The 72,089-nt window shown below is 34.4% G+C and overlaps 3 protein-coding genes across 9 annotated transcripts in view; all 3 read left to right on the top strand.

Annotated features, from left to right (window-relative positions):
* The first annotated feature begins 8,179 nt into the window (after positions 1-8,179).
* Positions 8,180-51,873, top strand: ttyh2l (tweety homolog 2, like). The gene is made up of 14 exons (XM_051106497.1): positions 8,180-8,619; positions 15,098-15,270; positions 28,506-28,617; positions 33,477-33,697; positions 36,083-36,178; positions 38,209-38,281; positions 41,889-41,958; positions 43,043-43,098; positions 43,685-43,777; positions 43,866-43,958; positions 45,030-45,172; positions 45,258-45,434; positions 45,522-45,600; positions 50,614-51,873. Exons 1-14 carry the CDS (start codon positions 8,491-8,493, stop codon positions 50,692-50,694), a joined length of 1,596 nt encoding a protein of 531 aa, XP_050962454.1. The 5' UTR covers positions 8,180-8,490; the 3' UTR covers positions 50,695-51,873.
* A 2,051-nt stretch (positions 51,874-53,924) lies between these two features.
* Positions 53,925-63,231, top strand: chmp6a (charged multivesicular body protein 6a). Of its 2 annotated transcripts, XM_051106154.1 has the most exons (8): positions 53,925-54,126; positions 56,314-56,423; positions 56,625-56,712; positions 58,433-58,519; positions 61,618-61,683; positions 62,142-62,222; positions 62,334-62,400; positions 62,509-63,231. In XM_051106154.1, exons 1-8 carry the CDS (start codon positions 54,013-54,015, stop codon positions 62,556-62,558), a joined length of 663 nt encoding a protein of 220 aa, XP_050962111.1. In that variant the 5' UTR covers positions 53,925-54,012; the 3' UTR covers positions 62,559-63,231. The 2 variants fall into 2 exon arrangements, with proteins under 2 accessions (XP_050962111.1, XP_050962112.1); XM_051106155.1 differs by lacking the exon at positions 58,433-58,519.
* Positions 63,232-65,966: 2,735 nt separating this feature from the next.
* The window catches only part of baiap2a (BAR/IMD domain containing adaptor protein 2a), a 108,136-nt gene continuing 102,013 nt past the window's right edge, over positions 65,967-72,089 (top strand). For 5 of the 6 annotated variants that reach the window (XM_051106323.1, XM_051106329.1, XM_051106326.1 and 2 more), the window contains exon 1: positions 65,967-66,157. In XM_051106323.1, coding sequence (XP_050962280.1) covers positions 66,086-66,157 — 72 coding nt within the window. In that variant the 5' untranslated portion in view covers positions 65,967-66,085. The remainder of the gene's footprint in view (positions 66,158-72,089) is intronic. The other variant, XM_051106328.1, reaches the window with a different exon arrangement.

The raw sequence follows: 72,089 nt of genomic DNA on the forward strand, positions 1-72,089 counted from the left end.
ATTAGGTCACTTACATTTTAGGCGCAGTATTGCAGACTGCTTTTGTTCTATTTCAGCAGCAAAAATGATTTCAAAGAAAGACAGCAAAACCACAGCGCATGTCGATTCATTGCTGAATAATTCATTGTTTTGAACAAACCGACTGAGTCAAAGTTTCATTACCCCTTGCACAAACGACTAATGAATCAGTCATTTGAACGAATCGTTGAACAACTCACTCATTAGAAACTTGCCATACGGGCGTTTTAATTTTGTTTAAAAGTACCGTTTCCCCCCCATAATTTATTGTGTGTATTCAAAATAAATATTTCAAACAATCTTTAATCTCATAATATTATTTTTCAGTGTAGATTTGTAGATTTGTAGATTTGAAATAAAAGATGAAATATTAATGAAGTTAGGGGGAAAATGCCCTCTATACAGGTAAAAAATTCCCTTGAATTAAATATAAAAAACATGCAGATTTATATGTTGCTTCAGAATAAATCATATTTGCAAAAAAAAACAAAAAAACATATAGGAAGCCTGACACCAAATAGAGCCCACCCCACATAACAAATCCCAATTTAACCCCTGATCATAGCTACATGCATCTGCACTTTGCTGTTTATGACGAGAGAATTCACAAGACACAAAACACGTTTCAGCAATGACTAATCTGAATGACTTTCCACTCATATGCTCAACAGAATCGTGTGATTGGTTACTCAACGCTGTGGAAAGAAGTCAGTGACATTCTATGTTGTAATGTTCTTTGCTTGCTTTCTGTATATAATGTATTAAAAGTATTTTATGACATAATACCCATATCTGGTATTTGCCTAAAAAGACAGGGTTATGATACAGGTAGTTAATAGATTACACTAACATTAGGCTACTTTTAGCCTTACCTTGGAGTTCATTCACTCTCTGTCTGCTCTAGAGATTGCAGATTGATACAAGACAGTGAAAAATGACTTGAAGTAATCCTGAAAGTAAGATAGATGTTAAAGTGCGCCCACTAAAAGCACAATAAGTGGCCCCAAGTGGCAACTTAGTTTCTAGCATCCAGACAAGACATTTAAACTGATATGGCTAAAACCATACATTTAAGATAAATCCTCCTGCTTTTTCTTGTTCTTATTTTTTTTTTTTTTTATTGGAAATGTTATTAAGGATGCCTCTTGTTTGCTGATTGACAGCTATTTGTGATCTACCCAATTAAAGTTTGAATGTCAAATTTCTACCTGCATTTGTTTAACACTCATAAACACTTATTTCTTTTAACATGTCTTTTTGCCCCCTGGGGAAAATATAATAATATTTCAACTGTCCATTCAAAACAAATGTTATTTGACATTCAATGCCAAATTCGCATGCTTTTTTAATTATAAAGAGGAAAATAAGAACATAGATGATGATGACAATGATTATTATTATGAACACAGAATATAAATTAACATTAATATTCAGGAAAGACATTTAGACTGTCTAATAGACAGTTTATACAGAATTATAAATATATGTCTAGTAAAAATAAGGGACCTGGATAATGAATAGGGGGCAGAAAAGGTTGAGAACCACTGTGTTTGGGGTGTAGGATCATTTTCTGCATACCATTACAAATTTGATATTTACATGACATGTAGCGGGGAAAGAACAACAATTCATTGGCTTTGAATGTCTTATGTGTGTAGTGTGCATGTGTAGCGTGTTGCTATGTGGTTACTAGTAAGTTCTATAGGGTTACCATGGTATTGCTAGCTGATGGGTAGTTTAGAGAGTGATGCTATACATTTGTTAAGGTATTTTGGGTAGTTGCCCATGTATGGCTTCTGGTGAAGTGAAGAACGTGGAAGTCCAGTGGAGCGCAAAACAGCAGCCATGAATTAGAAGTACAAAGCAAGGATTTGTAAAGAAAGAAGTTGGAGGATTTCGATTTAAGCCAAGAGGAAACTGTATTTTTCTGAAAGAAGGAAGTCATATATATCTGGCTTGAAAGTGAGTAATTCAGGGGATGCCTTCTATGTTTGGGTGAACTATCCCTTCAAGTATTGCTAAGGTGATTGCTAGGGTATTGCTATGTGGTTACTCAAGCATGCTAGGTAGTTCAGAAGGTGTTGCTATGCGTTTGTTAAAGTATTCTGAGTGGCTACACAGTAGTTTTTAGAGTAAGTTACTCTAAAAATGTAATTAATTACTAGCTACTAATTACATTGTAGATAACAATACTAATTACTTTTTCTAAAAAGTGTTTACCAAAGCATTACTTATTACTATTTACTTTCTAAATTCCATATCAACCGTGACCAGTGGAACAATGAGGATATGGAACCACTCATTAAATTTTTTGAAAAAATAAATAAATAAATAATATAGCTGCAAGCAACAATTACCAGGGTTCAAGCGCTTTAGGTATTTAAGCACATAAAGAAAATAACATTACATATTATTTAGCAAGCCTGTAACCACCTAAATCAATTATTAAAAAAGCACTTTTGTCAAATCCTGGTGATTTACCATAGAAATATGATGTTTTAATTACATTTATGACTGTTATAGCACCAGCTGTGGTCTGATCTCCCTGAAACTTTGCATGCTTGGTTTAGAATCACCTGTCTCATGTGCTCAGCGGGTTTCATGAAGTTTTGAGCTTTTATTTAGACTTTATAGGCTTTTGGATATACTTGGACAGGCCCCTTTTCTAAAGGACCCCGTTATAGTTTCCCAAAGGGTAAATTACAACATGTTTTTGATAATTATTGACCTAGACAGACGAGAGAATTGCACTGCAGTGTTTTTTTCCAGACTGAGCAAAAAATCTAGGATTAGTTTGCAAAAGTAGTTTTTTTTACATCTTCTCAATCATTTAAAAAACGGTTTGATTGACAGCAGTGGTTCTAGAGGCAAAGTGGGAATGCGGAGTTCTATCATACAATACAAATAACGCGTGTATGTGCGGAAAATTGAGCAATGTACGCTTACGCCCTCCAAAAATGTGATACCACCCCACAGTGGCCAATTTCTTTCAAATTTCTCACAGACCTTTAAGGCTGTGAGTCAAACAGGCCCACCAAGTTTAGTTCCAATCGGCCTCTGTTAACCTTGTCTAATAGGTACTCAAACTTCATTGGCCAATGGTGGCCATGTTTTTTTTTTTTTTTTTTTTTTTTTTTTTTTTTTTGAGATATGCAAATGTCCCCATAGACACTTGTGGCACTTTTTATGTTAATAGGACAAATGGTTGCCTACTTATAGCCATTTTTAAGGGTTTTCCCTCTTATAGTGCCACCAAGTGGGCAATCTCCACGATTTTTCCCCTGTGACCTCAGCCTGAGCTCCTACAAGTGTGCCAAGTTTGATGAAGATACCTCATTCCGTTCAGGAGTTATAGGCATTTTACTAAAAGTGGCCCTGCTGCCTTCGATGTTTTGACATCCCTTTGCCACGGTGAGTCGAAAGTTTTCACGATCAAATCTTTGCTGTGAGTTTTGTGAGCCAAGGATTCCAACGGCATAAGACACTTGAGCTTGCAACTGATGGTTTAAGAGTTATGAGCGATTTTGTACTTTTGATCGTTGTAGCGCCCCCCTCAAGCCGATTGGGACGAGCCTCGGTCACGTTGTAGGCAGTGTACCATCTCTCCAAGTTTCAAGTCTCTATAACTTACAGTTTGGTCTGTACGTGGGAATCGCTCATCGGTGACCATTCTAGCAATTACAGTTGGGTTTCAGTGCTACGCACTTGAACCACTAATAAAACTGTGTGAATTATTCTTGAACTGACCAAAGTATTTAAAGGGAGAAGTTTACATTAAAAACATATATTTGATGTTAAATTGACTGTTGTTTTAAATAGAATATTCTATAGTCTATAGTTAAATTCTGTAAATTACAGAAAGAGTAATTAAATTACAGTAATTAGTTACTTAGTTATGCATTAGACCCAACACTGCTGTCCAGGTACACTTGGTACAAAAGCTGTCACTGATATGGAACTTTTCAAAATGTACACTTTAGCTGTACTTTTAAAGTACAGATTTTTTTTTAAAGTGCTTTCGTACCTTTACAGTACTAATATGTACCTTTAAGGCACTAATATGGGGTAAAAGATTTACCTTTAGATTTTGCACTTTAAGGTACCACCCCATTAACAGCTTTGTACCTTTTTTTCCTAAGAACAAAATGGCTAGGTGGTTGCTCAGCTGTTCTGACAGGTGGTTTCCATGTTGCTATGTGGATGTTAAAGTGTTTGTGTGATTGCCAGGGCATTGCCATGCTTTTGCAAAGGCAGATTGTGTTGCTATGTTGTTTGCTAAGGAGTTCTTAGAAGACAGAGTTCAGTAATAGTGCACTTCCCTCATTCCTAATTAAACATTTTAGCAGAAGTCCTCAAAAATAGCCATGATTAAAGACATACGCTAGCTTTCCCATGACTCATGATGGAACAGATGAGTTAGTCAAGGATTTTCAGACAGACAAATGTCTCCATGGATGAAAGCAGATCAGAATAAAACAAAGTCTGAGGGAAAGAAAAAAAATTTCCCCGCTCTGAATGTGGGATATTACTCCTCAGCTCAGTCCTCGGAGCTAGTGAGCAGTGGCGTCTGATTGAACGCAAACTCTTTGAGCTTGATGTGTAAATCTTCATTCATATGTATAGGCCTTAGTCACTCGCTGCACCACAGAGGGATTTAGGATTCCAAATCCCAAAAAGCAATAACCAAAGAGGAAAGACTCCTTAATATCACTATACGTTGTTTTGAACATCAAAAGCAAACCATCACAGCTGGCTCAGGAATTGGAGGATTAATGTGTAATAACGGCAGGTGATGGGGAGAGAATTCCTCTCAGACTCATTGTGGTGATGTCAGCTACAACCTTTATAAAAATGTTTATTATGCAAATTCATCCTGTGGTGTCTTGGGACATTGTCATAATTTTATAATGTCAACTCAGGGAGCAATTGAGAAAGAAAAATGACACAAATGAGATTTGAAAACTCGTTTGAATCCCAAAACTGCTACGGCGTACGTGTTGACAAACTCAGTTTTCTGTAGCAAAAGGTTATAGGTCATAATAATTAGTTATATTTAGTTACAGCATATTTCAGCGTCTGAAGCTTGTCAGTACAGCCGGTGCCTAATACTTTGTCGTTTAAATGTTATGAGAAGGTCATCGCAGTTATACAAGTAATTGATATTAAAATCAATCAGACTTGTAATCAAAAATAACTGCATGGCAGATTTGCACGGCTGACCTTGAAACCTGACGTGCCACATATGAAAAAAATGCAATATGCAGCTGATAGCACAGCATATTTTTTACATTCTTCACACTGCCCATGTCGCTGAACTCATAGAGAAACAGCACACTTGAGATTCCATATTACTGCAATGATTCATAGCATTCACATATAATAACAGATTGTCGTTTTATGGACATGGCCTTTAATTGAAAAGAAGTAAAATGTTAATTTCTCAGTGCACTGGGCTGTTGGAGATCTTTCCATAGTCATTCACTCTTTACTTTTCTTATCTTTATTCTCTTTGACTTGTAATGTGCTACTGCCACCTCTCGGTACATGATCACAGGCTCTGCAAATAATTTACCACTCACATCTACTATATCCCAGCATTTTATAACATATAGAGTGTGTAGAAAATAATATCATTAGGTTTGTTTTTAAAAATGTGCTTAACATGCATAATTAAAATAGTGTATATTTTCTTAAAGCAAAAAAAAAGGAAACCAAAGTTGTTTACATATAAGTGTCCAAGCAGTGTGTAGGACACAATCACCCTACAATGATAAAATTCCATTCACTCTCTCTTTTTTTTAATCCTTTAAAAACCCTAAACAGACTCAATTATCAAGCCGTTTTGATTTTCTGAGCAGTGTGACATCACACTGATCAGGCCCCGCCCACAAGTTGTATGCTATCCACCATTTTCTCCATGCTCGAGCAGCTGTAGCGACAACAATGTCTCATAAGGAATGCATGTATTTCATAGTTGGACATAACAAATGTTTCCAGTGTAAATACTCTGGCGAGTCTGCAGCTGAAGTGACAATGAAGTTACGCTGATGTGAAGATGATGCAAAGGCATGAGATTTTCATTTTCTCCTAACATCAGAGACACCGAGGATGCATTAATTTTGTTTTTGATGGTGACGTTACCAAATACACAAAAAACAGAAGATGGGGTGGGGTGAGCAGAGCTCAATAGCATTTAAAGAGACATGCACCAAAAGGGGTTGCTGTGAACAAAGCTGTTACTGACAAGGTAAAAACGGTGTTGTTTTACATGACCATTGAGGAATTTTAACCAAAGTATGTTCCAGACATTTCATGAAGACCCTTAAAGACTCATACCAACTTGTGGTAAATGGGCATCTGATTTCCTCTTAAACAACCTCAGTTGTTACCGTCAGCCTATTTCATATATGTTTTCTATTCATTCTGTAACTTTCCAAGACAAAGGTACAAGACTGTGTACTTGACTTCTTTTATAGTGCAATGTGCTATTCATCCCATCAGGTGCTGTGAATCAGTGCTGTAATTGATTAAGCAGTGATATTTTGGCCTTGTATTTTGTGTTGCATTATGTTCTCTTCTGTCAATAAACTAGACTTGATTTCATTTCAGGTGAAAGTTTTGTTCCAACTGCTGGGGCTGGAGATAAGAAGTTTCATGTGTATAGACTTTACTCATATTTAATTAAAAAAAAAAGGCTTTGAGGCACAGACTTACAGTCTTGACATTGGCACACACAAACATAATATAAACATCCTTGATCAGTTCATTTTCACAACTCACAATTTTTAAAAATATTTTATGGAGTGTTTGTCTACTGAAAGACTTTAGCTGTCATTACATTTGAGCTGTAAGCTCAAAATACATTAGAAATGAATATATATTAGAAATTAATTAAATCTTCAAACAAATGAATTAACTCTTCAAACACATAATCTGGTTTTCAAACAATTCTTTATTCCACAGTAATAGAAACTTCTCTGATTGGTGGATTTTGTTTCAGAATTGTGGGTAATGTAGTATTAACCTCACCAAGGTTTATTCTCTCCACTTTTTTTTTTTTTTTTTTTTACCTCTGACTAGAACTAGACTTTAAGGGTGTGTTCACACTTTTCATGTTTGGTTCAGCTAAAACAAACTCTGCTGCGATTTCTCTGTTAGTGCAGTTAATTTGAGTAAATGTGAACGCTGCCATCCGAACCCCGGTGCGCACCAACCAAGCGCACATTGGCTTCCAAACGAACATTGGTGTGGTTCGAATGAAATATGAATGCAACATGGACCAAATGCTTTTACACTAACCACCAACAGGATGTAACAAGATGCTATGCGACATGATTTCACGACGCGGAACGAGCTGTGTATCCAAAATGAGCATAGAGCAGACCAGGGCAATCAGGTTGTGAACGTATCATTATGCTTTTAGGTTTGGTATCTTTAGGTTCGCTGTCAAGAATGGCAGTTTGAACGCTAAGCAGACCAGAACCAAATGTATTGTTTATTTTTTTAACCAAGAGAACCGAACTACAGGTGTGAACGCATCCTAACAGTCATTATTTGTAAGCCTAAATAGATAATATATTAGAGATATATTAAATGTTCAAACACAAACTCTGGTTTCAAACAATTCCTGTTTCCACAGTGACAGAAACTTTTCTAATTGGTGGATTTTGTTTCAGAATTGTGGGTAGTGTAGTACTTTGCATCCAAGAGTGAATAAAAAATGAATCTGCCAGCACAGTTTGGGGACATTAAAGGCTTGAAAAACCCTGAAATAATAAAAGTTTTGAATGAAGTGCCATTTCTGTCCACCAGATGTCAATATTGAACAGGAGTGAAAGAGCTGATGGCTGTGGCTGATGACTACATGAATCAGATGTTCAGGATTAAAAAAAATCACATGCTTTTCTTTACATCAGGCATTAATGTTTTAAGTCAGTACGTCTTAAGAGAAGAAAATGGCTATATAGTCTTCTTCTGTGTATACAGAAACACTAGTTGCTTTATTTTGTTGTGTATGAGATTTATTTGACAGCAGTGTGCACCTTTACGCTTTTAGTAGCACATTTTATAGCACATTTTTTTCTCCACTGTGAATCTACAAACATTTTGCTTGTAAATCTTGTCAGTGCTGTTTACATATCAAGCTTAAGTGAGTTTACAACTTGCCTGGAGTGATGATCGGAGCTGTGGTGCGCAGCCGCAGGAGAGGCGCATGGAGTCAGTCAGTGTCAGGGTGTTGTGAGGGGTCACAGCTGATCACTCTGCATGTTCTTACACACTCAACTCTTGTGTTATGCATCCTTTTAAGCAAAAAGAGCCAGGGGAAATACTTTCGCGCGGTGTTTCCCTGTCGGGTAATCGTGTCTCGTCCACGGGTGGCGGATATTCGTGGTGTTTGGTGTTTTAGAGTGAACAGTGAGGATTACCGGAGCGCTCCAGAGATCAGCGGTGTGTTTGAATTTCTTGTCCGGGATGGCCTCATCGCGCCAGGACTACATTGCACCATGGTGGACCTACTGGCTGCACAATTTCCCTCATCTTAATTTTAATTTCCAGACGGTTGATAACACTTTTAAACCGGAGGACGCCAGCTATCAGCAGGTGAGAGTTGTTTGGATTTATTTGGAGTTTATGGAGCGGAGATTTAAGGGAAACCTAAAAGTAAATATTATCATTTTTCACGAAAGCTGCTGGGTAAACAACAACTGACACAAATGTATAGATTAGTTAACTATATAATGACGGCAGGTTTTAACTAAGTTTGAGCCGTGTTCTCAGGACAAGAGTATTTAAAGTATTCGCTTTTTAATAAAGGAAAGAATGAGACATTCTTTCAATAAAAGTAGTAAAGTGTTATAAAGTAACACTATAAAGTAACACTTTACTACAAAGTGGGATTATTTTTAAGTCAGTTTCTATATAGACACAAATTTTCCCACAGAGAGGGAATAAAAACATGTTGGCTTGACATGTCATTATACTACATGGGGCAAGTTGTCACAGTGTAACATGCCATTGAACAGCCTAAGACTTTTCAGTATGAAGTAAACAATTATAAGTAATTCATTAGTCTACCCAATATAAATAAATACAATTAATGAAATAACGTATAGCGATATTAAACCATTGTTTTAGCCAACAAAAATTAAAAATTAATAAATTGCATAAATGTCACCATGAAGTAAACCATTATGAGTTAAGCAATTCATTAGACTGCAAATAAATAAAAAATAAATACAATTTATAAAACCATTAAGAGTTACATGAGTTTCATTACACTGCAATAATAATAATAAAATAAAATAAAATAAAATAGATTAAATCATATAATGTACCAAAGTATCAAAGCCTTGTTTTGGCCATAAAATATTATAATTAACTAATTGCATATATTTATAACATTTATAGGATTTCCATCCTGATATGAATGAAACACACCTAAACATAGCATAACTTTAAGTGAATTTGCATTATTTTTTATAGTTGATTCTTGTCTGTATGCCAGTGTGTAAAACAAATTTACTAGTTTTGATGCTTTTTAAATAACTTTTAATTAATTTCTGTTTCATCGGTTGTTTTTTTTCAGTTTTAATAATTGATTGTTAAACTTATTTAATACCATATTATAGGCTACATTTTAAATAAACTCCAAAATACACATTGTACAGTAGATGGCTTTTTACAAGTAGACTAATCTTATCAAATCAGTGAACAGCTGGTTTTTACTATGTGCAACATTTTCCACATGCATTGTTTTTCTTCTTCTGGTCAAGAAGTGTTCAAAAGCATTTTTAAGACATGTGCCTATACAAAAACACTAGCCCCGGCCTCCCCTGCGCATAAGCAGCTGTAGCAGTGGCCTGTTCTGATAGGTGTAGTAGTAGAGCATGCAGAACGAAGTAAGTGTGAAATGTAGTTTTGTAATGGATCACAGGTTTCTTTCGACTTGGCAGCTATGTAGAACTCAAACAGGAGCTGACTTCTGTGATTTGTACTCTATATACATACTCTTTTGGTTCCAATAATTCAAATGTGTTACCTTTAAGACAAGAATTCCACACTCTAATTATAAAACATATGGGACTTTGATCTAAAAATGTGTGATAAATGTCTGTCACTGAACTCTATAAATGTGCAGTATCTGTGTCTGGTGGCGTGTCAGATCTCCATTAAAGAGACTCTGCTTCAACACTGTTATTTGTACCTTAGCTCACGATACTGTCTCCAGAGGAACATTTTCCTCATTGATTCAGTCGATATTTCTGCTGGGGGTTTTATCAAAAAGGATATTACATGCCTTGTTCAAGGTCACATTTCTCTTGGTTACTTGAAGAAATCAATGGAGCGGCAACGCAAGTTTATTTCATCTCTCATTCTAAAATAAACTGCTTGTTAAATCTTTCTCTCGGTGAAATTCCCTCGCTAGCGCTCCGATTGATTTGAAATCAATCGCAGAAATTGTTCTTCTGAACATATTTCCAATACCATCTTAGTGGTTTGTGATATCAAGAGATGTGTTAACATCGCACAGAGTTGAAATTCACATCACATGAAAATGGCCGTGTGCAAATACGGCTTTAGTTTTGAGGCATATTTTAACGTTTCCAAAATCAGTGATGCATTCTCACAATTATTTAGGTTTCTTTGGAGCCCTGGAGTGTTCTTTTAAATACGTACCATTAGAAGTACCAAAATGATACATAAATTTAGTAGTTTTGTTAGTACTAGTATCATAGTTTTCTTTAAAATACCTATTTGAATATAGTAATCAGATGCCATCGCTATACCATACTATCACAGTACTCTTTTGTAAGCTAGTATATGTATATGAAATATGTATTTCCTTCTTGCCCTTTTGAGTAGGCCTGCATCTCTCCTCTGCATGTTTTCTTTAGCATTGGCAGGAAGTTTGCTTTAATGTAGTTAAACTTCCTGTGTTAACAATGCATGGGACAAATATAGAGATCAAACCTTTTTGTTTATTGGTCAAGAATGTCATGCAGTGTTTATTTTACAATTATATTCTGGTAGGTGCAGAGTCAATAGCAGTAGTGATGTGCAACAATTAACTACATCCAAAATAAAAGTTTGTGTTTACATAATATGTAATGTCTAATGTATATTATATATGATATATTGATATATTTATATGTTGATATATTGATATAATTGATATTATATATAAATATATTTAATATATAAACATAATATATTTTTCTTAAATATATCCATGAATGTGTGTGTATTTCTGTATAATAAATATGCATAGTACACACACATATTATGCAAACAAAAACTTTTATTTTGGATATGATTAATCCTCGCACAAAGTTTGTTAGTAGTTTGTTAGTTTTTGTGGACTGTTGCATTACTAAGTTATTCTGTATATATTACTGAAGACATAATGGAGGTCTCGGTTATGCAGTTTAAGAATCAACTTTATGTCAGATGTTTCTACTTAGATTTTGTAGAAAAAATAAAATCTAGGCATAAAAGTACAGAGAAGTAGAACCAGTGTGAATAGTGTAGCTCTGAATATTTAGTTTTAGAAAATATGATGAGAAATATTTAATATTTTGCTGAGATGTAGTATAGATACCCTGGTAAAATGTTACTCCTGTAAAAGGATAAAAAAAAAGTGCTGTGTTTAATGTTTACTTAAGGAAATTTTTTAAAAAATCACTTGGTTGTTGTTTTTTAAATCTACTTGAGTATTAAAAGTAAAAACTACTGATCAATAAACCATGTTTATTAATGTAGCAATTCTATATACTTCATCCAATAAGGAAGATTTGTGGTGAAGACAATGATGTATGTATTGATCTGTAAATAAACTCATACAATTTGCTTTGTATATAGCATTTTATAGCACTTTTATTTTATTATCAAAGCAAACTGCATTAAGCATTAACTTCAGTATACTACAATATTAATTTAAGTTACTGGTCAGTAACAAGTGAAATCAAACAAGTGAACGCATTATTTAAAAATTAAGAAGAACAAAATGTGTGGTGACAAATAACAACACACAGTATAAAAAGTTTTCAAGAGGAAGGCTATGCAGACATACTAGCTTTAAATCATGTAAAACTGTTACAACTGCGGGGAACATGCATGGGCTTTAATTTTTAACATTATTTATAATATTTATCTAAAGTAGCCTGTCCTAATTCTGCACTTTGGTTTTAATAAATCTTCAAGTTCTTCTGGTTTGAGCATTAAAAAATAATTACACGCCACCCTTTAGTGATTTTAGTAATTTTGCTCTGAACTTCCCACGAGCATGCTGTGATTATTTATTGTGAAATTTTTGCAGTCTGGCGTAACCACTATTTTGGCCCATGACTTTAAATTTTCAAAGCGTGAAGAGGTATTTGCATTAAAATGAGCAGTAGACTTTTTCGGTGTTTTTTCAACCTAATATCTAATATGTTGTATATTTACATCTAATATCCGGCTGTCCTTCTGTTAGCCCCGGATCACAAGACTCCAGAGCTGTTGTGCTTTACTTTCATCACATGATGTTCAACTCTAAGACCGAACGATTTTGTTTAGCCTCAGTCCATGGGGGTTACCATGGCGATGCGCATGGGGGCCCAAGCTCGCCCTCATAACAACCATCATGAGATTTGTCCACCCACAGCCACCACACAAACATCAAGATACATCATCTCTGAGAGATGTGGACACCTCGGTTTTTAGTTTTCTACATACACACATAATGTCTTTCCTCATAGGTAACATCACAAATAATGTACAGATAGGGATGTAACAATATCAAATTCTCACGATACGATAATATCACAATATGAAGTCCACAATATATCTTACAATATTTAAAAAAAAAAAAAAAAACATGAAGAATTAGAAAAAAAATTTAAAGTTAAATTATTCTATCTAAGGCACTTAGAGGGTTCAAAGAGCTCCAACTCATGTTCTTAATTAAGAAAACTTACGTCAGAAAAAGGTCAGTGAATTTACTTGTTCCTGAACTTTAAAGGGCACTCAGACCTCTTTTTATTTGTGATACACTGTCTCAGTCTAATTTACATTCACACTGGTGTTTTAGGAAGCCAAACAAGTTAGAATATAATAATAATAACAGCAACAACAATGGCAGTAATAGCCATATATTGTAAAACAATTGCACTGCAAAATAAATGAAATTGTTCTATAGGTATATTATTTTTGCTTTACACTACAGCAGGGAAACTACAGTACTTCTTACCTAACTTTTTACACTTGAAAGAGATATATTGGATTTGGACTGCAGTAACGTTACCCATTTAAACCGCTAGCTGTCAGCAATTCATACTGCACTTTTAAGCTTTTGTTTTGACGGAAATGGCAGGAGAGCTTATATTTTAAAGGAAAACCCCAGCTTCAGTGGAAACCCATCTCACTACAAATCTAGTGAAATGCTGTAATCATCTGCCATGAAAATAAAGTATAACTGGTGGCCGTTGCATTCCCAAACGCACGCTAAACAGCACATGCAATAAACGGGTTCACTGCATTCATTCGCTGTGAACGGAGACGTTCTGAGACGTACTGGATCACAAGCTAAACGCCTGAGCAAAGTGCAGCTTTGCTTTGAAACGCACCGAAAACAGACTTGATGAAGGGTTAGTTCGTTTGACAGATTTTAAAGACCTTTTCTGTTAGAATAAGAAGTTTATATACATTTTAAAAACTACACTTTTTGCCCGGAAGATCGTTTCATATCGTCATGTGGCCACGATAATATCGAGATAATTTTGCTATCCAGGGCTCTATGCTTACTTTCTTTTTAGGAGCATTTGGGCTCCTAACTTAAAAATTTAGGAGCACTGTCAAAGTTTTTGGAGCACCTTCTAATCAAAAATCAAAAAAATCTGATTAAAAAATGATCCTTCCCATTACGAGGTGATGTTTGACTCCTTAAAGTGATTTACTGGGGAATTTTGTTTTAACCTTTGTAATGGCATTTTTCTAACTTTATTAGTATGTAATCTTATGCAAAATTAAAAAAAAAAAAAAGTTTTATAAGCTTTTTAAAATTTCTAATTAAAACAACGGAATAAGAACAAGTCAAATATGAATGTTACCAATCAAATGAAATTAGTATTAACAAAATTAATTTGTACTACAGAGGTGGTGAAGAACTCAAAAGTGGCTTTTAGGTGTATTTTTATGTTTAATGAGGCTCAGAGGTGGCATGAGTGCATTTAAATTCATAAATTCATGTTGCGATTAATATTTTAAATATAACATTTTGAATATAGAAATATTAAATGATTTAAATAACTGAAAAGATACTTAAAAAATGAAACTAAAACTGCCAGTAGGTGGCGGCAAGTCACTGATTGAATTACTGAATCATTCATTCATTTGATTTGTTTAAATGGCAGATTCTTTCAGGAACAAATCAAGTGACTGTATTCGTAAATGGGGAAACTGAATCGACTCACTAGATTCGCTTAAAAAATGCACATTCATTCATAAACAATGTGTTTAAATGGTGATGTGCAGCGACTCAGTTGTGACTTGTTTCAAACTATTTTTGACAACGAAATAGAGCAAAATCAGGAAATTGTGTTATAATCAGACAACGTAAGTCATTTAACATTAACTTCTTGTTTATTTAACTATTGTATTAACTTAATATCTCATTTACAAACTCTTTTAAAAATCATTAAAAGCTGTCACTCATCTTAGTTCATCACAATCTTAAAAAGTTCCATTATAATCAACAAAGCTCTCTACACTGCACAATGAATCTCATATTAACACTCTCTTTCTTATTTACACTTATTTATGAAAAGATTCGTGAGATCTGTCTGTGATACATTACTCAACATTACAAAAACACTTTTGGCAATGGGTTGCGACGAACTCATTTAATTCAAGATATGTTCTCTGAAACTATTTTTTTTAAATTAAGTGTATTTTGTTTGTGATCTTGTGGAGAGAAAGAAAAAATAGGCTGACTGAGAAAATGTAACTTTTTCTTGAATTGCAACACTGTCGATAGATGAATCAGTCTACTTCCTGTTTGATTTGACCATCTGCCCCATGTTTGTCTGACTCTGCTTGGCAGTCTCTGATCTTCCTGGCCTGTGTGTCTGCGGTTGGTCTGGGCTTGAGTCTCCTGGTGCTTTCCGCATATCTGACCTGCCTGTGCTGCTGTCGTAGGGAAGAGGATGAGGAAGTCAAAAGACCCGACACCTGCTGTGTCACATGGGCTGCTGTTATCACCGGTCTGGTCATATGGTGAGTACATTTGCTTTGTTTTGCACCCACCAGGACACATAGTGACTGATTTTAATTATCCACCGTATTCTTCGATGTGAAAGTAAGCCTATGGCCGAGACCTCCGGTTCATTATCCGCTATAGGGAAATAACGAGAAGAATAACAACGTGCAGTAAATAACAAAACTGTTTGCACTACAAACCAGTGTTGTCCTAATTAAGAGAATACATTAAAATAATATGGGAAGATACATTAGTTTACAATATCAAGCAGCAAAACAAGCTGTTTCGTACAGCTAATAATAGCTGAACGCAGATGTGACCGGAAGCTAAAAAAGGAAGATGACTCATTCAAGACGTGTAGCAAAGTAGCAAAAGTTAAGAGAGCATTTAGAGTTAAAATGAAATTTTCTTTAACCTGTGACATTTCATTTAGGATGTCAGCTGCATTTTGCCAGGAATAATGGTGCGTTTGGATTGGATTTGTTATGCGATGGGTTCATGGGTGAGTTGTGAGCCGTGGAAGAGATATTTTTAGTATTTAAGCCAGATACGCCATGACCTCGCACAAGGTTCCTTGATCTCCCAAACGGCGGAGCAAATCAGAACGCCAACCGCTGCTTTCGGCTCTGATAGGGAGGAAATAAGAAGGAAACTCAATTCTAATTTTGTGAAAATTAATCCTCCTTCACCTCTGCTCTCTACGAGCCGGATATGTTGCGTAAATTTATTCCCAGCTAACCAGCAGACACCTGTCACAGGATTCGTTATGTCCAGTGAATGAGGATCTCTTACGCACACAGTCTGTTGGTGGATCTGTTAGGCAGGAGAATAAGTGTAAGCGTGTGTGTGTGAACAGTATCATTACTGTAGGTGTCATGACCTGAAGCTCAGTTCATACCCTCAGGAGAACCTCTAAATTAATTTTATACCCCCAGAACATTAAAAGTTAGCACACTGCTAACACTGTTTGCTTTTCATTATGTCAACAAAAGAGAACAAATGTTTTCGCTAATGTAATAAATTAAATTGGCAGAGGGTTCAGCTAAAACTTGTGACAGTCATGAAAGTTTGAGGCCTGATTGAGTTAACATTCCAGATCTAGTCACAGGGCTAGTTGTCATGCTAAGTGCTGCTGCGTGATGCTGCTCAAATCCTGCTTCTGCCTTAACTTGTGTGTGTGCATCCTACTCCTTTGTAAGCAATTGACTCTTTTAAAGACTGTTAAACCATAAACTATGGTTAAACTATGGTTAGTGTAGCCGTGGTTAATTTGTGATTACCATAGTAACCATGGTTTTTGGGTTTTATTTGTAGTAAAACCATGGTTAATTTTTGTAAGAGGTCACTAGATTTCTGCTAAATGTTAAAAGAGCTTAAGAAAGACCTATTTTCTTTCTTTTCTGTTGACTTATAGCCATAGCATATATATTTATAGACCCTGCTTTAGAGGTTCACAGTTTAAGTTTACAATTGTAACATACAAAGGCGCTGGCATGTTTTAAGATCAATCAGTTTACATTTTAGTCTAGGGACTAGGCTTAAGCCTGGTCTGTGAAACCAGGGGACAATGTCATAACATTTTGATCTAAACTTATATCTGCTTAATATCAATGAGAAATAAATTGCTTGCAGGAATCCTAAAGAAAACAAAGCAATTCTAAAACAATAAAATAAATACTTGTATGGACTATTGAATATTCTTAGAACCTTTTTGTTCTGAGAATTTCACAAGTTTTGGATTTCACAAGATTTCAGTTTGTATGTTCCGCGTGGAATCGGCAACTGCACAAAATGCCCCACCATGAGAGATAGCAGCGAAAGCGAGAAAAAGCGAGAGAAGGCTACCACACCGGGTTGTGACTAGAAAAGATACAGCTCCGACCAGAAACTAACAATGAAATTAATTGTTCTACCTATTGGCTTGTGTTTTTTTTAACGTCTACACCTACCCCAACGCTAAACTTAGCCCTTACTATAATACAAAAACAGTTTTATTGTTGTACAGTGCGACAGAAATAACATTAGATTGATGTGCGCATGCCCAGTAGCTAGAGCTGTATTCCTTCTAGCTTTAACCACCACAACGTCCGCCGCGAAGACCCTTTCACACTGGACGTGGCAAGCAGCGGAACCACCGTGTGGCCACCACCCCTCCGCACAGCACCCCGTGGCCTGTGCAGCCGAGGCAGGGTCCCGGGGCGGACGTTACCACAAAAGCCGACATGATGGCATGCTTCAACTTTGTACATCAAGGCGGGAGCAGGAACTATTCTTTCATCCTCCATTACTAGCAGCGAACTATATTAACGATAACATTAGCGGCGTGCCTTTATGCTAATATTTCCTGTCACTGTTTAAGTTTAGAGATAAGAAGACTGCCATCTAGCAGTCGGGATATAAACTCGAAACTAAGCATCTGCCATGAATCTTGTATCAGCTAAAAAATGGTTTAAAGTCAGTTAAAGTTGGTCTTTTGCTGTAGTGTCAGTAGGAAATATCAGATTACATTTCCAAACATTCATTTTGCCATTAATTGTAATAATCCAGTGAGATTTTTGTTTGCACAAGGAGTCTGACAGCAGCGAGTGCTCTGCACAGAGATCTGATCTCATCATCATCCAGTCTGTCTGGAATGACATGAAGAAACAGAACAAACTCAGACAGACTAAATCCAGAAGAACTGTGACAAAGTCTCCAGGATGCTTCAAGAAACCTACCTGCAAAGCTGCAGCACTGTTAAAAGTTGTAGGCACTTGTGTAAAAATGCTGTAAAATGAGGATGCTGTCATAAATAGATTTTCTTTATCAATTACCTTCTATTAACTAAATGAAATCAACATTTGGTGCGACCATTCTTTGCGTTTACAGCAGCTTTTGTCCTAGGTGCACTTGTGCAAAATTTTTCAGGTAGCTTTGCAGGTAGGTTTCTTGAAGCATCTTGGAGACGTTGCCACAGTTCTTCTGGATTTACTCTGTTTCAGTTTGTTCTGTGTCTTCATGTCATTCCAGGAAGACTGGATGATGATGAGATTAGATCAGTGTGGAGCACTGGCTGTTGTCAGACTCCTTGTGCAAACAAAAATCTCACTAGATTATATTTCTTACTGACACACTACAGCAACTTACTTTAAACCATTTTTTAGCTGGTGAAAATACTAGTGGCCTAAAACTTTTGCACAGTACTGTATATTGATAGATATAGATATAGATATAGATATATAGATACATAGATATGTTTGACCCCTAATTCAGTATTCTTCTTCTTATGGAATATAAATAGAGTCTGAATAAGAGTTTAGTAATGGAATCAATTTGCAGGCTCGGTTTTCTCATTTCCTCCACTTGCTATATGACATCACTTTCTTCTGCCTACAGTTTCCTTTCTTTTGCTGGTAAACATCACTGATGCTTGGGTTATTTCTTTAGTTAACATATGATATCATCATCATCTTTTACACCTGACACCAAACTTGGAACTGTATAACCACATGTGCATAAAGGAATATTTGAAATCATTATTTCATTGTTAGTCCTTATTTCTTCACCCTCATTTTAAGACAGTTGTTTTAAAAATGAAAACTCTACCATAGGAAAAAAAACATTACAACCCCCCATACCTTATATTTAAATTCAGCTGCAAAGTATTTGCTTCTGATCTACATTTATTATTGTCTTTACTTCAGAAAGTCTTCTCCAGTCAAAATGCTGAAGACATCTCATCAAAAAAGAAAAAATGTATTAGACCTATAGGTCTACAGCATGAAACCATATGTAAACCTATAATATTTTACCTAGATCAATTAAACATATATAAACATAAGTTTATATTGCCAAATTCAGCCATTATAACTCGTAATTTCGAATGTATTTCTTGCAATTCTAATTTTTCTTCACAGAATTGTGAAGTTTAAAATCTGAATTGTGAGATATAAGCGGGAAATATTTTTTTTTTTTTACTTTTTATTTCCGTGGCTTTCGAAGACTGTTACTGCAGAACTGTAATTTTCTGTTACCAGGTTGGCCCCGCCCACAAAAAATGACATTGCTTTTTGCAAGCATCCAATGGTCTGTAGAGTTTACGTAAAAAACAATGGAAATGGAAAAAGGTGTGGACATGTAAATGCTCTTAAAAGTAAAAAAAAAAAAAAAAAAAAAAAAAAAAGAGAGAGAGCCCATGTGAATGGTGCCCATGTGACTTTATTCCAAATCTTCTGAAGTCTTTCCCTTCTCTTAAAGGAGAAGTCCACTTCCAGAACAACAATTTACAAATAATTTACTCACCCCCTTGTCATCCAAGACAAGGGGGTAAGTCCATTATATGTGAATCTTTGTTTTGAAAGTGGACTTCTCCTTTAAGCTTTGAAATTTAATTTGAATGCAGTTTCACACAGTGCACCACATTTGATGTCACTGATGCCAAAATTCAGTTGGTTCACTAAAAAAATCTAACATGAAATTGAGAGAAAGATAAACATAGCATATGAATAACCAGATATTTTGTTGTATGACTTCAGAAGGTGAATTGTTGGGGTGAGATATTCCTTAAAGAATAAATTACTGAAAAAATGCATGTAAGTTGACATGATATGGGTATATGCGAATTTACATTGATATATGAATGGGCCGATAAATGAATAACCTGAATTTGCGTCTGTTCTTTACAATAAAGTTCTTGTATTGCTTCAGAATGGGAATTTTTCATTGTTAGGTATTCCTTAAAAAATAAGTCATTAAAAAAAAGACCAGAAGTGATGCACTACAGCACATGCTCTAAAACAAAGGCACTTTTATAATGAGACCTTAACTCAATAATGTGTTTTTTCACCTCATTTATATTTTTGTCGGGTGGCTCGTGGTTCTTATTGGATTATCCCATCATCTCAAGTTGCTTTTTAATTTCATTATATTATTTTGTCCATTTCTAAACTAAAAAAAATTAAAAGACCAGAACAGTTTTCATCCAGTCACAATAGTTCACTTCCTTATTCAATCCTTGGCGTTGGTGTTTTCTACCTACATCTATGAATATTAGAAGCCAGTTCTCTCATTTAAAAAATAACATTAGCCTTTTTCACCTCGTTCTCCACGGTTTTCCAGTTTATCTCAATTTTTGCTAATCATAAATGAGTGTTCTTTACAGTTAGCTGTGCTCTGAGCTCTAATGACAGCGCTGACCCCATTAAAGCCCTGCAGAGATGGCTGACGGGTGAAGATTCAGCCGCGGTGGGTCATTTCAGCAGGAACTGATTATGTAATTCTTATCCAGCTTCAGAACGGCATCTGATGGTACAGCTTACAGAGATAGTGTGTCTGTCGTTTGCACATTTGAGCATATTAGGCATTTAAATAGCACTTTTATCCTGCATCACTCTGTCAGTGCTCAGTGGGAGCACATAAGTGTTTACTGAGGCATTGGATGAGTCCTCCAGCGGCTTAGAGAAGGATCACCAGTCTCTAGCAGTGATATCAATCCTCACTGTTATTTTTTTTCATCTGTGGAAGACAAATGGAGAAGATGTCAAAATAAATTATTTATATATATATATATATATATATATATGCAAATCTTTCCATGCAGTGACGGTTTGTAGTGACAATGTTGTTCAAATTTTACTGTAAATGACAGAAAATTGACTCACTCTCAGGCCATCCAAGATGTAGATGGGTTTGTTTCTTCATAGGAACAGATTTGGAGAAATTTAGCATTGCATCACTTGCTCACCAGTGGATCCTCTGCAGTGGATGGGTGCCATCAGAATGAATCCAAACAGCTGATAAAAACTTCGCAGTAATCCACATAGCTCCAGTCCATCAGTTAATGTCTTGAAGCAAAAAAACTTGTGTTTATAAGAAACAAATCCATTAAGGTGTTTAACTTCAAATGTGTTTTAAGCATTACTTTAAGTAAATAGCAAAAAAGGGAAACACAATTTCCTTACATAAAAAAGCATATAAGCATGCACATTTTAATCATTAATTTCAAGAATGTTGTTGAATATTTTTTCAAGATAAGTTTTATTTTCTTCAAATATTGTGAATTATTAATTTATGGAAGCCTGCCACTGAATTAAAAAAAATGTTATTGCTTATCTTACAATTCTGATATTTTACTCAGAATTCTGAGATATAAACTCGCAATTGCAAGTTATAAAGTCAGAAGTGAATTATATAAACTCACAATTGCAAGAAATAAAGTCAGGTTTTATCTCGCAATTCTTGCAAACTTTTTTTCTCAGAATTGTGAGATATAAACTCGCATTTGTATTAAAGTCAGAATTGCAAGATAACCCGTTTTTCGCATTTCTGACTTTTTCTCTCAGTCAGAGTCGAATTTTGAGGGCAAAAAAGACTGATATGTTCTCAGAATTGTGAGTTTATATCTCACAATTTTGACACAATAACTTGCAATTGCACGCCATTCTGAGAAAAAAAAAGTCACAATTGTGAGTTTATATCACGCAATTCTGACCTTATTTCTCGGAAATGCGACTTTCTTTTTATTCACAATTGCAAGTTTATATCATGCAATTCTGACTTCATTTCTCAGAATTGTGAGTTTATATCTCACAATTCTGACTTAATAACTCGCAGTTGCTCACAATTCGGAGAAAAAAATCCAGATTGCGAGATATAAACTCTTTAGATTTCTTTTAGATTTTACAGTTTTAACTTAATTTACATTTACATACTGTATTTTCATTAACTAATGTAATGTTAACCAACATATTGAAGTACTGAAATCTGTTTTGTACCTTTGTAATACACTGTCATTTGTCATTCACACAAACACTAAACACCATCATGGTAAAACACGTGAGCATTAAATAATGCAATAAACATTCATTTAACAACATTAGATGTAACAAATCTGATAAGAAAAAACAGTTATTTCAACAAAAAAACATCAAATTTGAAATGTAACGGGGAATTCTGGAAATGTCAATTTACGGTTATTCACTGTAAATTTTACATTCTTTTTCCACTTTGAAAAACAGTATACTACTGAAAAATGTAAAATTACGATAGTTTTTCACCATATATAGTAGGGGAATTTACCATTAACCATTTAACAGGATTTTACTGTAGCATTTTTACAGTCTTTTACCGTTAAATTCAGTCATTTTTTTACAGTGTGACTTTATATTTCACAATTGTGACTATAACTCGCAAATGCGAGTTTATATCTCACAATTCTGAGAAAAAAAGTCCAAACTGTGAGGTGCAAACTCGCAGTTGTGAGGAAAAAAAGTCAGAATTGTGAGATAAGTAACAATTATTTATTTATTTATTCATTCATTTATTTATTTTTTATTCAGTGGTGGAAACGGGCTTTCATATTAATTTAAAAACTTTAAAAGTGTTTTGAGGAGTTGCACCACATGACATTTTATACATTTTGACATTTTAAACTAAACATGCCTAGTCATAAATATTTTAAATTCTCTGATATTTTCATAGATTTGGTAGATTTTTATGATTCTCCCAAATTTTAATAAGCTGTCAAGCTGTTTTTTGCGTGCAGTCAAAACATAAGTCATTAGCATTTAAAATCTGGTAGCTACAGTAGCAAAAACAGTGTATTGTTAATGTAAAAAGGTATAAGAGTGTTTTATTTGCTAATGGCATCTACATTTGTGTACTGTATTGATTAATATGAACATGTTAAAAACACCACAGGCTGTGTTCATATGATCCACCCTGAAGGGGTCTTTAAGAACTATTGAAATCTTTGCACTTTTTCAAGTTTAATCATTCTGGGTTTAGAGATCTGGCTAATTTACTCATCTCACAGACACTGTGCCCAATCATTTCCTTCAAATTTACACCTTATTTGCTTTTGGTACTTTAATGAATGGAGAGGTACAGGTTGTAAGTGAGATGTAACCAGATGAGCGCTGATTGCTGGATGCAGAGGGCGAGAGCTGGGCTCGCACACTCGCCGGCTAATGGGAGCAGAAATGCTGCTGGCCTGAGGGAGTTCTAGTAATGATATAAGGAAAGAGGCTGGAATCCATCATGCTTAGGGGAAATCAGAGACAGGATTCTCACTCAGACCACCTGCCCCCGCTCCAACACTCACGCACACACACATCCTGTTGAGTTATTATAGCAGGACGATTTATGCCATCTGCTCACTCCCCACTGTTCTTCAGTAGGCTTCTTATATCTGCATTGAATGCATTTTAGACTGTTTTTGTCCAGAACTGTGATATCTGTCAACAAATAGCACAGTGGGTGTTCGTGTGGGTGTTTTTGGGTGAACAAAGTATATGTTGGTTAGAAGAGGGATGTCAAAGGCGAGTCCAGTCTGGTGTATGAGATCCCTAGTAAGGAATAAATATACTAAAATATATTTAAAATGCAGTTATTTCATATATACACGTGCACATATATACACTTAATAAAAATATCCTGCGTTTGAATTTTACTTTAAATATATTGCATTTAAAGACCGTTATTATTTAAAAGTCATACAACTCTCATCAGTTGTGAGATGAAAGCACACTTTAGATTAAATATTGAGGAATTGTGTACAAGTACTACTCCAAATAAAGTGTAATTGTAATTTTTATATCAGTAAGTCTCAAGCCAGTAAATATGTCTATACTATACTTCGAAATAAATGTATTTAAAATATATTACTTTTTTACTAGGCATGCTTTAAGGGGCAAAAAGTTAAATATGCTAAATATATTTATACCATTTACTGTATACAGGTGGGTATTATGTACTCATATGTTTTAAATGGAGCCGGACAGATAGATTCTTTAGTTTGTTGCATATTGTACTTTTTTTTTTTTTTTTTTTTTTTTTTTTTTTTTTTTTTTTTAAATGTGGTAGAGCCTTTATTTTAATTATACCACATTCAAATCCATGCATTTCAGCTGAAACTAGATCTTTGGCTAGTAGTGTCCTTTGGCAACCCAGTTTGTTTTGTCCAACTTTGAGTTTGAGTCCCTCAGTAATGGCAAGAATGACATGGACAGGTAAAATGGAAAAATACAAGAGAAAATATAGCTGCAAGCAGCGATTACCGTGGTTCAAGCGCTTTAAGTCATTAAAGCACATATGAAAAAAAAAACATTAATTAACAAGCCTGTTTGGCAAATCCAGGTCATTTACCATAGAAATTTAATGTTTGTTTTGTTTCAGGTTGTTCACCTGTCTCATGTGCTCACCAGGTTTTGTGAAGTTTTGAGCTTATCTTTAGGCTTTATAGGATTTTGGGTAAAATTGGACAGGCCCTCCATGGTATAGCTTCCCAGAGGGTAAATTTCAATATTTTTACAGATAACTATTGAGATAGAAAAACTAGGGAATTGTACTGTTTTTGTGGGTTTTTTTCCCCCAGATTGAGTGAAAAACCTTGGACTAGTTTGCAAAAGTTTTTTTTTTTTTTTTTTTACATCTTCTCAATCATTTAACAAATTATTTGATTGACAGCAGTGGTTCTAGAAGCAAAGTTGTCCAGAATGAGGAGGTCTATCATATGATACAAACATTGTGTGTAATGTACAAAAAACGTGCAATGTACAATTATTTACACCCTTGAAAAATGTGTTATCACCCCCACTGGCCGATTTCTTTCAAATTTCTCACAGACCTTTGGGGCCTTTGAGTTTCGTTCTGATCGGCCTCCGTTAACCTTGTCTAATAGGTGCTCAAACTTTGTCGGCCAATGGTTGACATTTGTGGCATTTTGAACCACGACCATGCACAGTGATTTTCATGGTGATAGGACAAGTGGTTGCATAGTTATAGCCATTTTTATGGTTTTTCGTTCTTATAGCACCACCAAGTGGCCAAACTCCGTGATTTTTTTCCCCTGTGACCTCAGATTGAGCTCTTACATAACTGTTCTGAGGAAAAACTCTTTTTTGAAGTTTTTCAAAAAATTCTAAATACCCAAACATTTTGGATTCCAAGATTTCAAGGATTCTGACGACATAAGACATTCGAGCCTGCGACTGATGGTTTAGGAGTTATGAGCGATTTCATACTTTTGATCACTGTAGCGCCCCCGTCAGGCCGATTGGGGCGAGCCTTGGTCACGCTGTAGGAGGTGTGAGTACTACCATCCCTCCAAGTTACAAGTCTCTACGACTTACAGTTTGGTCTGCACGATCAGTTTTACGCAGAGATTGCTGATCAGTGGTCATTCTAACAATTACAATAGGGTTTTTAGTGCTACGTGCTTGAAATAAATGAATCATGACTTGAATACCAAATTAGTGCTGGCATAGACATTCAATTTTTTTCCTTAAAATAAGCACAGAAAGTGAGCAAAGAAGGCCAGCAGAATCATTTGTAGGTCTAGTTATTGATTATAAAATAAGTTAGCTTTCAAAGGAGCACACTGCATGGGTATGCCAAAATAAATAATGAATAATGAAAATGAAGGAAGAAAGTAAATAAATAAATAATCTGCTAGGTGTTTTGTCTAAATTAGCCCTTAACAAATAATGACTTTGACATCCCTGAGTTTTGTGAGTCTTTAAACTAGCCTTGAGTTTTTCTGATCCTCCTCCTCTTCTGTGTGGGCTTATGTATGTATTTATTTATTTATTTTCTATATATATATTTTTTTTTAAATAATTGACTAGGAAAGGAAAGTTAAGAAATTAGAACAGTTTCAAGGTTATATGCCTTATGTGGTTGAAGTCATTTATGTTTCCTATATCGTTGCTAAGGTTGCTAATGCACATTTCTTAGCATTCTGAGTGACAGACAGTAGATGGATAAATGGATAGATAATGAGGTGGTTATATAGATAATAGATGTATGGATTTATAGATGGGTGGATGGCTAATTAAGTGGATAGATGAACGAATGAATAGATATGAATATGAATAGGACCTTTCTGGGCTTTGATCATGGTAGTTGCGTTCCTGTCTGTGCAAGGTCAGAAAGTGCTCGGATTTCATCAAAATATCTTAATTTGTGTTCAGAAGATGAACGAAGGTCTTACGGGTTTGGAACGGCATGAGGGTGAGTAATTAATGACAGAATTTTTATTTTGGGGTGAACTAACCCTTTAAGAAGTGTGTGACGGTACTGTATAGTGGATATGTCAGTATACCAAACACAACCCTAATACAAGAAGAGTTTCTCTAAAAGCAGTGGAAATTTCACACCTGGACTGTGTCTCACACAGCGGCTCTAACATGAGGAGTAGGGGGGTTAGATCCCCCTGCTGACTGAGATGGACGGAGCGGCCCTAATGCTCGACAGTCTGCACACATGGTTCTGATGAGGTTGCTTAATGAAGCTGATCTGATGCTGTCTGGAGAAGAGAGCAAGCAGACTGGTTGCTGGGCTGTTATGACACAACACAGCGGTCTAATTAGATAGACTACAATTCTGGAGGCTGCTTTGAAATATTTACTCAGACTTCACATTAGAAGCTACCATGAGACCAGTTGAGTCAAAATGATGAATTTTTATAGCCAAACTGGTACCGGTGAGCACACTTTTCATGTTCATTGCACCAGCAGCTGGAGTCAGGTGTGTTTAGACGACTTGCTCTTTGTGTTTTGCCAAAATGAGACCTGTGATTTGTGAAATAAGCACATACATAAGGTAACAAGACTACTTTCAGTGAATCTCACAAAATCTTTCAACTCGACACAATTCATATCAAAATCAACACAGTATAGGTATTGTATATACAGTCTGCTGATTAGGGTCAGTTATTTATTTATTTATTTATTTATTTATTTCAGCAAGAATGCATTACATTGATCAAAGGTGAGAGTAAACACATTTGTTACATTTATTTGTTTATTTTTTTTTCGAAAGAAGACTTTTTTTAATTAATCAAAGACAAAGAGAAAAAAAATAGCATTGTTTCCACAAAAATATTAATCAGCACACATTTCTTAAAATATTGATAATAATATAAATGAAAGAAATGTTACAGCAAATTAGAATATTAGAATGATTTCTGAAGGATCATGTGACACTAGAAACTGGAGAAATTATTCTGACAATTCAGCTTTGCCAAAACAAGAATATATGACAATTTAATATATACTAAAATAGAAAATTAAAATAACATTTTAATAATAATATTCCATAATAATTACTGTATTTCTGATTAAGTAAACATAGTCCTGATGAGCATTCTTTTGTCAAATACTTATTTTAAAAACATCGTTAAAAAAAAAAAGTTTTTGTACAGTAGTATATATTTTTCTTGAAGAAAATTAAATTGCCATAACAAAAAATGTTGGTTTGCATTGCTGTAATGGGAAAAAATATAATAATAATAATAATAATAATAATAATAATAATAATAACAACAACAACTATTTATTATTATTATTATTATTATCATCAGCATTGATTTTATTTAATATTTTAAAGTATTATAATACAGTATTTTTAAAGTACCGTAATACAGTATTTTAAAATACTGCATTGCGATACTTAGAAAAAAAATAATAGTAATTATTATTATTGTTATTATTTTTATTATTATTTATTTTATTTTTTAAAGTGTCATAATACAGTATTTTATATTGTGTATTTTAAAAACCTGCATTGCGATACTTAAAAAAATAAGTAAAAAATTAAATCAATAATAATAGTAATAATAATAATTATTATTTGTTATGTTATTTTTAAAGCATCATAATACAGTGTTTTATATTTTGTATTAATAAAAAATATATATATTAACAATGATTAATTATTTATTATTATTATTAATTATTAATATATTATTTATTGTTGTTGTAGTTGTTTTTTAATGTATTTTAATACAGTATTTTATATTTAGTAGTATTATCATAATACAGTAATTTCTAAAGTATTATAATACAGTATTTTAAAATGCTGAATTACAATTACCTAGAGAATAAAAAAATCAATAATTATCATTAGTAGTAGTAGTATTGTCGTCGTTGTTGTTGTTGTTATTGATTTTATTTTTTAAGGTATCGTAATATAGTTTTTTACTATAAAATTGAAAGCAAGTTCAGAGAACAAGTACATTCAGAACAAGCTGTTTTTGTAGTTTAGTTCAAATAAATGGCCTTTTTGATTTGATGAAGCTGCAAAAAAATCCTGTATCTCTTGAGATCAAAAGAGATTTGATTGCTCACCTGATTCCTTTAAAGTGGTCAAAAAAAAAACCCACTTTACCTTTAAATGTTTCAAATCTTCAGCAAGCACTTTGAAGCAACATGAGAGGATTTTATTGATATGTAAGTGTATTTGTAACAAACTGTTGATTTGTTTTTCCTCACAGTTCAGCGGTGGGCGTGGGTTTCTATGGAAACAGCGAGACCAACGATGGAGTTTACCAATTGACTTACTCCATTTATAATGCCAATCACACACTGGGTGGCATTGGCAGTATGGTAAGAGTTTTACTTCCTTCACCTGTCACTCATCATGTTGTCTCATTTCATTGGAATAGCCCGAGGACCACTGTGATTAAAACGAAATCTGAATTTAGCCTGTTACATGCTGCATGCTGAAAAACTAAGAGCTGGAGCCTCAAGGGCTTTTCACTGCTGCTGGAGTATGAGTGCATCATGTGATGAGTGCCACCCACACACACACACAGAGAAACACACAGATGCAGAAACGCAGCACTGCTGCAGGCTTCATCTCTGAGAGTTGAGAGCTGTAGTCATATTGTGCTTGTCCCCATTTTAACTTAGAGTTTGAGTTGGAGATAGACTCTAGAAACCTCTCCAGATGCAAACACATCCAGCTGGTGTATGTAAGCAAGGGAAAACAGCACAGAGAGAAGACTGGGATTATCTGTTCATCTGCATTAAAGGGGATTAAAAATCTATCTGTATATCCACTCTTGCATTCACATTCACTGGTCCGTTTTAAATGAATGTGAGCGTCCTGCTGATCAGGTGATTGAGGATTTCAGACTCTGTGTGGGCAGCATACCCACCACTGAACTACTAGCACAGACCTCTTCTCAAATGTATTTTATTTCATATTGGTGTTTTAATTTAATTTACTTAATTTCTAATTTAAAAATTGAATTATGTAATTTAATCATATTTATGTTTAATTTAATTTAATTTTATTAAATACAGGTAGCTCAAAGTTTTCTGACAAGGAGAAACAACACAAAGTTATGTTCAAAGCCTTACTCATACTCATACTGTAGTATGCAGTAGTGCTGGGTCTTGTATTTATTGTTTACAATATACTCTGTTTACAGTGAAATTTGCTCATGGTGAGAAATTAAGCAGCAATGTAAGTATCACTGTGATTTTAATACACTTTTTATTTGGCCATTATGTTTTCTGAAGAGCATACCATCTAGCTTCACAACAGTAAGTTTGCTATTTATTAATCTAGTTCAGAATCTGTCATTTAACAATTTGTTTGCATCATCTCTTGTTCAATGTTCATGGAAGCATCAGCATTGAATTTTGTGTGTAATAATTTGCATGTATTAATAAAAATGAATAGGCACATATTTGCTATTTATTGCCAGGGTTCCCATGTGTCCTTAAAGGAGAAGATCACTTCCAGAACCAAAATTTACAGATAATTTACTCACCTTGTCATCCAAGATGTTCATGTCTTTCTTTCTTCAGTCGTAGAGAAATTAGGTTTTTTGAGGCAAACATCGGGGAGTGATTCGTTAAGTTGTGCATGTGCAACATCCTATTAGGTTCTGTACTGGAATTAGTTCACCTGTTTCGAGTCTTCAGGTTTTTCGATTCATTTGTTCATCTTATGAGGCTGTCACATGATGAACGAACGATTCAAACCCGAAGGCTCGAGAGATGAACTAATCAGTTCTTTTTCCAGCTCACACTGCATTGGTTAAGCTTATGGGGCTGTTACGTGATGAACGAACGACTCAAACCCGAAAACTTGTCAGATCAGAGGTGAGGTGAGCGAATCATAGACTAAAGACCCAGGGAAACAATGAATTAATCTTTTCTGTTTCTTATAGCGTTATAGTTTTGTCTTGTTTGTAGTGTGATCAGCGTTTGTGTAACAGTAGATGTGTTAGGGAAGAAACACGTAACATTTTAATTATATTTTGCTAAAATGAACGAAATGACTCGAAAAAACTACGCTCAGCGTGACCTTCCAACATGATTCAGTAGTACGTCAACACGCATCCCAGAACCTGTGCTACACAAGCTTCTGTGCTTAAAAAGTATACAAATTTTGAAGCTGCATTTAAACTACATTTTGGAAGTTCAAAATCAAGTCCATTATATGAAGAAAAATCCTGAAATGCTTTCCTCAAAAACCATAATTTCTTTACAACTGAAGGTAGAAAGACATGAACATCTTGGATGACAAGGGGGTGAGTACATTATCTGTGAATTGTTGTTCTGGAAGTGGAGTTATCCTTTAATTCTGGAGTGAACTAATCCTTTAAAGTATACTAGGCAGTATACAGTACTGTATATACTGCATATTATGTAGACTTCTTTTGTTTTAACAACATTTTTTTTTTTTTTCAGTCATTGTGGTAATTGGTGCGGATTGAGTGACAGGCTTACAAGATCTCTCCTTTCCCCTTCCAACATCTGAACATCACTATCTATGCTCTGAGCACTCTTATATATAAAACAACCCACAAACAGTGTTTTCAGCAGTATGTCTTGGTTTTGAGGGCTGTGTAATTCAGCATATGGCAGGTTGAGTGTGACAAACGGAGCATTTGGCTGGCTGGCTGGCAGAACATTTCTCTTTATACAGCCCTGATGTTCATTACCTGCTGGCAATGTGGTGACAACCTCTGTTCTTCTAATACTCTGCCTCCGAGAGCTTCCTGCTGTCACTCTCACTCTCTGCCAGCGTATCTTTGGCTCACTGGCCCATAATGCATTGCTTCACGGTTGAGCGATCATATCTAAATAAGCTGTCTAGAACAGACTTTTCACTGTTTGCTGTAACTAAAACAACATCCACAATGTGAGAAAAACAAACAGCCATTGGCTTCGCTACAACTGCATAAATCCAATTTCAGCTTTAGAGGAAGTTTCTCTCTTAAAATCGAAAGGCAAACAGGACTGCGTCTGAAGGCCAAGCTCGATTGCAAAACTGAATTCATGAATGTTGAAGTGATCAGAAAAGTGAGGAGGAAGTTTTCAAGCTGCCAGGCTTTTTAAATGCCTCCTGCCTGTAGTCGCATGCCAGAAAATAGCTGTTGCAACTCTGAGTAAATGAGTGTAGTGATTGCCATTTTGCATGCTTCTAAATATTTCATGCAGTATCCACACCTTCCACAAGAGAAGTCAATCTAATCTATGAATGTTACTCTTTTTGAATCTTAATCTCTATAGAAATGTAAATTACGCTTCGACCATCTTGAAATTATGAGTTATAGAGCTATTATTTCAAAGAGTCACATACTGCAGTTCTCTGAAACGAAAGCGGAATGAGCAATTACTGCCGAGAATGAGAGAAATGCTGCATGACGGCCTTTAAGAAGGGGAAGAAGAGGTCAAATGGCCAGATTCAAGCAAATATTAGCTTTTATCAGCTGATTTACTGTGCTGATTAATTATATAAATGATTTCTCATAATAAATTTAAAAATGAATGCAGACTATGCCGTTAATCCAGTCTAGTGTAGCTTATTCTGGCTGGATGAGATGTATTTAGATAAAATTGGTAGCTTATTACAAAAAGTCACTGCATTCTCATTTAGGTTGTACACAAACTTTTATTGCTAACAAAAGTTTTTTTTTAGCAGTTGGTTTGACTATTTGGTATGAACCTTTTAGGTTTCAGTTTTTACAGGCCTTACAGACAGGTCGATACCTGGATAGATCTCTGACTTCGACTGAAGCCGGCAATGGAAGCTCTAGTGTTTAAAGAAATAAGCACAGAACATTTCATGGTCATAACTCTGCAACTATGCAGGCAGATAGCAGTAATATTTCAGTGGTGACCTGACAAAATCCTTCTGAAAGCATTATTGATTCTCTGCCAGCTTCAGTGAATCTGTCAAAAACAGAGATTGGTGACTAATGAAGCTGACTGCAAACTTGTTTTTTACTTTCTGGACTATATTTAAGCCTAGAAATTATTAACAATGAATGATCTGCCAAAAAAACTCAGCCTTGCCATATATCAGAGTTAATAACAATTATAAGTTTTTAAAGGGGTCATCGGATGCAAACTTCACTTTTTCATGTCGTTTGAACATTAATGTGTGTTGGCAGTGTATGTACAAACCTATAATGATAAAAATCCATGCAGTGCTAGTTAGAAAGTTTAGCGGCTAAAGTAAACAAGATCGTCACTCCACAGAGAGAAGAGAGGGCGGGGCGAGCAGAGCTCATTTGCATTTAAAGGAACAACCCCTTAGAATGAGATGATTTTTGCAGAGCTCATTTTGACAAGGTAAAAAAGGTGTTGTTTTATAAAACCATTGAGAATTTTTAATCAAAGTATGGTAGAGACTTTTCATTAAGACCCTAAAGAATCATATCAACTTGTGGAAAATGGGCATCCGGTGACCCCTTTAAAGGGGTAGTTCAACCAAAAATGAAAATTCTGTCATTATTACTTACCCTCGTGTCTTTCTAAACTTGTAAGACCTTCGTTCATCCTTAGAACACAAATTGTATTTTTAATGAAATTCGAGAGCCTTCTGACCCTCCATAGACAGCAATGCTATTACACTGTAAAAAACAATTTGCTGAGTCAACTTAAAATAATTTGTAACCTGGCTGCCTTAAAATTTTAAGTTCAGTCAACTCAATAAAAGTTGAAATGTTAAATTATAGTAAGTGACAACTTAGATATTTGATTTGAATCAACTTAAAATTTTAAGGCAGCTGGGTTACTTACCCATCTGTTAAGTTTAGCAAACACAAACATCTAAGTTGTTACTTAGTACAACTTAACATTTCAAGTTGACTAAACTTATTTTAGTTGACTGAACTTAAAATTTTAAGGCAGCAGGGTAACAAATTATTTTAAGCTGACTCAACAAATTGTGTTTTTTATTTTTTACAGTGTACCACGTTCAAGGCCCAGAAATAGTAAGGATGTTGTTGTATTCTTTAATTTTGCTATAGGAATTTCTTCAATTTTTGTCACTCTCACCACTTACTTTACTTCTCTGGCAATCTTGTCATCCCCTGTGCACGCCTCTTGCTCCTGTAGAGAATTCATTGGAAACAGCCATTCGTCTCCACGCCAGTGGGCCCGAGCGCCACTATTAGCCTTCTAATGGTGATCAGCATTTTTCTTGACTCTGCTGTCAGGTGGGAAACTCGTTGGGTAGCATGCAGGTCGGGCTGAAAGAACACCTGGAGCGGTTGGATGAGATATTTTCTCCACGGGGAGACTACACCCAAATCTTGCGCTTCATGCAGCAGATGGCCGACAACATTATCCAGCAGCTGACAGCCATGCCAGACACAAGGAAGGTGCAAGTGGATTTGGCAGCCATCGCGGATAGAACTTCATTTATAGAGTACTACAGGTAAGCTGCCTTGGGCTGGTGGGGTAATGGTAGCTTATTTATTCACTCTTTGAAAGCAGTTTGGCAACACTGTACTATGTCTCATCAGAGGCCAGAGACAGGACGGCTCCATGTACTCTAGAGAGCGCTAATGTAAACGCGGTTCAGAAATGTCTAAAGCCCCTGTTCCTCAATCATGTGACCCTCATTTTCAGACTTCTGACTCTACTTCTCAAAACGTGTGACCCAATTCTTTTTAAACATCTAGTTCTACCCCTCAAACTTCTCACCCTTCTTCCCAAATATGTGACCCTGTTTTTAAACTTTTTACCCTGCTGCTCAAACATGTGAGCCTATTTTCCAAACTACTGACCCTACTTCTTAAACATGTGACCCTATTTTCGAAAATTTTGACCCTATTCCTCAAACATGTGACCCTATTTTCCAATCTTCTGACCCTATTCCTCAAACGTGTGACCCTATTTTCCAAACTTCTGACCCTACTCCTTAAACATGTAACCCTATTTTTTAAATTTCTGACCCTTTTCTTCAAATGTGTGAAAATGACCCTATTTTCGAAAATTTTGACCCTATTCCTCAAACATGTGACCCTATTTTCAAGCTTTTGACCCTACTTCTTAAACATGTAACCCTATTTTCCAAACTTCTGACCCTATTCCTCAAACATGTGCTCTATTTTCCAAACTTCTGACCCTTCTCCTCAAACATGTGACCCTATTTTCCAAACTTCTGACCCTATTCCTCAAACATGCAGACCACATTTTTGTAAACTTTGTTTTAATATTTTAAACTTCTGGCCCTATTCTGCAAAGATTTTACCCTATTTTCTAGATTTCTGATCTTCTATATTTTCAGACTTTTGACCCTACTCTCAAATATTTGAGCCTATTTAAAAAAAAAAAAAAAGACTTTTTGCCTCACTCCTTAAACATGTGACCCTAGTTTTCAAACTTCTCGGCCTACTCCTTAAATATATGTCCCCATTTCTTAAACACTCACTCTGCATTTCGTAATTATGGCCCTACTTCTCAAACATGTTGCCCTGCCCCCTCTTACCCTACTGCCCCTACCAAAATCAAGTTGTTTTTAATAGGGCACTGCCTTAAAGTGCCAGCTTTGGCCTACTTGTTTATCTTTACTGGCACTACTGCTGAATCTCATGTGGACTAAGTTACTTGTGCCCTTTTGGAGCTGTTAGTCTTGTTAAATTGATTTGTATGCCCTCCAAGAAGATTACATTTCCATTTGTAGACCTGCACGTTATGAACTTGCAGTGCATGTATTGACGAGTAGCTAGTGTTTCAAGCAGCTAAAGGACTGTGCTATTGAGCAGCACCGGTCAAACATCTCTTCCTCCATTACTCATAAGCAAATCTAATCGCCCAAGCTCTGGACTCCCTCTCTTGATTTATCATACACCTTTGTCTCAATATATTTCTCTCCCTCTCTCTCCCCTTTTCTGTCTCAAGATGTGTGGGCATTTTTCAGTCTTTATGGTGTAGGATTACTGATCGGATTGTGGCTTGCCAGGCATTCCAATAGCACACCGGACCGTGTAGACCTTGAATCGATGCAGTACAGAAAATACAGTAAAACACCTGTTTTTACATGTGGTTTCAATGCTCTAGCATTAGTTAAAAAACAGTGTTATACTAATTAGGTCATTTTATGAATGTTTTATTGAAATGTATGCATTCATACAGTACAACAAAGCAAGTTTTAAAGAAGTAGTTTACCCAAAAATGAAAATTCTGCCACTAATTACTCTCTCCCCTGACCTTCATGTCATTCCATACCATAAGACAATGTTTTTCAACGTTTTAACAATGTCCTTACTACCTTTCTGGGGCTTTAACATGGTAGTTGCGTTGCTGTCTGTGCAGGGTCAGAAAGCTATCCGATTTCATCAAAAATGTCTTTCGAAGATGAACGAAGGTCAGGTTTGGAACGACATGAGGATGAGTAATTAATGACAATTTTTTTGAATGAACTATCGCTTTAAATGCTCAAACTGTATGTGTGATTACTGGAAGTAACACCTTCTCAGAGTGAGTTGTTTGGCAGATTGTCTGTTCTCATATACTAGGCTGGAGCTCAAATTCTTATGTGTATTTGGTCTGTTCAATTATTAATCATATGGGTGGGAAACGTACAACTGAAGATGGAGGAATAATTTGAGTGCTTTAAACACCCACTTTTAAACTACTTAGAGACCTGCTGACAATGTGCTTCCACACATCTAAATCACATAGTAGATGAACTGATTAAAAAAGAAGTCAAATGAAGTGACATACAGTTTAATTAATCACATTTTTGAAAATATATATGAATATATATATAACATACACTTATTTCTGCTCTCATGTTTCGTTTGCTGTATTTCAGATGGTTAACATACCTGCTGCTTCTGATTTTGGACCTGGTCATTTGTCTCATAGCATGTCTGGGATTGGCAAAGCAATCTCGATGGCTGCTCACAGTGTAAGTGTGCTCTAAATATCTATGGTTAGACATCTGGCTTTTGATTTTCCCTTCACAGAAGGGAGGTTTGACCCATTTTTGTTATCATAAAGCCATTTGATTTCAGTATGGAAATAGGAGGCAATATATTACCATATTACCTGTATTTCTGTATTTCATCTTGTATATAATCCTTTCCTGTTTTTAATTGTTTGTATAGTGTTGTGAAGTTGTTTATTCTTGCTAGCTTAAATGCGCTGTAAAATAATGCAGCCTCTGACATAAACAGAGCTCTGTGGAATGAGTCTGAGTGCATCGAGTGCAGTGCTTAGCCAGTCGCCAGCGAGCCCTACATTTCCTCTCATCTCAATCCTCTGTGTCTCTCTCCGTTTGCCTTATTGGAAGCTGCTTTAGATCCATCCCCACTTACCCCGCTAATGCTTATTGATCTCTCTGCCCGCGCGAGCATGTGCTCGCCCTTAACTAATTATTACGTGCTTCCAATCCGCTTTATTGGTGCTTTTAAGACCATCCTCAGACGAGAAAGGCTGTTTGAGGAAACCACGGCTCCATTTTCCATGGCCACCAGGGAGCCGTTTACCCCATTCATCTCTGTCTCCTTTTGACTTCCTATTTGCTCATGTGATCACTCACATGCTCATGGCTTTGATCACTTTGCATCCTCATTCATGTGCTTCTTACTAAAGTGTAAAATGTAATCCCCCAACAAATTATTCTTAAGAGAAGGTTCTTTTAATTATTTTGTCAAAAGAGTTGTTTTGAATCATTCAGTACGTAATGATTTATTTAATGAGCAGCTATTTGAAGTAACATCAACAACATTTACTTACTAACTGGAAGTTTAGTTGATATTCATTTACACATTAACAAAATTTATTTGTAATAAATGGTGTTTTAATCATTAAAAAAATCAGGTTGGTGGAATTCTGCATGAAATACTGATTTAGATGTACACAATTTTTTTGAAGATGTATGCACTCATATTTAAAACAGAATGCTCTTTCACAAACTTATTGGCAATGTATGTGTTTTTACGTATAAAGTATAATCATCAATTCTGATAAATAAACATACAATTCTGATAAATAAACTCACAATTCTGAGAAATAAACTGGCAGTTCTGAGAAATAAACTCACAATTCTGAGAAATAAACTTGTTATTCTGAGCAATAAACTCATAATTATATGAAATAAATGTGCAATTCTAAGAAATTAACTCACAATTCTAAGAAATAAACTTACAATTCTAAGAAATAAACGTGCAATTCTAAGAAATAACCTGGGGATTCTGAGAAATAAAGTGGGGATTCTAAAAAATAAACTGGCAATTCTGAGAAATAAACTCGGAATTCTGAGAAGTAAGTTAGCAATTCTAAGAAATAAACTAGGAATTCTGAGAAATAGTGGGAATTCTAAAAAAAAAAGAAAAAAGGAAAGAAATCACAATTCTGAGAAATAAACGCGCCATTCTGAAAAATAAATTCGCAATTCTGATAAACTCGCAATTCTAAGAAATAAACTAGGATTTCTGAGAAATAAACTTGCAGTTCAGAGCACAATTTAGACTATTCTCAGAACTGTTCTAAACTAACATATCAGTCTTTTTTCCCCTCAAAATTGAAAAATTGGACTTTATAACTCAGAATCGCAAGTTTATATCTCACAATTCTGCCTTTTTTTTTTACTTTTCTGTTCAATTCTGTTAAAAAAATGTTGGAATTGTGAGATTAAAAATTCACAGTAAGCTTTTTTTTTTTTTTTCTTTTTTTTTTTTATTCAGTGACGGAAACCGTATTTATACTATTCTTCTAAGAATCGTGAAAAAAATGCATTATGGTTTGCACACAAATATATAAAACAGCACCACTGTTTTCAACAATGCTAAGAATAAGAAATGGTTCTGGACCAGCGAATCAACATAATAGACATCTTTCAAAACATTTTACTGACCCAAACTTTTGCACAGTAGTGTTCATTTTCATTTTTGACCTCACAACTCACTGGTATTTCCTCTCTTCTTCTCATTGCAGTATTATGGTGTGTGGCGTACTCACCCTGATCATGAGTTGGGCGTCATTAGGAGCAGGCACAGCCACAGCTGTGGTAAGTTACTGTGTTTTCACATGACTGCTCACTTTAAACCCTCTTTGATTGCTGTCCAGTGACTATGTGAATTATTTCATTCACTAACACTGTCCTGGATTTAAAAAAAACAAAAAACAATGTGAATATTTGTAAATGTAGGGGTAGAGGGGACGTGATCTGTGTGAAACTCTTAGGAGATTATCAGGGTTCAGTGACTGCGTTTATGTGTCTCGTGGTGCATGCCAGTTTGCAAAGCTGATTACAAAGCCCTGGTCATTTAAATTAGACAGTCCGCTGGCTTAACACATGTAAACAGCCGCTCTCTCCGTGTCACTAAACAGGCCAATTTACTCTGTCTCATGTCTCGCCTCCGTCTTCATCTCGGCATCTGCATGCATAATAATAAAGAGAGCAAACTGTATCGATCATTCTGAAGATATATTTAGTCTTGATTGTAATACAGTAATTGGGTTTTCAGTACCGTACACCTAGGAGTGCTACCTGCTACAACTGAGTGATAATTAATTGTATACAATTCAATAAACAAAACATTAATATTAAGTAACTTACATTTGAGACTCAACATCACCAACAAAAACCTACAACGAAATGACATTTTGATTCTGAACAAAGTTTAGTGGTTGTTTCTTTCCTGAATCCCTATTTTATGAATCAGTGACCTGAATCAGTCTAATTAGACTAGTTTCTCCTTACAGACAAATTAATTTAAAATATTGTAGCGTTTGATTGGATGCAGAGTCTTTGATGTAAACCACGAAAAAAATGGGATGATTTCCTTCCTTCCTCAAGTCTGTTTATTTTGCCATTCTAACTAGAGTTGGAACAGAAACTGTAATCTTTACTTATGAATATCTCTAGTTTCAGTGAAAAAATGGGGTACAGTATCAGTGAATTGGCTTAATGACATTTTAGCTCTAGTGTTTGAGGAGCTACACATTATGAGGCAGACCTGAGCTCTACAGTGAACATGACAGTGATTAGAGTCACAGTTGGCGCTACAGTCATGATGTCTTGGGAACAGAACTTAAGACTGATCAATGAGGGGTCAGAGCAGAGGTCAGGCCCTGCAGTAAAGTGGATTAGTCCAGCAGTGCCTGACAACATCGATTCCCTCTTGCTACTGATTGTAGGAGAGAGTGGAAAGAAGCCTTGCAGGAATGTGTGACTCTCACACCTGCATCTTTACCTCTTTTTTATTATTTAGAGAAAATTTATTTTTGAGACCCTATAGGGGCTTTCATACCGTAGGAATCATTTCATAGTTCCTAGAACTAATGGCGGAAGTTCTTGCTTTTTGGCTTGTTCGCACCGCAGGAACTAGGAACATGTTTAGTTGTAGGAAAAAAAAAATAGTGGAGGAGTCAATAAATCAATTTAATGATTATAATTCAGAATTCTGTTGATAAGTAAATGAAATAATCTGAAATTATATAGAGCTGCCCCCTAATAGTCGATTAACCGCAAGTAGTATGTAAGTAGTAATATGTACGTAGTAGCAGCTTTACATGGCTGCTCAATCTAATGTTAACATAGAAAAATGTGCGCTATTCTGTGTGTTCGGAGTGTGGAAGCTGAATAGTAGCGCGCTTACTGCATGACAAATCGAGACGCCGGTGTGCTCACTTGCTCTTAGAATACTCAGTCATTTTTGGTCATACCGAAAAAAGTAATCATTTTTCGAATCTGTAAAGACGTTTATTTGTGTGCACTCACAATAACAACGAGATGTTGTCCTTTTGTAAAATAATGAATGCAAACAGGACGCACTTTCTGCCGTCTCTGTCTCCTTGAACTTGAGCACGAAACTTTGAAACTCCATGTATACTTGCCTTAGAGATGTGAAAAGTATATCTATCAAGAATGAAATGTCTACTTTTAAATAAACCGATTCAAATAGAAGACATATATTCTCAGATTTTGTAATCCGTATGGAGCATGAAACATGCACAGGCACATCACAGGTGTGGAGATGACGAGTCAGTGTCGCCGACTTCATCGCTTAAGCCAAAAACTAAGAAAGCACTAGTTAATCAATAAATTATTAAAACATTAATGCAGTCTTCTTGCTGTTTTTCCCTGACATATTCAAAATTATTATTATATCTGCATGTGTGCTGCGGCAAGCTTTTTGTGTGCGCTTTTTTGTATTTTATTTTTTTAATTGTGCATGCATTTAAAGGCTTATAATTATGATTTATATGATTTTATAATAAACATGCGACTAAAAGTCGACAAATGCTTAAAATGAATATTAGTCGACCAGAAAAATCTTTAGTTGAGGGCCGCCCTAGAAGTTTCACAATCAAAAAAAAATCTTTAATTGATAAGCAATAGAATAATAAAAATACACTTCTAAATCACTTTGTAATCAACAATTTTTTAGACTTTGTCTAGACAGTTTTTGACATTTTAGACACTATCTAGTGGATTTGTTTGATTTCTCACTTTTTATAATTGATTTCTTAAACAACTGTCACTTCCATTTTTGAACATAGAAATGAAAATGCACTATTCAAACTTAAATTGTTATAATTCATTAACAAAGACATTTTGTAATATGATTTTAAGGTACATTTTTTGCAATGTTAATGCAATGTCTGATTTTAAAATGGTTTTCAAAGGATTCATTTTGAGATTTTAAGTTTTCAACTGATACATAATTTATTATGATATCTAAAGCGTGATAGGGAAAAAGGCAACAAAGGAAGTCTTTTTGTGACAAAGGTCAGAAATCCTGTTATGATTTTTGAGGTGCACTCTTGTCATAAATTAATCTCTTTCATTTTTCCTACATAATTTGTAAAACATCTATTTAGGAATCTTAGACCTTTCCAACAATATATATTTTGTCATGATTAGATTAGGTTTGTAATATGGTGATGTAAAAGTAGGTGTCCCGTATTTGGGATGGTGACGGGGTTAATTGATTTACTGATTTTTCCAATGATTACTTGAGTGGTCACACCGTGGCATGTGGTCTGAAATATATGTAAAATCTAAAATAAACACCAATGACCTTGGTTTTTCCCAGTTGGATGCATTTTATGTTGGTCCTGAAACCACATTCTGGTCCAGCAAATAGTCGTCCTAAACTCACCCCTAGCTTCACCTAATTCAATCCCAGTGGGATCCTTAGGCCTAGTGTTGAAAATAAAATCTGGTTGGTTTTGCCATGCAGTTTTAAATCTGAATGCATTCAGATCTGGATGAGATTATCAGAGAAGATTATCAGCACACAACATTTAATTAGAAACAGTGTTCATGATACTTTCCCTCAAGAAAGTTTCAAGTTTCTTTGATCTTTTTTCAGTTTTCTCAGGTGACGGTTCATACTGTCTGTTCTTGTCGCTGACGCCCACTAACTTAAGCCAGGCAATCCACAGATCTCCGCAATAGGATTAGCCCCTGTCTGACCTTGTATGGTCCTGACTTTCAGGAAAGGTCTTCAAAACCCTGTCACCTTTTGATACAAACACCATAATCCAATATGTGTGAACACTGCAACATCATCCACCAAATGCAATGTGGCTTTCAATGGCTTTCTTTTGTTTAAAACCAGTTCTGCAGAATTGTAATTGTGAGCTTCTTGTTTGCCCTGTTCTAGGGCACCAGTGACTTTTGTGTGTCTCCTGACAAATTCATTGCTAATCAAACCAAAGACTCCTTAAGTGCAGGTGAGTAATATTTCATCTTTTTTGCATAAACCAGATGATTTTGTTTCATCGTGAGAACAGATTTGGAGAAATTTACTGTAGCATCGCATCACTTGCTCAACAATGGATCCTCTGCAGTGAATGGGTGCCGTCAGAATGAGAGCTGATAAAAACGTCACAGTAATCCACAAGTAATTCACACGACTCAAGTTCATCAATTAACATCTTGTGAAGGCGACAAGCTCCGTGTTTGTAAGAACCAAATCTATTATTAAGGCGTTTAACCTTAGTTTAAAAAATACGAGTCCATAATTCATAATAATGCTTCCTCCAGTGAAAGGTCCACCAACAAAAAGTACTCCATCAAAATCCACCAACATATTTGTTTAATACCGTTTTAGACTGTTTTGCACAAGTATAATTGTAGCAGTAGCCAACAATACATTGTATGGGTCAAAATTATTGATTTTTTTTTTTTTTTTTTTTATGCCATAAACCATTAGGATATTAAGTAAACATCATGTTCCATAAAGATATTTTGTAAATTTACTACTGTAAATATATCAAAACTTAATATTTGTTTAGTAATATGCATTGCTAAGAACTTCATTTGGGATTTTTTCACCCTCAGATTCCAGATTTTCAAATAGTTGTATTTTGGGCCATAACAAATCATACATCAATGGAAAACGTATTTATTCAGCTTTTATTTTTTAAAAATTGACGCTTATGACTGGTTTTGTGGTTCAGGGTCACATATTTGTCAGACAAGTTTTTCTATGGAAGAAGCAATATTATGAATAGAAGACTCGTACTTTATCCCGAAATAGCGGTTTAAAGTTAAAAATGTCTTGATGAATTTGTTTCTTACAAACACACAGCGGTGATGTTTTTTAGCCTCATTGTGACGGCACCCTTTCACTGCAGAGGGTCCACTGGTGAATCTGAGGCCTGAGGGTGAGTAAATTTTTAGCAAATTTTATTTTAGGGTAAAAATAAATGTGTTTATGATTAATGTTCATTTCCAAACGACCCAGTTCATTTCCATTTAATGGTTCAGACTGTAAGCATTTGAATGTTCACTGTGTTTCTGTATCCCCTGCAGATATAGTGCACTATTACCTATATTGCAGTCAGAGTCTTCCCAATCCGTTCCAGCAGGTAAACGATTCCCCGGCACGTCAGCGCTCAATTCCCTTCCTGAACTCCTGACACAAGCAATTAACGAAGCTTACAGATTCATTTGACTTCTAATTGAGGCAAATACCCATGTTAAAGCCATTATAATGTTTCTGTAAAAAAAATCTGCGTGGCTAATTAAATTATGAATAGGCGATATGAAAATAAACTTTGATCAAAGGGGGTCTCTTTTGTCTGTAGTTTTGGGATAATTAGATTTGTCTGGCTTTCTCGCATTGCCTGTGGGAATCCTGTGAAAGCTTTTCCACTGATTTAGACATTATTCTGTGCTGGTTAAGCTGCTGTTTTGGATGATCTATTAAAGTAAATGTTCTGGGGAAAAGTCGTAAAGCAGATGTATAAGACAGATGTAACCATTAAACGAATTTAAAACCTTAATAACTATAAATCTAGGTGTAAATACATATCATCAGCAGGGATTAATGACCTTGTAGTCATTGCATTAACAGAAGACGGAACCTATGGCATGTCTGTGTAGGAATTAATTAGGTCAGTGGATCGACTGCTTTAGGACTGCACATGATTTGCTGTTGTTTCTGTATTGCAGTCTTTGACCATCTTCCAGAGGTCTCTGACCACCATGCAGATACAGGTGCAAGGTTTGCTGCAGTTTGCTGTCGCTGTGTTTCCCACCGCAGAGGTGAGAGTGCCCTTCAAAAAAGGGTTCTGCGTCACATTCTGTACCTCCTTTTCTCCAAACATTCATTTCCCAATTTGAATTATTTCAGAAAGATCTTCTAGGCATTCAGCGGATCTTGAACTCCTCAGAGTTCAATCTGCACCAGCTTACCGCCTTGATGGACTGCCGTAGTCTGCATAAAGTGAGTTACATTTGTAATTCAAAGTATATTTTAACAGTTTGTCAGTCTCAGATAGTCAAACTTCTATCTATCGCCAATCTTGTTCACTGTTTTTTAATTTTTTTACTCAAAACTGTCTACAATAAAAACCTTTTTTTAAAAAAATAAAATGCTATTTAAATAAATGCTTTTATGCCATTTTCATATATATATATATATATATATAATAGGATTTTTTTTTTTTTGGAGTTGCTACACATAACATTTTATAACCTCAATTAACCTTGATTTTACATCAAGTATATTCCTATTTATTTATTTATTTATTTATTTTACAAATATCTTATTCTTAATTAAGACATAACTATTTTGGTCAAAATACCATCAAAAATTACATAAATAAATCCATACATTTAAAATGCATGGAAGTATATATTATTTTCAATTTATTTTTATTTATTTATTTATTTTTTGTCCAATTCATTTTATTTATTTATTTTACAAATATCTCAATATCTATACTAATTTTTTTGGTTGAGTTGTACCACATGACATTTAATAACCTCGAAAACTAACCTTGATTTTTCAGAAAAAAGGTCAGAATATTTAATGAAGACTGAAGATGATGACTTTGGCATAAGGGCTTTTTTGGCATGTTGGTTGCACCACTTGACTTAGATTTTGCTGACAAAGTTTTTCAAATATTTTTGCTGTTTGTATATTGTTTGTATATGTTGGTTTCATGTGGTTTTTAAAAACCTTTTTGCCATCTCTAACAAAATATTACATTTAATGTCTCTTAAAATGTCATGCGGTGTAACCGTTTAAATAAAGTATTATAAAGTCATAATTTTCCTTACACCCTAAATGCATGTAATCGTCTTAAGATTACTTTGGCATAGTGGTCTCTGTTTTGTTTTTTTTCTGCAAGTTGGTTGCACCACTTAACTTCAATTTTGCAAGCAAAAGTTTTTCAAATACTAATAAGCAGTGAAGTCTTTTTTCCTCTAATGAATAATAATAAATAATTACCTTAAACTACGTAAAAACTAATTAGAAACATGTTGATCTAACAGTGCTCTGATCCTGCAGGACTATCTGGAGGCTCTGCTGGGTGTTTGCTATGACGGCGTGGAGGGGCTCCTGTATCTCTGCCTGTTCTCTCTGCTGGCAGCCTGTGCCTTCTGTGTCCTGCTGTGTGCCGTACCACGTGCCTGGACCCTCATTGCCATCAGGTACCATCCACCTTCCTATTGTTTTATTGTACTGCATGCCAACTGAGACCATCAGTGTAGCTGACGTGTGATTGGTTGTCTTCAGGGAGAGGGATTATGATGATATCGATGAGGAGGACCCCTTTAACCCGTCGAGACGCATCACGCCGTATAACCCCGCCCGAGCTCAAGTTCACAGTTTCTGCAGCTACAGCAGCAGCATGGGCAGCCAGACGAGTCTGCATCCTCCGCTGCAGGCCACGTCCAGTACACCAGAGTACATGTGAGTATGTGAGAGTGTGTGTGTGTGTGTGTGAGAGCTGTTGTTTTGTCTCATGCTGACCCACTTATCTTTCTTCCTCTCCTGCAGGAACCAATCCATGCTATTTGAAAGAAATCCTCGCTATGAAAACGTCCCGTTGATTGGGAGCGGTTCACCACCACCATCGGTATTTTGATTTCAATCTTCCATACTACATTTCTGTATGTTTGATGGTTGTTACTGATTTTTAGCAACATTACAAACCAGTATGACTTACTTTCTTCTGCAGACCATAGAAGTATTAATTTTTGCTCAGTTCTTTTAATGATCACTAATCCTCAACTATTCAAATATCTCAATATCTATACTAATTCTCAATTCATACATTTTCTTTGTTGAGTTGCACCACGTGACATTTTACAACCTTTATAGCTAATCTTGTTTTTTTATATAAAAAGGTCAGAATATTTAATGAAGAGATTTATGATGACTTTGGCCTAAGGGCTTTTTTTTGGCATGTTGGTTGCACCACTTGACTTAGATTTTGCTGAAACAGTTTTTCAAATATTTGTTTGATGTTTGATGGTTGCAAATTTTTTAGCAACATTACAAACCAGTATGACTTACTTCCTCTGCAGACCATAGAAGTATTTAATTTTCAGTCAGTTATTCTTTTAATGATCACTAATCCTCAACTATTCAAATATGTCAATATCTATACTAATTCTCAATTCATACGTAATTTTTTGGTTGAGTTGCACCACATGACTTTTTACAACCTTTATAATTAGCCTTGTTTTTTTCTTTTTTACATAAAAAGGTCAGAATATTTAATGAAGAGATTTATGATGACTTTGGCCTAAGGGCGTTTTTTGGCATGTTGGTTGCAACACTTGACTTAGATTTTGCTGGAAAAGTGTTTTCAAATATTTGTTGTTTGGTTGTGGCTGATTTTTTTTTTTTTTTTAGCAACATTACAAACCCGTATGACTTACTTCCTCTGCAGACCATAAAAAAAATATTTAATTTTCAGTCAGTTATTCTTTTAATGATCACTAATCCTCAACTATTCAAATATCTCAATATCTATGCTACTATTCTCAATTCATACATTTTTTTTTTGTTGAGTTGCACCATGTGACATTTTACAACCTTTATAGCTAATCTAGTTTTTTATATAAAAAGGTCAGAATATTTAATGAAGAGATTTATGATGACTTTGGCCTAAGGGCTTTTTTTGGCATGTTGGTTGCACCACTTGACTTAGAATTTGATGAAAAATGTTTTCAAATATTTGTTGTTTGGTTGTGGCTGATTTTTTTTTTTTTAGCAACATTACAAACCAGTATGACTTACTTTCTTCTGCAGGCCATAGAAATATTTAATTTTGAGTCAGTTATTCTTTTAATGATCACTAATCTTCAACTATTCAAATATGTCTATCTATACTAATTCTCAGTTCATATTTTTTTTGTTGCTGTTGAGTTGCACCACATGACATTTTACAACCTTTATAACTAACCTTGTTTTTATATAAAAAAGAATATTTAATTAAGAGATTTGTGATTACTTTGGCATAAGGGCTTTTTTGGCATGTTGGTTGCACCATTTGACTTAGATTTTGCTGAAATAGTTTTTCAAATATTTGTTTGATGTTTGATGGTTGCTGATTTTTTTTCTAGCAACATTACAAACCAGTATGACTTACTTTCTCTGAAGACCATAGAAATATTACATTTTCAGTCAGTTATTCTTTTTTTAATTAATACTTTTATTCAGCAAGTACTGTTTTCAACATTAATAGTAGTAATAAATGTTTCTTGAGCAGCAAATCAGCATATAGAATGATTTCTGAAGGATCACGTGACACTGAAGACTGTAGTAATGATGCTGAAAATTCAGTTTTGCATCACAAAAATAAATTACATTTTAAAATATATTCAACTGGAGAACAGACATTTTAAAGTGTAATAATATTTCAGAATTGTACTGTTTACATGGTATTTTTGATCACATACATGCAGCCTTGGTGAGCATAAGAGACTACTTTCAAAAACTTTTCTAATCTTACCGACCCCAAACATTTGAACGGTATAGTCCATATTCATCATAATTCTTAATTCTGGAGAATGATATCATTAATGTAAGCTGTGTTCAAGGCTGCTTTGTGTGCTTGTGGTGTTTAAGATCATGAGAACTGAAGCTGAAAGTAGACATGGAGCATTACTGCCCCCTGTTGTTTCCTTTATTGGTTGAATATCCCTGCAGTTATAAAGGGAATAAGGAGAAATTACTATTAATTATTAATACTAAATTATTAATGAAAATTAATTAAAAACAGTCCTGTCTTGATTGAATTCAAACCCAAATTGTCCATCAGGCTTGTGCAGATTGTGAGCTCTAAGATGAATTATAAGTGAAAGGGTGTAATTGAGAGGATCATCTAGTGAGTCGTGTTGGTTGATGCATTGCAGAAGGCGTAAAACTCATCACAGGACAGTCTTCTGTCTAATGAACCGATTCCCAGCTTCATTTTTAACTGTCAAGACTCTGTATTCTCACAATGATATTTCACAGCTAATTGACTTCTTTTCCTGTCTTTTATCACATTTGAAGTTATATCCTCAGACATTTAGAAACAGTAAGTGCACCCCTGTCCCCCTGCAATGGTTCTGCCTCCCTTCATCATGCCTTTGCCCTCTTTGTCCTCAGTTCCTTCCTCTGAGGATATCATCACCCACTCCATAAACATTCTGTACATCCCTTTGAAATGTAAGAGCACGGAGTAGTTTTTGCCAAATTTCATCAGTATTTTTAACTCACTTTTTTTCCTCACCTGAAGTCCTGTTCACACATACAGTGATTTTATTTACAGAGTTGTCCAGGCATTACTTTTTTATTATTATTTCCAGTACATTGGGCAGAAACTAATCACACAGGGCAGTGAAACTGCTCACAATAACTCCTCCATCTTGCCGACATCCACAGTGATTTCAGGTCCTCCTGGGAAGTTAGTGTTTTCGTGTTCAAGTCACTTTGGTCAAGGCAAAATGGTTCTGTACTTTCTTTATTTACTATAAAAAAATACATAAAGGTGGGCATGTGTTTATATATATATATAATAAAGACTGGAGTACTGAAAATTCAGCTTTGCATCACAGAAATTATTATTAAAGTTATAATTTGAAGTAAAATAAAAAAGAAAACCATTATTTTAAATTGTAATAATAATTAACAATATTACCGTTGCTGTTTTTTTTTTAATTAAATAAATGTCTATGGAAGTCCATTTCTGCCACAAAAAAAATAAATAAATAAAATCTCAAATAAGATCTCAAAATTGCGACTTTTTTCTCACAGTTGTGAGATACAAACTCGGAATTGCGAGTTATGATGTCAGAATTGTGAGATAAAAACTAGTAATTCTGAGAAATTAAGTCAGAATTGCGAGAGAAAAAGCCTTGGAAAATTACGGCTTTGTAATTGCGACTTTTTTTGCCGTTCATGTGTACTTCATTTGTAAGGTTAAGTAACTTATACAGTATGTGACAGGAACCAAAAATTTAGTTTAGGTCCAAAAATGTCTTTATTTCTAATGGTATAATTCTAATGGTATAATTTCTAATGGTATCTTTTCTCGCAAATATGAGTATCTCGCAATTCTGACTTTTTCCTGACAATTCTGGCTTTTTCAATTCTTATTTTTTTTTCTCTCAATTCTGACCTTTCTTCTCACAATTCTGACTTTTTTTTTCTCTCAATTCTGAGTTTTTTCATAATTATGAGATAAAACTTACAATAGCAAGTTATAAAGTCATAATTGCAAGAAGCTCCCAATTCAGACTTTTCACAATTCTGACTTTTTTTCCTCTCAATTCTGACCTTTATTTCAATTCTGCCTTTTTTTTTCTCAGTTGTGAGATACAAACTTGCAATTGCGAGTTATAAAGTCAGAATTGTGAGATAAAAACTTGTAACTCTGAGAAATGAAGTCAGAATTGAGATAAAACTCACATTTCTTTTTCCTTGCAAATGAGTCTTTATCTCGCAAATGTGCGTTTATATCTTGTCATTCTTTTTTCTTGCAATTCTGACTTTTTTCTCTTAAGTTTTACCTTTTTTTTTTTTTTTTAGAATTGTGAGATGATAACTCCCAATGCTGACTTTTTTACTTGCAAAAGTTTGTATCTCACAATTCTGACTTTTTTTCTTGTAATTCTGACTTTTTTCTCTCAATTCTGACTCATATTCTCTCAATTTCTTCTTTTTTATCTCAGAATTGTGAGAAATAAACTCGCAATTATGCCTTATAAAGTCAGGTATAAACTCGTAAATCTGAGTAATTAAGTCAGAACTCCCAGTTCGGACTTTATTCTCACAAATGAGTTTGTATCTTGCAATTCTGACTTTCATTCTGTCAATTTTGTCTTTTTTAATTTTTTTATTTTTTATTTTTTTTATAATTGTTAGATATAAACTTATGAAGTCCAATTCTGAGGGGGAAAAATATTTTACAGTTTATATTTTACAGTTTATATCTCACAGTTCTGACTTAATAACTCACACTTGCGTGTTATAAAGTCAGAACTGAGAGAAATTCTGAGGAAAAAAAGTCCGAATTGGGAGTTTATATCTTGCGTTTCTGACTTTATTTCTCAGAATTGCAACTTTCTCGGAACTGAGAGTTTATATCACTCAGCACTGACTTTATAACTCACAACTTTGAGTCTATATCACGCAATTCTGAGAAAAAAGTTCAAAACTGCAAGTTTGTCTCAAAATTCTGACTTTATATTTCAAAATTCTTTTTTCAGAAGCCTTGATGAACTTTGAAACTTACAGCTTTGTAATTGTGACTTTATTTGCTGTTCATTTATAAAGTTAAATAACTTAAAGTATCTGACATGAAACAGTTCCGGTGCGACGATGTCTTCATTTCTAATTGTAGTGACTGCATCGCTCCTCATTTGCATTAAGGAACTGGCCACGCCAACACCACATTAAAAAAAGACTGCTTTACCTTATTTCGCCTCACAGCATCAACTCTCATTGAAAATGAGTGATTTTTCTCAGTGCAGATCTCTGTATGTGTTTGTGAACGGGGCTTGAGGGCTTTTTGACTGTGGTTTTGACACACGCCAGTATCTAATGTCAAGTACTATTAATGTCTCTTTCTTCATTCTTTCTTTACCCACCGCAGTATTCACCCAGCATGAGGACCACCTACCTGTCTATGACTGATGCCCAGATCAGACACTTTGGGACAGACTTCCAGATATAGTTTTCCTGGTTCCTCGTCCTCATGGAGTCTCCAGCATCTTGAGATGTGTTCCATTAATAGGTCAAGTAGATAGAGATCTCTCATCTCATCTCAAAGGAGGACACCTGTGGATGTTAAAGCACAAATATTTAATGCATCAAAGGGAGTACTCGAAGACGGCATCCCATCCAGACGGTAAAGTCCCATCTAGAAAGGCAAAGGATAACTCAGAGGTTCATGGGTGAGCTCTGACCATGTAAATATTCGCTTATTCTCTTCAGGGGCTCGTCAGATCGTAAATAAATTGTTTTCTGTGATAGCAGCAAACTGGATCAGCCTGACGTCGAGAATCAGAAAAGATCTTAAACAGTTTTGATTAATACTTCAGCTTAGGGCATGCAAATGATGATTAATAGCTAAAGAAAATGATAAAGAAAAGAAATAACGGTTGCATTTTACCACACAAAGGCCTTGAGCTCCATTATGAGCCTTTAATTAATATTCTCTGACTTTTGTACTGCCTAAATAGACACTGATATAGTATGAGAGAAATTATCAATTGAACGGGCTTCTGTGGATCTGCTATAAAGAAGATGTTTTGCATGAGGAATGAGGCGTTTTGTTGGTGCCTCTCTTTAAATATACTGTAGTTCTACGCTGTGATGTGATTTTGCCTCATGAATGTCTGTATTCTAGCAGTCAAATATGTCTGCTGTTCATTTCAGACTTTATTTATGAGGCTGACAGCACAGAACAAAGATAAATATTAATCATTTTGTGCAACGGTGGATATGGGGATGAACAATTTGGATATGGAAATCACGGATGGACTAGTTGTTTGTTTGGTTCAAGCTTCTTAAAGTATCTTCGTCTGTATGCCTGTGTATTCAAGCTAGATCAGAGATGGCAAAGCCTATTTTTCTAGTTTAAGCGCTTTTGTGTGATTCCACTGACGTACTGTATATAGACTCGGCCATTTCTAAAGAAATTATTGTTAATGAGGTTCACAATACCGCTGTTCAGACAGGCAGCTGTTTATTATCCAAGTGAGTAAAAGAAGATACAATTAGTTTAGTTATACATGTTGAATTCTACCACTGTTATTGTCTTTATTTGTCATAACATTTCAAAAGTGCTGTTTTTTTATTGTTCATGTAGTACGTTTTTGTGACATTTGATTCAATAAATAATTTTTACTAAGTTGATTTTTATTACTCTTAATCCATGCTGTAATGGAAACTTGCTGCCGTCGTGGAATTAAAAAAGGCTAAAAAATAATTGCAATTCACAATTTACATTTTTTTTTTCCCCTCTCATAATTGTGAGTTTATATCTTGGAATTTTGACTTTTATTCTGAATAACGAGTTTAAAATAAAAACTCACAATTCTGTTTATATCTTGCAATTCTGAGTTTATATCTCACAATTTTCAGAACTGCAAAAAAAGTCTGATTTGTGAGATATAACCTCAGAATTGTGAGATAAAAAGTTGAAATTAGCCTTTTTCCCCAGGTTTACATGCCACAATTCTGACTTTTTTCTCTGAATTGTAATTTATATATATATATATATATATATATATATATATATATATATATATATATATATATATATAAAAACTGTAATTGCAACTTTTTTATCTTGCAGTTCAGACTTTCTTTCTCAGAATTACAAGTTTATGCCATAAACCTGAGTTTATATCTCGCAATTCTGAGTTTATATCTCACAATTCAGAACTGCAATAAATAAAGATTTGTGAGATATAAATTTAGAAATGTGAGATAAAAAGTTGAAATGTGCTTTTTCCCCCATTTTTTTCTATTAAAGTGTTTCTTTTTAACTAAAAAACTGTAACTGCAACTTTTTTTGTAATTCAGACTTTTTTTCCACAGAATTACAAGTTTATACCGCAAATCTTTGTTTATATTTTGCAATTCTCAAAACTGCAATAAAAAAATCTGCAATTCTGATTTTTTTTTTCTCAGAATGTTTGTTTTTAAATAAAAACTGTATTTGCAACTTTTTATCTTGCAATTCAGAATTAAAAGTTTTAAGTTTATTAAGAATTTAAAGTTTAAATCACAAATCTGTTTATGTCTTGCCATTCTGAGTTTTCTCAGAATCTAATTTGTCTAATTTGTGAGATATAAATTTAGAATTGTGAGATAAAAAGTTGAAATCAGCTTTTTTTCTTTTCTTTTTTCTTTTTTTTTTTTTTTTTTTTTTTTTTTGCTGAATTTGCATGCTGTAATTCTGACTTTTTTCCCTCTGAATAGTTTTTTTTTTATCTTGCAATTCACTTTTTTTACATGTCGCAATACTTTTTTTTTTTTTTCCTCTCAGAATTGCGAGTTTATATCTTGGAATTTTGACTTTTATTCTGAATTGCGAGTTAAATAACTAAACTGTAATTGCAACTTCTTATCTTGTAATTCAGACTTTTTTCCTAAGAATTACAAGTTTATACCACAAATCTGTTTATATCTCGCAATTCTCAGAATTGCAAAATAATAATAATAATAATAATAATAATCTGATTTGTGATATATAAACTCAGAATTGTTTATAAAGTTGAAAATTGCTTCTTTATTGCATGCTGTAATTCTGACTTTTTTCTCTTTTTTTTAAATAAAAACTGTAATTACAACTTTTATCTTGTAGTTCAGACTTTTTTATCACAATTATGTGTTTATATATTGCAATTCTGAGTTTATATCTCACAATTCTCAGAACTGCAATAAAATAATAATAATAAAAAAGTCTAAATAGTGGGATATAAACTCAGAATTGAGTTTAGTTGAAAGTTGTGATTAGCTTATCAATATTTTTTTTTTTTTTTTAGTTTTAATTCTTGCTGTGTAAATAAGTGGTTAAGTGTGAAGAAAAAAAAAACATTCTTTTAACCAAAATGTACTTTGTGGAGGTCAAAAGAATTCAAAATTAATTAAATGGATAAATAATTAGTGTTGCGCTTCAACGCATACATCACTATTATTATAGCACATACTTAGGGTTACAGATTTAAACAAATATTAATTTAAAATAATGAAATATTACAATATATTACCAATATATTACCAAAAGGACCTGATCCATATATTATATGCATACCATAAACTGAAGGTTTCAATTAATTTACAGACACTTGGTGCGACAAATAGTCTCATTATTACTGTATTGTAGCTGTATTGACACTAGAGAGCGCAGCTGTCTTCATAGACGCCAAATGCGCTTAGCCAGTCACAGCTGAATAAAACACGCCATCCTCCGCTCTACACTTGACATGTCGGACCACAGCATTTCCATGTGTTTTAAAGTAAAGAGTAGCTGGTATTTCATATGAGATGTGATATTAGAAGTAAGCGGGAATGTGGTTTATTCGCAATGGGAAATGTTTTCGGCAGACAGGGACGAGTCACCAGTCGAGTGACAGATCAGGACAGGGCGATATTGGTAAGAACAATCAATCAATCAATGAGCATCACTCTCTCTATCTCTCTCTGTCACACACACACACACACGTGTGTTTGTGTTGTGTCAGTTCATACACGAGTAGATATAGAGAGGCAACATACTGTAGTGCGTCTGAAATCATTGCAGCCATACTGTACTGCGAACGAGCGGATTAGATCAGCTGTCCTACTTTACACAACACAGTATGGGAATCTGTGTAATATAGACTATTGCAGAACAGAACTATTATAGAATTCACATGAACTGAGTAGAACAGATCTGCGGCTGTTATAGAATAGAACACAGTAAAACGTAACAATAGAACAGATATAGAACTGAGTACATTGGAATAGTGTTAGAGAACAGACTCACTCAGAGTGTGCTCTATGTTACAGAGGAGAACAGTTTCTCATGGAATACAAAAGAACACAATCTGTAATAGAATAGAACAGAATAGCAGGGTATTCATGATAGAACATAATGTATTAGCATAAAGTGCAACAGATCAGTATTGAATAGAATGGAATAGAACCACATCTGCTATAGAATAAAACAAAAAAAAAAATAAAAACATATCAGTAACTATTGTATAGCATAAAAAATGAACAATAAAAGCATAATACAATTTATATTGTATTTTTATAGTAGTGTAGAATATAAACTAGTATTCTATAGACCAGTGGTTTCAAACAGTAGGCCTCAACAAATTTACAAAGGGGTCGAACTAAAAATATGAAAATTAATTAAATTAGTAATTAAATGTCTGATTAGATATGATCTGTAATATAATATCTAAACAAAGTAACTCTAAATTAAACTAAAATAGCAAAATAAAAATAAATAATAATAATAAAAAAAGTTAAATATAAAATAATTAAAAAATATATTTCAATTAAGTATTTATTGTGTGAAAAAAAAAAAAAAAAAAAAAATATATATATATATATATATATATATATATATATATATATATACATATATATATAATAAAAAATTTGCATTAAATTACAGTTACTGTTAATTTACAATAATACTAATTTAACTAAGTTAAATTAAAATGCTAAATGAAATAAATTCAAATCAAAATTAAGAAAAATAAAAGTGTTTCAATTAATTGTTCACGGTAATTATATATCATGTCTAATAAATTTAGTAAAAAGTCAAGATAAAACAAAATATATAAAAAAGTATATAAAAAGATTTCATATAAAAAAACTTAAAGTAGTTTAACTCTAAACTAATTTAAAATGGGAAAATTAAGATTTAGTTTATTTATGGTAATTATATATCATTTCTAATAAATTCTCTAAATAAAAAAAAATATATATTTTAAATATATTAAAATAAATTCATATAAAAACTACATTAAATTATTTACAGTAATAGAAATTTAACTTAAATTAAATTAAAATGCTAAAAAAAATCTAAATAAAATATAAAATAATGAAAATAAAAGCATTTCGATGCTAAAAAAAGCATTAAAATGCTAAAAATCAAAATTAAGATAAAACATAGAATACAAAAAAATGCAAAATATTTCAAATGAAAAAAAAATCTATTATATAAATTATTTACAGTAATAGACATTTAACTTTAAATTAAAAAGCTAGTTTTTCAATGAATTATTCATGGTAATTATATATCATTTCTAATAAATGAAATGATATAAGATGAAACAAAATACAAAAAATCTGAAATATTAAAAAATAGTAAAACATTTACCTCTAAATTAAATTAAAATGCTAGAAGAAGAAGAAGAAGAAACAAAATCAAGATGAAATCCCCTCTTTAATATTATCTATTGTTTTCGTTGAAGACCGAAGATCTGGAATCACAAAATGAGCTGTGGTTAATTTAGCATATCTATACTCAGTTTCTGTTAATAAGAAAAGTTAGCATTGTCAAAATGACAGATAAAACTGTGGAAATATATCAGCCAATATGCTGTGTTGCGCAATGGGGGGTCTTTAAATCATGCAGGTTAGACAATATTCTGTCTCTCTGAACTTAGTCTGTTGTCTTATTTTATCAGAGCACCATATTTCAGGTGATTCATGTCTGGACTGTGATATCATGCTCTGACAGCTGTTTGTTCATCTTACCAAAAACTGACATTTTTATGAATAAGAAGTGTTTCCATAAGTGAACTGTCATGTTTCTGCATTACATCCTGTCACTGCATCACAGCAACTGAAACAGCAGAGAGATAAACTGAAGCAATATCAGAAGAAAATCACATTACAGCTGGAGAAAGAGAGACGTCTGGCCAAACGGCTCCTGAAGGATGGCAAGAAGGAGTAAGACATTTCAAATTACACCCATGCAAGTGCACTCATTATGTAACTTTAACATTCATGATAGCCGATCACCCGAGAATTAGGCATCATGCATTGCACAGTGCCTTTATTGAGCTGACGTGGTGCCATCTGCACCGTACACGGCAAAAGTGATTTCAGTTTAACAGATTCATTAACACGTGTGATTCATGCATTTCACAGACAAGCTCTTCTGCTGCTCAAAAAGAAACGCTACCAAGATCAGCTGCTGGACAAAACCGACATCCAGATAGCAAACCTGGAGTGCATGGTGGGTTTACATGATACAATTTTATTTTATTTGAAGGTATTAAATCTGATCGTATACACTACTGGTCAAAAGGTTTGCAAAAATGAAGATGTTTGAAATGTTTTTGAAAGAATTCTCTGCATTTGATTGATCAAAAATACAGTAAAAATAGTAATATTGTGAAATATACACTACCAGTCAAAAGTTTTTGAACAGTAAATTTGTTTTTATGTTTTTAAAAAAAATTCTCTTCTGCTCCCCAAGCCTGCATTATATTTATATATATTTATTTATATATGAAAATATAGCAAAAACAGTAAAAGTGTGAAATATTTTTACTATTAAAATAACCGTTTTCTATTTAAATATATTTTAAAATGCAGTTTATTCCTGTGAATTTTCAGCATCATTACTCCAGTCTTCAGTGTCACATGATCCTTCAGAAATCATTCTAATATGCTGATTTGCTGCTCAAGAAACATTTATTATTTATAGAAACCTGAAAAAAAATTAAAATTCTAAATTCTATGTTTTAGAGCAGCAATTCAGAATTTAAGAATGATTTCTGAAGGATCATGTGACTGAAGTAATAATGGTAAAAAAAAAAATCAACTTTGAAATCAGGGGAATAAATTGCATTTTAAAATATATTGAGATAAAAAGCAGATATTTTAAATAGTAAAAATATTTCAAAATGTTACTGTTTTTGCTGTACTTCGGATCAAATAAATGCAGGCTTGGTGAGTTCTTTAAAAATATTAAAAATCTCACTGTTCAAAAACTTTTGACTGGTATTGTAATTACAATTTTCACTTGAATATATTTTAAAATGTAATTTTAAATAACTTCTTGTGATATAAAGTTGAATCAGCATCATTACTCCAGTCTTAGGTGTCACATGATCATTCAGAAATCATTCTAATATGCTGATTTACTGCTCAAGAAACATTTCTGAATATTATGTATGATAAAAACTTTTAATGCTTAATATTTTGTGGAATCCGTGATACACCACTATTGAAAAGTTAGGGGTAAATTATAATAATGATGATAATAATAATAATAATAATAATAATAACTTTTATTAAGCAAGGCTGCAATAAATTGATCAAAAGTGGCCACAAAGACATTTATAATGTTAAAAATAATTTCTATGTCAAACAAATCCTGTTCATTTGTAGTGTTTATTCATCAAAGAATCCTGAAAAAATGTATCACAGTCTGCAAAAATAACAAGATAATAATAAAAATCCTTATTAATAATTGATCACCAATAATAACTGCTAATAATTGAGCACCAAATCAGCATATTAGAAAGATATGATGTATAATGTGACACTGAAGACTTACATTGAAATTGAAGTTATTTAAAATTATAGTGATATTTAATAATATTTTTTATTAAATAATTGCATCCTTGGTGAGCATAGGAGACTTCTTTTAAAAAGAAGTCAGATATTTTAATTATTTAAGTCTTCTATTTGATTCTTTCTTTGTTTCATCATGTGTGACCCGGGACCACAAAACCAGTCAGAAGTGTCAATAAGTTTAATAAATAAGCTTTCCATTGATGTATGGTTTGTCAGGATAGAACAATATTTGGCCGAGATACGGTAACTATTTGAAAATCTGTAATCTAAATGTGCAAAAAAATCAAAATATTGAGAAAATTGCCTTTAAAGATGTCCAAATGAAATATATCAAATGTTGTTACAAGACATATGAATTTTTCCTCATTCAGGTTCAAGATATTGAATTTGCTCAGATTGAAATAAAGGTCATCGAAGGTTTAAAGGCTGGGAATGACTGTCTCAAGCAAATGCATGAGGTAAGCCCAGACAGCCGAATCCCTCGCAGTCTTCAAGAAGCAACTGAAAACTCATTGCATCTAAGTATCTAACTACCTCATCATTAAAAAAAATAAAATCTATGCCTTCACTTTTTCTATACTCTTATTATCCTTTATCCTATCCTATCCTAGGTTTTACTATTATGAACGATGACGAAACCTTGTATAATAGGCGCTTCTCGTGTTTATTGCCATCTTATGATAAATCGCTTGTCATATTCCTCATTTGTATGTCGCTTTGGATAAAAGTGTCTGCCAAATGAATAAACCTAAATGTAAGTCTAGTTCAAATCACAGATTTGCTGTATTGTAACAAGTGAATGCACCTGCAACAGCTTAGTAATCAATTATCAGTCGTGTTAAATGCTGTTATTAGGAGCCAAGATGATTCATTGGTCTGTTTGGTGTTGTGCAGTGGGCGGTTTAGTTAATAGCAGCAGGTTTTGAGAACTGTTGCTCATTGTTGTAGGATTAAAGGCTTAAACATAAAACTCTTAGATTACAGCAGACCCGTCTTTGTCTTGAAATCTTCAGAACCCCTCGATATAAACAACAGGATAAAACTGCCCCTTAGTACCTGTTTCTGTTCGTTATGTTATGAGACAAGCTTTTGCGGCTTTTTCAATAAATAAACATGTAGGACACTGACATTTGCTACAAGGTACATTAATGTTGTATAATAGTATATAATGTAATATAATATAATACAATATAATATAATACAGTTGAGGTCAAAAGTTTATATACACCTTGCAGAATCTGCTAAATGTTAATTATTTGGCCAAAATAAAAGGGATCATAAAAATGCATGTTATCTTTTTTATTTAATACTGACCTCAGATTTCACTAAAGATAGATTTACATATAGTCAGCAAGAGAAAATAACAGTAGAATTTATAAAAATTACCCTGTTCAAAAGTTTACATACACTTGATTCTTAATACTATGTTGTTACCTGAATGATCCACAGCTGTGTTTTTTGTTTAGTGATAGTTGTTCATGAGTCCTTTGTTTGTCCTGAACAATTAAAGGAGAAGTCCACTTCCAGAACAACAATTTACACATAATTTACTCACCCCCTTGTCATCCAAGATGTTCATGTCTTTCTTTCTTCAGTCGTAAAGAAATTATGTTTTTTGAGGAAAACATTTCTGCATTTTTCTCCATATAATGGACTGATATGGTGCCCCAATTTTGAATTTCCAAAATGCAGTTTAAATGCAGCTTCAAACGATCCCAAAGGCGGTTGTGAACGATCCCAGCTGAGGAAGAAGGGTCTTATCTAGCGAAACGATTGGTTATTTTCATTTTTAAAAAATACAATTTATATACTTTTTAATGCCGTCTGACTCTGCTTAGACTGTTTTTGTTCTGGTTCATGACAGTTAGGGTATGTCGAAAAACTCCCATCTCATGTTCTCCCTCAACTTCGAAATCATCCTATATTGCTGTTTTACCTTTTTGTTAAGGGTGTTTGATCTTCTTTGCATGTTCACGTTGCAAACACTGGGTCAGTACTTCTGCAGTGATGTAGGATGATTTTGCAATGATTTTTGAAGTTAAGAGAGAAAATCTGATTGGAGTTTTTCGACATACCCTAACTGTCTTGAGTCAGATACACAGAGTTCATGGAGAGAAAGGCAAGACGATTTTAATTAAAAATTTTCATTTTGAAATGAAAATAACCGATCGTTTCGCTAGATAAGAGCCTTCTTCCTCGGCTGGGATCATTTACAACCACATTTGGGATCGTTTGAAGCCGCATTTAAACTGCTTTTTGAAAGTTCAAAATCGGGGCACTATATCAGTCCATTATATGGAGAAAAATGCAGAAATGTTTTCCTCAAAAAATATAATGTCTTTACGTCTGAAGAAAGAAAGACATGCACATCTTGGATGACAAGGGGGTGAGTACATTATATGTGAATCTTTGTTTTGGAAGTGGACTTCTCCTTTAAACTGCCTGCTGTTCTTCAGGTTGCACAGATTCTTTGGTTTTTCACCATGTTTGTGTATTTGAACCCTTTTCAACAATGACTGTATGATTCTGAGATCCATCTTTTCACACTGAGGACAATTGAGGAATATGCAACTATTACAGAAGTTTCAAACGCTCACTGATGCTCCAGGATGAAAAAACCATGCCTAAAGAGGTGGGGGGTGAAAACTTTTGAAAAGAATGAAGATGTGTACATTTTTCTTATTTTGCCAAAATATATATATTTTTTCCATTTAGTACTGCCCTTCAGAATCAACAAAAGATACTCACATATTTCCCAGAAGACGAAATTTACCCTGATCTTCAAATTCAAAAAGTTTTCACCCCTTTTCATATACTGTTCAAAAGTTTAGGGTCAGTAAGGAATGTTTTTTAAAGAAGTTTCATATGCTCACCAAGGCTGCATTTATTTGGTAAAAAAAAATACAGTTAAAACAGTTATATTGTTAAATATTATTACAGTTTAAAATAGCTGTTTTCTATTGTAATATATTTTAAAATGTCATTTATTCCTGTGACGTAAAGCTGAATTGTCACTATTGTTACTCCAGTCTTCAGTGGCACATGATGCTTTAGAAATCAATCTAATATGATTTGATGTTTAAGAAACATTTCATATCAATGCTGAAAACAGTTGTACTGCTTCATATTTTTGTGGAAACGTGCTATTTTTCAGGATTATTTGATGAACAGAAAGTTCATTAAAACAGCATTTATTTAAAATAGAAATATTTTCTAAATATCACTTTTAATCATTTTTAGTGGTACCGTACAATATGTATTGACTCAGGTCTTGTAGGAATGTTATAAACAATTCTGATCACATTTCAGCCCATATAAGACTAACATCTTTTCCACCGCTTTATATAAGCACATTTTATTGAAATCTGCACTGCTGACTGATTCATTTCTGTGGGAGGATCTGTAGGGCTTGTCTTAGTGAGTAACCAAATGGGGGTGGAGGTTAGCGAAGGGTCAATAATGTTATGAATATATAAAAAGTTATTTATTGGCCTATTGTGAGCATTTAACTGAAGTAATGTTTTTTGGCTCAGACTGATCTTTTTTTCTTCATCAGGTCATGTCTATTGAGGAGGTGGAGAGAATACTGGAAGAGACGCAGGAGGCCATTGAGTATCAGAAGGTTGTAAGAGTCAAATTCAGTCCACTTAACATTCAGAGCAATGCTAAATAGACTTAAAACATTTAGAAATGTATAAAAGTCATTGCACTACATAAAAAAAATGAAACAAAACCAAGTGGCATTTATATTAAAGAAAGAGCACAAGCATGTACATTTTTTGAAAGAAATCAATACATTTTGGGGTGAACTATCCCTTTAAGTATCCAAACGGGGTTTTCACTATTCAGAAAATTGTTTATTTCAAACTTCCCTTCCTGCTATTATAGTCCCGGGCTGCGTTTCTCAAAAGCATCATGAGCTAAACTGATTGTAGAGACCACTGGTGGCAATGGTTCTACAATCTACTTAGGCTTACGATGCTTTTGGGAAACGCAGGCCTGGACATTGGCCGTACTGCTCTTTCCTGTTTTTTATTGCTTTGAATGTCTAACTGCGTCTTGAAACTTCCTCCCTTAAAGCAAATTGATGAACTGCTGGCAGGTTTTTGGACAGCGGAGGATGAGGATGCTGTGTTAGCAGAGCTGGAGGCCATCACTCAGGTGTGGAGACCTTTACCTGTCATCCGTGCTGCCAGATATACTCTTTATCATCGCTCGCTGGTTGCGCGTAGCCTGTGTCTGATCTAACGCTACTCTCTTCATCCTGGGCAGGGAGAAGACATAACCCTTCCAGAATTACCCACAGATCCATTGTCAGCGGTACCTACGGGGGAAACAGGTGTTGTTTTAGTACTGTCAAACACAGCACTGTGTAAAAGAATGACATGGCTCTCTTATTTGGCTTTTGATTGCTTTCTGTCACTCGCTTTGTGCTCTGTCTTTGCAGAAAGAAAAGAGGCACAAATCAAGCCGGAGCGAGAGATGCTGGCAGCGTAGTGTTTGATCCTACAGCCTGGCTCATCACTTTGTTTTTAATGAAAGGAAGAGCTAAGGGAATATAATTGGCAGAAAAGAAGGCTTTCATAGGATATTTAATAGGCACGCATCAGAATCAGTGTTCCCATGGTCGTGGAAATCTTGGAGATGTCAGGGAATTTAACTTTTTTGATTTTTCAGGCTTAAAAAAAAAAAATATCATAGAAAGCAATCCCTAGTAAAAAAGTAATCGATTTAAAATGCATTTATTTTATACTTAGTTCAAGTCTATTAATATATTTACTGACATATCACTTGAGACTTACTTATAAAAAATTGTGATAAAACTTTCTTTGCAGTACTACATGTGCACATTTCTGAATATTAACCCTAAAAATGTTTTAATGTCATTATTGATGAGGAATGTAAATAATATCAGTCTTTAAATGCAAAATATTTGTAAAGTATACTTCTAAAGTATACAATTAAAGTGCACTAAGTGCAAAATTAGTTGTTCTAATTTAGCAGACTTGGTAAATATACCAGTTTAATATATGAAAAGTACAACTATTTTTTTTTGTATACTTGAATTAAATACATTTTAAATACATTTTAGTCTATTTTATTTTTCACTAAAGACCAAATGTCTAGAAAAAGTAATGGAAATGATTTTTATCCTAATTTATTTATTGAAATTGGCTATAATATGTTTTCATATTGCAATTATATATATATATATATATATATATATATGTGTGTGTGTGTGTGTGTGTGTGTGTGTGTTTTAAATAAAATTTAATATATATATACAGTGTTGGGGAGTAACTAGTTACATGTAACGGAATTACGTAATTTAATTACAAAATAAATGTAATTGTAATTAGTTACAGTTACTAAGAAAAAATGTGTAATTAAATTACAGTTACTTTTGAAAAATGCCAGTGATTACAAAAGGGATTGCATCTGAATTTTCACACACCCACCCACACTTACAGATTTAATTGACTTCTTTCATAAATTGCATTGACTGCTCTAAAATGAGACACAAATGTTTCAGGAGTTTAGGACACAGAATAGGACACATGCTTATTTGATAACTGTTTTATTTCCTACTTGGGTTTATAAATAAACTTTATTTTTTAAGATTGTTTTTGATTTCAGATCTGTATTTAACCTCGCAATGATCTCAAAGTAAATAAGAGCCGTTAAGTCTGAATTTGGGGCATTGGTGCCAATAGCCTCGTGGTTAGTGTGCCAACATATAGCACACTGTGCTCACGGTGACCTGAGTTTGATTCCCATCTTGAGGCCCTTTGCCGATCCCACTCCACTCTCTCCTCCCAGCTCTTTCCTGTCATCTCTCCCAAAAAATAAGTAAAAAAATAAAATAAAATTCTGAATTTGTGGTGGCTGTGCTTTAAATTAAATTATTACACAGCTCTGTGGAATGCTTGATTCTGATTGGTCAGTCATGACATTCCAAGGTGTAATTCCTTGATAACAACTGGTAAAAACGAATAACTCAGACTCATTCGGGGCAACTTAAGTCGCTTAAGTTACGCTTGATAGTTTTTCTTGGCGGAAGCTTTGCGTTTGATTAGCTCATAAAATATTAAAACTTAATTCAATATTATGTGTACAATTTCTTAATTCTGTCTTCCTGGTATTGTGGACTCACTCTATTGTTTTATACAAACGCAGCTGCTGCCATTTCTTTTCTTTCTTTTTTTGTACACTGTAATGGATTATAAGATAACTAACAAACTAGTACTATTACTTAATTATTTATGTGGTGAAATGTTGTGTAAGAAAAGTGGTATGACTGCACTGTATCCCTAAAAATGTCTAGTTTGAACTTGCCGTTTGCTAGCAACTCATTTTTCCATGGAAGCTTTGCATTCAAATATTTCAACTCAGATCAGTGTTTCGTGTCTAATTATTTTGACACTAAACATCTAAATAATCTATCAAGCAGCTGTGTAATAAGTGGGATAATGTACATCCAGCCAGTTGTTATCGCAAAATAAAGATGTATGTTATCCCTTACTTATTATAATCTTAATTTAAGTGATAAAGGATTTTGAAAGTCTGACAGTAATCAGTGTTGAACGCTACTATAAGGCTAACTCTGCCTGGTTTAAATGTTTCAAAATGATTAACTGTTGAAAATATTAGAAATTTAGAAAAGTAATCAAAAAGTAATTAAAAGTAATAAGTTACATTACTTTAATAAAGTAATTGAAAAGTTACACTACTTATTACATTTTAAATCAAGTAACTTGTAATCTGTAACTTATTACATTTCCAAAGTAACCTTCCCAACACTGTATGTATATATATATAGGAGGTTTAGGTAAGTTTACTAGAAACATAAATCGCAGTACACATGAATTCACATTTGGTTTTGTTAACATAAATTAGCAAACTATGAATTAATTGGCGCTTTTATGTGGCGTTAGTAAACGTTACTGATTTTATTTTCATTTTTAAACGCAAAAAGTGAATTGGTTCAACACTTTAGTATATTTTTCATTTCAACCTATTACAGCTTAGCCTGTAGCATTGGTTTTTAAGCAGCGTTAGCTGTTTTGCTAACTTCTGCCAGACTAGCTGGATTAGTGATGAAGGATCGATTATGAACATGTTTTTCATTTTTAATTAATTTTATAGGGAGTAACAATTTCTGAATATTATTCCAAAAAAGTTTATAGCACTTTTACAGATGTGATTGAATGAAGCAATGTGCTTTTTAAAGTCTGATCACCTATGCAAACCCTGGAGTGTTTGGGTTATAATCTGTGGTATCTGTAGTAGGATTACGTTCATTTCGTGGTCGTCGTGGCTCTTGCAGATGTGTGTTAGCTTGTCAAGACCAGCAGGGGGCTCTAAATATCACCAATTGGGACGAAATAAATCTGTGCTGACAGATGCACAACTGCCAATCCTCTTCCGATGGCTCAGTTTGTGATTAATGTAAACATTCTGTTCATGTATGCATGCATTTATATTCATATATGTATCTGCGTTTATCTTTAATGCTGTAATTATAATAAGGGGTTTTCCTCTGGCTTTCACAGCCATGAAAAATCATGGATTTTAAAACTGTGATTTCCAGGCTTATAATGTGATACAAGTCCACTCTCAGAAAGTGTAAAGATATTTTGTTACAAAGAAGGATCATGTGACACTGAAGACTGGGAGTGGTGATGCTGAAAATTCAGCTTTATCACCACAACTATAAATTAATAAATTAAAATATATTCAAATAGAAAAAAAACAACACACATTTTAAATTGTAATAAGTAGGTGTTGGACAGCTTACATCCGGGAGGAGGCGGGCGCAGGTGGCTCGTAGCCACGCCTCCAGAGCGCGTTTCAGAACACGGGGCGGCACTACTTTTGTAAGCCCCACCTCCATTCCATTGCCTCCGCACGGTACTGTTGAGCTGAGATCAGACTCCTGTGGATCGGAGCGCGGATCTGCAGCTGACCCTCATCACACAGACCCACTGTTCGGATAACACATCACGTTCGGCAAAACACCGTTTATGGTTTTAACTGAAGATTTCACAATGTCTCGCACCGACGAGGTCCACCGCATTACGGAAAATGTCTATAAGGTAAAGTGCATTGATCCAACTGATGGAACAACTTACTAATCACAGGTGGTGATCTATTAAGACTTGTGTAGTCGGAAGTGCATGCTTTTGACATGAGTTATCGTCGTTGTTTATTGTATTGCATACGATGATTCTCTTGTGTGGCTTTACGTTTAGATTTATGGTCGTTAATGAACTTGATGGGAGATCAAGTTTGTTGCTCGTGTTGCTCATGCCATTTAAATGAAGCGCACAGTGGGAACAGAAGTGATTTGCATTGTTTTTTACTTATCTGACACGATAAGAACATAACCCTTCCCAATCTCTCTCTCTCTCTCTTTCTCTCTCTCTCTCTCACACACACACACACACACACCCTCCTACACACACATATCTATCTATCTATCTATCTATCTATCTATGTATCATGTTATAGATCTACATTATATAGATCGGCTTTTTACGACTGAAATAATACAGATTTTGTTGAAATGTCCGATAACCGATATCCAGAGCTGGTTTCAAATAGTTTCTACTTTTGACTAAGAAATACTAAATAATTTAACTGAAACAAAAACATAATTAATATGAAATATTTTTGAGTGTTTACTATTATTTATTTTAAGGGATCACCAATATTACTTTTTATTACTGATATGATATATAGATTGTATAAATGTCCGATATCCAGACCTGAATTTAATTAGTTGTAATTCTGCATTCTGTGTAGGAAAATAAATGCATATAATATATAACACATGAATATTATTTATATATAAAATTGCAATTAAATACATAAAATGTATGTAAAATACATACATTTTACTGCAATAATAAAAACATAATATTTTATTACTTTATTATTTGTTCAAATTATTTATTATTAGTGCTGTCACACAATTAATCGCGATTAATCGCATTCACATTAAAAGTTTTTATGTAATATATTTATATGCGCATGCTCTCTATATTATCTGTACATATAAATACACATACATATAGTATATATTTTGAAAATAGTCATATATTTATATACATATAATTGATATTATACATAAATATTTTTAATATATAAACAAGTGCTGGGCAATGATTAATCGCATCCAAAGTAAAAGTTTCTATAATTTATTTTATACATTTTTTAAAAAAATACATACATGCATGTGTTTGTGTATTGTCTATTTATATATATATACATAATAAATATACATGGTACACCTGCACATATTACGTACACAAAAATTTTTTTATTTTGGATGCGATTAATCATTGCCCAGCACTAATATAACCATATTTTTCTTAAAAATATACATGCATGTGTATATTTATATATACATAATAAATATACACAGTACACACACATTACACAACACATATTACATAAACAAAAACTTTTATTTTGGATGCGATTAATCGCGATTAATTGTTTGAATGCACTATTATTTGTGCAGTTCATTTAATTCTTTTTAAAGGTTTTTTTGTTGTTGTTGTTGTTTGTTTTTTAAGGCTTGTTTCCCATAAACCTGTATTAGTTGCTATGTTTATTGGCATGTGATCCGTCGGGCATTCCAGCATAGGTGGTTTAGGGAGGAGGGGACGTGCTGGTGTGTGTTGCAACAGGCTCAGTCAATGCACGTCTCGTCAATGTTTCAATACATTCCCAGCAGGTTTCTGCTGCACTTTTTGGTCTGTAACTTTAAAAAAAGTTAATACTTACCACACACCAGTAGGATTACAGCTCTCATCAGATACTTAAGCCTGTTAAATAGGCCACCTGAAGTCCAACACCTAAAACGAGGACAAAGAAACTATTCTGGTTGATCAAGGGCAAGCGGATGTCTCCTGTATCTGGGGTGTTATTCTTAAAGCAAGGAAAACTAAGTGTGAGGACTAGCGTATGGTGCAATCCGCATTATATTTTCATCATTCTGACAGATATTTAAATTCTAGTTTACTATGTCAGTCTGTAGATTTACATTTCATAAAGTGGGTTAGACCTCACGGGAGGGGTTTGAATTAGTCCACTAGCTGTCTATTGGTGATCTGAACAGAATCGCTGTGTGCCAATTCACCATTGGCGTCTTCGAGAGCTGGATCGTTAGTCCAAATCCACCCGCTATTCAGATAGATTGTTAAATCATCCAGCTAAAGAACATAGATTGAGTTCAGAAAGAGAGCAGTATTGACGAGTGTTCTGTGTGTGAGAGAGAAAGAGCGGGAAAGATAAGAGGGGTAAACATCAGTGGTGGGATGTTAAACATCTGCTAAGTGTCACAGGAAAGCCAGAACATGCTCTGTGACTCAACACATGGGTGTACCAGGGCGTATGTGTGCACAAGTGTGTGTGTGCGTGTGTGATCGGTTGTTACTCAACTGTGCACACAAAACACTCCCTACCTGCGAGCGATGGCTGTGATTCCCGCTGGAGTTGCCATGGTTTTAAAACAAGCCTCACCTGTGAGTCACAGCCGGCCCTCAATCACTCAGCCTCTCAGCGGCGGGGCCCAGTCATCCAGACAGTGCCGGGCTCAGGCGGATCTCTCTAATCCCATCAGCCTCCAGGCGAGTACCAGCGGCAGGCCTGACGAGACCTTTGCCAGCTGGAGGGTGACATAACTGGCGTCGGCTCACCTGCGCGTGTATGTGTGGGCGAGCTGAGGTCAAGCCACTTAGGTGCTGCATGAGGCCAGACTCATACTGTGTGCTAATGCACCTGCTAGTGCATTGTTAGCATGTGGTTTTGTAGGACTTGCGTGTGTTCTTGCGTCGCTGTGGTGGTGACAAACCTCAGCGCTCAGGGATTTGGCTCAAGACTTAGGTTTAAAAATGTACTGTAGCACAAAGTTGTGGCTTTGATTCCCATTCAAAATATGAATCTTGAACTTACTGAAATCTCTTGGATTCAAATGTCTGTTGAATACATGTACTGTGTGTGTACAAATGTTCATGTCTGTATTGGTTGCTGTGGTAGCTAGTGGGATTATAGGCATTGCTGTGACTGTTCCGTTGAAGGTGCTGGAAGCGTTTTGCTAACTGCCATTTTGCTAACTGTAACCACACGCCCTCTCTCCAAAACTCCGCCCTCTAAAGATATACCAACTTGATGTCAGTAGTCCCAAACAGTCTTTCTATATCTGTCTATCATTTAATTTTTTCTATTGTTCATCAGTCTGCCTGTGTCTGTCTGTGTGTCTGTCATTCTGTCTTTCTATTTGTCTGTCTATTGATCGTTTATCTGTCTACCATCTATCTATCTATGTATCTATGTATCTATCTCTCTATCTGTCTATCTGTCTGTCTATCTGTCTATCTATCTATCTATCTATCTATCTATCTATCTATCTATCTATCTATCAATCTATCTGTCTGTCTGTCTGTCTGTCACTCGTTCTATTTGTCTATCTGTCTGTCTGTTGACCATTTATCTGTCTATCCGTCTATCTGTCTGTCTATCTGCCTGTCTGTCACTCTACCTGTCTATCTGTCTGTCCATTGACCATTTATCTGTCTGTCTATCCATCTGTCTGTCTGTCTATCCGTCTGTCTTTTATCTGCCTATCTGTCACTCTATTTGTCTGTTTATCTATCTAACTGTCTAATCTATCTATCTATCTATCTATCTATCTATCTATCTATCTATCTATCTATCTATCTATCTATTTGTCTGTCTGTCTGTCTGTCTGTCTGTCTGTCTGTCTGTCACTCTGTTTGTCTGTCACTCGTTCTATTTGTCTGTCTGTCTATTGACCATTTATCTGTCTATCCGTTTATCTGTCTGTCTATCTGCCTGTCTGTCACTCTACCTGTCTATGTCTATTGACTGTCTGTCTGTCTGTCTGTCTGTCACTCTATTTGTCTATCTATATGACTGTCTGTCGCTCTTTCTATTTGTCTATCTGTCTGTCCATTGACCATTTATCTGTCTGTCTATCCATCTCTCTGTCTATCTATCTATCTATCTGTCTGTCTGTTTGTCTATCTATCTGTCTGTCTGTCTGACTGACTGTTGCTCTATCTATCTGTCTGTCTGTCTATCCGTCTGTCTTTCTATCTGCCTATCCGTCGCTCTATTTGTCTGTCTATCTCTCTGACTGTCTGTATGACTGTCTGTTACTCTCTTTCTAATTGTCTATCTATCCGTCTATTGACCGTTTATCTGTCTATCTGTCTGTCTGTCTATCCATTTATCTGTCTGTCTGTCCTTCTACCTGCTGCTCTATCTATCTATCTATCTATCTATCTATCTATCTATCTATCTATCTATCTATCTGTCTGTCTATTGACCGTTTATCTGTCTATCTGTCTGTCTGTCTATCCATTTATTTATCTGTCTATCTGTCCGTCTACCTGCTGATCTATCTGTCTGTCTGTCTGTTACTGTTTGTCTATCTATCTGTCTGACTGACTGTCGTTCTATCTTTCTATCTGTCTATCTGTCTGTCTGTCTATCGGCTTCTCAGACGCTCTATATGTCTGTCTATCTATTCTGTAACACAGCCACTCTGTTAATATCGAGATTTTTTAACAAAGCGTTTTTGTTCACAGATTTGTGTAGGGTAAAGTATGAAGTGCGGTTACTGTTACTTTAAATATGTGCAGTGATTGATTGGAAACTCCTCCAGCAGTGGTGATCAGGGTGCGGGGAGAGACGTGATGCGGGAGGGCATGTTTCATCTTGTCTACAGGTGAAACAATGCGATAGGAGTGTCTCGTAACACCTCTCCAAAATAGTCAACGTAGAGTGAAGTAAACATGGTTACCATGTTCACACAATCCCAGGGGAAACTTATAGGTGTGCCTGTTTTTTTTTCTATATGCCTTGACTGATATTGGAGAACGCAAATAACAAGCAAAGGTTTCAGTTACAATATGCATATTACGTTTCCATAAATCTGTTTGATGAAAGCGTTATCATACCCAACAGGCGTGAAATTTCACTTGTTCAGGGACTCATTTCATCAGAGATCACCAGAAGCAAAATATAATTTCTTTCTTTTTTTCATTCCGAAGATGTGAGAGGACATATTTTTCATGTAGAAAATCTGGACAGGTGGTTTCTTAGCAACAACATGCTACAAAATGTTTCTGTCATGTCACTCTCTGAGATGCACAGACCGCAGATAGAAACAGACATTGAGGGCATGTATTTAGTTATATTCATCAATAATACCTTAGAATAAGTTCTTGTTTTGGGGCTAATGTGCTATAGATGAGTCATTTTAGATCAGTTTTTCTCTTTTTCTAATTCTTAAAGGGATAGTTCACCTAAAATAAAAATTACATCATCATTTACTTAATTTTAAACCAATTATGACGTTCTTCTGTCTTTAGAATGAAACATGAGTAGTTGGGCAGCATGTTCAAACTGCTTTATATTTCAAAAAGGCTAAAATGTACCATAAAAATAGTCCATATAACCCATTATTTTTTTAGGAGCAATACTTTTTGACATGGGTGTTATGGATCTAAGTTTCCATAATTTTCACAGTTTCTTATTATTTTTGACCTTCAAAGCTATGCTGTTTTTTTTTTCCCTGTGAAATACAATATTGAATATAGATGAGTCATTTTTTTTTCTATATTATGGTGTTTTTTTGTTTTGTTTTTTTTGTCATTTTTGGAGCAGTTTTTTGTGTTCCATGGAAAAATAAATAACAGCTTATGAGTTTGGAACAAATGCGGGAAAGTAAATAGTGATAAAGAAAATGTACATTTCTTTTATTTGCCTCATAACAGTTCCCCTCTTTACAGTACTACAACCAAATGCAAGAAGGAGAAAGAGAGCAAGAATTTTTTTTCTTTCGTAATTAAGTAAACAAGAGATGTACTTTTGTGGTGTAATATATGGCAGCAGTTCACTCCCTCCGAGGCTTTTAAGGAATGCGAGTATACACTCAAGTCCTTTGAAATTCCCACGGCCCTTTGACACTTAAACAATCGATGCGTTTGCAGT

The sequence above is a fragment of the Labeo rohita genome, chromosome 3, assembly GCF_022985175.1.
Source record: "Labeo rohita strain BAU-BD-2019 chromosome 3, IGBB_LRoh.1.0, whole genome shotgun sequence".
In the NCBI taxonomy this organism is placed as follows: Eukaryota; Metazoa; Chordata; class Actinopteri; order Cypriniformes; family Cyprinidae; genus Labeo; species Labeo rohita.

Bases quoted from the DNA above. Each gene is read 5' to 3' on its own strand.
- ttyh2l (XM_051106497.1), top strand. From the start codon at position 8,491: ATGGCCTCATCGCGCCAGGACTACATTGCACCATGGTGGACCTACTGG. The intron at 43,099-43,684 runs GTAAACGATTCC...TCTGTATTGCAG, and splicing joins TTCCCAATCCGTTCCAGCAG to TCTTTGACCATCTTCCAGAG. The intron at 45,173-45,257 runs GTACCATCCACC...GGTTGTCTTCAG, and splicing joins TGGACCCTCATTGCCATCAG to GGAGAGGGATTATGATGATA.
- chmp6a (XM_051106154.1), top strand. From the start codon at position 54,013: ATGAGATGTGATATTAGAAGTAAGCGGGAATGTGGTTTATTCGCAATG. The intron at 58,520-61,617 runs GTAAGCCCAGAC...TTTCTTCATCAG, and splicing joins GTCTCAAGCAAATGCATGAG to GTCATGTCTATTGAGGAGGT. The intron at 62,223-62,333 runs GTGTGGAGACCT...CATCCTGGGCAG, and splicing joins AGCTGGAGGCCATCACTCAG to GGAGAAGACATAACCCTTCC.